The 72,089-nt window shown below is 35.6% G+C and overlaps 2 protein-coding genes across 3 annotated transcripts in view; both read left to right on the top strand.

Moving 5' to 3' along the window:
• The window catches only part of LOC132059373 (probable LRR receptor-like serine/threonine-protein kinase At3g47570), a 4,085-nt gene extending 1,804 nt beyond the window's left edge, over window positions 1–2,281 (top strand). For both annotated transcript variants that reach the window (XM_059451968.1, XM_059451969.1), the window contains 3 exons: window positions 1–965; window positions 1,319–1,730; window positions 2,007–2,281. The exon at window positions 1–965 is cut by the window's left edge. In XM_059451968.1, the coding sequence (XP_059307951.1) occupies window positions 1–965; window positions 1,319–1,730; window positions 2,007–2,085 (1,456 nt within the window). In that variant the 3' untranslated portion in view covers window positions 2,086–2,281. The remainder of the gene's footprint in view (window positions 966–1,318; window positions 1,731–2,006) is intronic.
• Window positions 2,282–37,901: 35,620 nt separating this feature from the next.
• Window positions 37,902–43,463, top strand: LOC132059372 (probable LRR receptor-like serine/threonine-protein kinase At3g47570). Its single transcript, XM_059451967.1, has 3 exons — window positions 37,902–38,190; window positions 38,829–42,656; window positions 42,859–43,463. The coding sequence occupies exons 2-3, from the start codon at window positions 39,947–39,949 to the stop codon at window positions 43,296–43,298; spliced, it is 3,150 nt and encodes a 1,049-aa protein (XP_059307950.1). The 5' UTR covers window positions 37,902–38,190; window positions 38,829–39,946; the 3' UTR covers window positions 43,299–43,463.
• The last annotated feature ends 28,626 nt before the right edge of the window (window positions 43,464–72,089 follow it).

Here is a 72,089-nt window from a genome sequence, read left to right as displayed (position 1 = left end):
TCTTTCTCGCAACAATTTATCCAGTCAGATTCCGAGATCCTTACAGCTGATTTCCTTAAAAAGATTGAATTTGTCATTCAATCAGTTTGAAGGTCAGGTGCCAACCGATGGTGTTTTCAAAAATGCGTCTGCAATCTCCATATCTGGGAATGAGAAACTTTGTGGGGGTATACCAGAACTCAAGTTGCCAATTTGTCCAAACACTGAACCTAAGGGAAGAGATAAGTCCAGCAGCATTAAGCTAATGATCCCTCTTCTTTCTGGAGTTCTAGCACTGGTGTTGATGATGTCTTTAGTCATAATCTTTCGGTTGAGAAAGTCAAGGGGAGAGCCTTCACCTTCTTTAACATCTTCACTCACAGGGTGTTTTATGAGGGTAACTTATGACAGCCTATATAGAGCGACAAATGGGTTCTCTTCTGCCAACTTGATTGGGATTGGTAGCTATAGTTCAGTTTACAAAGGGGTACTTGATCAAGGTGAAAGATTGGTTGCGGTGAAGGTGATAAACATTGACCAACAAGGGGCTTTTAAGAGCTTCATGGCTGAGTGTGAAGCCCTGAGAAACATTAGGCATCAAAATCTTGCTAAGATCTATACTGCCTGTTCGACTTGTGATTTTGAAGGTAATCCATTTAAAGCTTTAGTATACGAATATATGCCTAATGGGAGCTTAGAAAGTTGGTTGCATCCTACTTCGGGAGTGGATGCCTCGAATAATGAGGTGAGGATCCTGAGTCTAGTTGAAAGACTAAACATTTCTATTGATGTGGCCTGTGCACTGGAATATCTTCATCACCATTGCCACAAACCAATTCTGCACAGTGATCTGAAGCCGGAGAACATACTTCTCGACAATGACATGACTGCCCATGTAGCTGATTTTGGTTTAGCAAAGTTTTTCGTAGAAGCCATGAGCAAATATCGTCCTAATCCGAGTAGTTCAATTGGATATGCTGCACCAGGTAACATTGTTTAACTTGCTGATTCCATTACTCGTGCTTTTTAGATACTTCAAAGTTGATATACATCCTCATAATTATTGTTTTTAAATGGTTTCTCAAAGGTTTTTATTTCATTTTTGGCCTGTCGGACAAAATTAATTATCGGCACTAGCCAAAATATACAAAACCTAAACAATATGTATATTATATGTATATTTATACTTAATATATAAAACCTATACATTTGTTGGCTATTTTGAAAATTAGAACATGGAAAGGCATTAGACTGTAATTATCTCTTTCTCAAAGTAGAGAGTTTTCAGATTGATTTTACATCTTTTAAGTTCTGTACATATTTTCTTTCCTCTGGGCAGAGTACAGCATGGGAGGTAAGGCTTCCGCGTTTGGTGATGTGTATAGCTATGGGATCCTTTTGCTAGAGATGTTTTCTGGAAAGAGACCTACTGACAGCATGTTCAAAGATGGACTGACTCTTCACAATTTTGCTAAGATCGCTTTACCTGAAACAATTGATGAAATAGTAGACCCCATGCTTCTACCTAGCAGCAGCAGAGAAAAACAAGAGGAGGAGGAAGGACTTATAGATCCAGAAGATTCTAGTTTGAAACAAGCGCAGGAATGCTTGATCTCGATAATACAGATTGGAGTTGCATGTTCGGTTGAATCACCGAGAGAAAGGATGGATATTGGGGATGTTGTTAAGGAACTCCAACTAATTAGAGACATTCTCCTTGCTTCTCATGCGATTCACAGCTCAACCAGCGGGTATATTTGCTCTACTACCTTTTTTTTCTTTCAATTATGATGCCTAAAAACAACATTTAGAGTTAAATCTGCATAACTAAGTTATGTAATGTTTATTGATTTAGCATATCCATAAAAGCATACTGTAAAATGTGCTAGCAAAAGTTGAATAGCTTCTGCATAACAAACAGTTTCACTGCTAGATATTTGAGAAATTCTTAAGGCAGCCTCCTTGATGGATTTCATATCTCTCTTTTTCTTCTTGTTCATTGTTGTCTTTTCTTTCCTTGGTTTCAGGAGCTTGAGGTTTGAAGGGTCTTCCAGTCGCTCTGTTGCTAGTAACTGGCAAAATTTTACATCGTTTCATCTGCCTTGATATTTTTGGTGAAGAACTCGAGGCCAATGATGCATTCTTGTATGAGATATTACTTATGCAGATTGAAGTTTTACTCGTTAGTTCAGTCATTTGTTCATTTGGCCTAATGCTAGTTAATTTCGTGTGACTGTTTCTGTCTAGTTGCAGTTGAGAACAAAAACACGAGATTATCTCAAATGCACAGATAATTATAGAAGTCCGTTGAAACAATAGAAAAGTAGAAAATGAACTAGCGTAAGCAACCATTGAATTACCAAGTTCTATGATGTGAATTCGCCTAATTTCTTGATCACAATTCACATTTTGCGAGAAACATTTGTAACGACTGGGTAGGACTTACTTTTGATCAGTTACTACTTGAGGCTATAGTCTTTCATTACCCAGAATAGCATAATCTTTCGTTAACCATGACTTAAAAGTGCCCTCCCATCATAAGTAGAAAAAGAACAAGCATTTCATCTGGTTCTAAAACACCAATCTTAATGTGGTCAAGCATATATTTGCTCTAGCAACGGTATCTCTGCGTACACTTCATTTGAAATGCTAAATGAAACCACAATATAATTTCTTGAAATACCAATCCAATGAAATAGCCCGTGAATAAATGCCAAAGAATGCATACCATAGAGTCTTGTAGTAATTTAAGATTCTTTTGAATCTCTTTGGTGAAATTCAAGTCTGCCACTAATTATTGCATAACATAAATTCCTAAACTACCCTCATTGTTAGCACAACAATTCCCATTTAATCACAATTTTTTTCCAAAGAAAATCTTTCGTTTTCTTCGGGTTTAGAAGTTCAACTACTCTTAATTTGGATCGCTATATGAACTGTGATATGGAATCGCACTAATTTCGGTCCCAAAGGGATATGGAAGAATATGAGATTCTTCGTTTGGAAAATAAAAGATTCTGTTCAGAGAACTTGCAAATGTGGTCGAGTTGAAAATCACTTTTTTTGCTGCTTTCAATAATCCTAAGCAACAACAAAAAATCCTAAAAGACTGACAAAAATTGAAATGCTAAATTAAGAGAAGAAGCCAACTTTTATTTTCTATTAATTGGCTCTATTTGGCTATGTGTTGCTTGGATTCTGTAAAAATATTGCCGGATACTGAAAAAAAAGCTACTCTTGGAGGATCCGCACACAATCCATGATATTTTTTAAGAGTGGGCAGATTACAATGATATAAGAAATGGTTCGGTCACAAGACTAGCTCCGCCCCATGCTACATCGGAAAAACCGACCATTAAGATCTATCAGATGCGGCTCTTTACCTCAGATTTCAAATGCAAGAGGCTATTTCCACTGCTCGAACATGTGACCTCCTAGTCATATTTAACTTCAATAGTTATGCCGAGACCCCCTTCATTTGAAGAAATACACTGAAAGATACTTATTATTACTCCAGCAAAATTATTTGCATCACTTCAATGATTCAAATGTCCTAGACCAGAAAGCTCAGATAGGGACCGGACAGGGACGTTCTTAAAATTTGCCAGGATTGAATTGAAATTGAGTGAAGGTTATTTGATGACAGAAAGATGAATGATGGAAGGGTTAAGCTGTACTCAACTTCTTTTTGGTATTCTGTCAAGTCTAATCATATTATTATATTAAATAATATGATTAGACTAGCAAATTTTTTTGCATCACTACAATGATTCAAATGTCCTAGATTAGAAAGCTCAGATAGGGACAGGGACGTTCTTAAAATTTTCCAGGATTGAATTGAAATTAAGTGAAGGTTATTTGATGACAGAAATATGAATGATGGAAGGGTTAAGCTGTATTCAACTTCTTTTTAGAGTAAATTCCCTAAAAAGTCACTCATGTATTGAGAATTACATACTAATATCACTTTTGTTTGTTTTAGGATTAGAGTATCGCACAACTATCACTACTTTCCTCAGAATATATTAAACACACAAAACTTCCTTCTCTCCTAGTTGACACTCCATGTCATATAAAATTATATTTTTTTAATAATAAGTTTATCTAATTAACTCATCAAATCATTTTAATTCAACCCAACCCAAACTCATTTAACCAATCAACTCATGTCTTATACACATTTAATCCGGTTAGAAAATATTAAAACTAACTTTTATATCCGATTTTCTTCACACCTAAATGATAGCTACCAGACAATTAATATTGGAATGAAAAGATTGGTTTATCACAGCAAATAAAGATTTTTTTGGAGAAAACCAGTTGCTTCAATATGAAGGTGATGCTAAAAGATCGGTTTCATTTCATTTAGTTGTTGCTGTGCGGAGAAGAAAATACATAAGTTGCCTGTACTAGCTGAACCTTGAAGGGAAACACTCGTGTGGGATTTTAGATTTGCCTCTACTTTAATATCTTCCTCAAAGCTCTCATACTCTCCCATTGGTCAATATCCAAGAATAGATGGTGAACAATTATACAACAATAAGTCAATAACTAATGTAACTACGTACTACTACTACTACTACTATATCTCAATCTTGAACTAGTTTTGGTTAGTTATATGAATCCTCAATATCCATTCCACTCAAATAAATCACATAATATTCTAATAACCAATAATTTCTCTTTTATGACCAATCATATATAGGTTCTCTACATTTTCTACTAACATACAAATATAAAACTTAACAAACAATATTACAAAGAAAAGGAGTCAATTTTTTGTTTCGCAAAGCTATTCATTCCAATAAACAGAAATTAAACCAGTATTAGCACAACCCCCTAAATAAATTGTCAAAATATAAACAGTCTACAATTCTGATTAAAGAAAATCACAATTGGCCTACAACTAATTTCAACATGTTTGACTAAAGGTCTCATTCATAAAATCAAAAAAAGAATCCAATTTTGATAGTAGGGTATAAAAGTTACGCTTCTTTGATGTTTTTAACCGGGTTAAATGGTATGAGATATGGGTTGGTTACCTAAATGAGTTTGGGTTTGGATTGAGTTAAATGAGATTGATGAGTTATATAAATTTAATATTAAAAAAATAGAATTTATGTGACATGACATGCCAATTAGGAGAGAAGGAGGGTCTTCTGTGTCTAATATGTTTTGAGGAAAATAGTGAAAGGTGGATGATATTCTAGTCCTAAAAGAAACAAAAGTGATATTAATAGGCAGTTCCCAATACATGGGTGACCTTTTAGGGAAGTTACTCCTTCTTTTTAGTATTCTGTCAAGTCTAATCATATTATTATATTAAAAGTGGGAAGCTCTTACCTTCAAAGTTAGTTTACCATTTTGCTTCAACACTAATAGTTTACCATTTTGCTTCAACACTAAATCAAAATCTAATTAATATCTAATTAAATAGTATAACCTTCAAAAAATAAAACAATAAATCCTTCATAAAACAGGACATTAACCAAACTTACGTTTCCAACCTCCTCATAGCTATTAAAACAACTGAAGAATTTGAGGAGTTGTATAATTAAATAGAAAGTCAATCACTTATTAACCAAATTATTATGTTTTAAGGATCAATAATGATATAGGCTATGTATTCACTAAACGATAATGAAAGGACCTGGTTGTCTACCAGTTCCCTTACGCAGTACAGTAAGTAAACAAGACAAGATTTTCCCGTGGAAAACTCTTTGCTCAAAGGATTAAAAATCACGACCTACCATGTAGGATTTCAACTCACTACACACGAGCAACTTTAGATTACACCCTCTCGCAATCTAGGAATTAAACCCTTAATCCCTCACCGTTACAATAACCCTATTGTAAGCTACACGCTTATGACTAACTCTAGCCACACACTCAACAAAGTTTGACTACCTCTAGCCAAACCAACTAATACACCTTGACTGACTCTAGCCAGGGGTACCACTCAATAGCTACAAACAAATATACAACTACTGAGAATTCAGAATACCTAAAACAGCTTCTTTAGCGAAGAGTAGGTGTTTACAAGATAGAGAACATAAACAAAGCTCAAAACAAACTAAGGGACATTTGCATCTTCAGTTGTTGGGATCTGGTCCTTCAGTCTCCGGGTCAGCTTTGTTTTGAACACTTGGAGAATCTCATGACGGCTGCACTTTTAGAGTGATTCTAGGTTTTCCAAATGATGCACAATATGTTGGAATATGTTGTATATATATTTGGGGAGCATGTGGGTTAGATAGAGACCACTCATCCCATGTTTGATTTAAAGCATGGGCTGCAACACTGCTGTACAGTTATGCAGTTGGCAGTGCAGCTTTACAGTTGTTGCTGTTGACTCACGACGTACAAAGAGAGCAGAACGCAAACCATGTCTCTCTCTATTTCTCCAGTAGTTTGACAACCATCAAAACGTAGAATGCATTTTGTCTTATCAATTTCCCCCTTTTTGATGATGACAAACTTTGACATAATTGTTCCCCCTGAGAATTAAGTCACACTTGTTCCCCCTGTGATATAGAACAGTTTTAAGCAGAATAACTAGATCACTCATTAATGATAGTGCACAAACCAACCCCCTTAATTTCAGTCCTTCCCCTAATTTCAGTCCTTCCCTTTTAATCACAACATCGCTCAGTCTCCTTTCCCCTTTTTGGAATCATCGAATAGAGACAAAGTTAATCAAGCACAAAGAAGTTCAATAGCATTAACTCGGAGCCACTGGGGCAACACGACATGAACAGTTTATGAACGAGCAAGTGAGTAACAGTGAATAAGACAGAGGGACTCCCAAAATAGCGAAGATGACAAGCAGGAAATAGCAATCAGATCAATAGTGTATAAGAGGTTACTTGTAATAATGCCAAATCATTCAGGGAGAGAAAAAAAAGGTAGCATAGATGCTGACTTAAGGAGGAGGAAGAACCGGTGAGGGAGAGGAAGATGAAAATTGAGGAAGAAGCTTCGTCAGGAGTTTATCAAAACGTGCATTACTGGTGCACTGATCTTGCAGCATCTGGTCGCGAAGGACAACGACCCTTTGCTTAAGCCGTTCATTTGTGACCTTCGAACACACGATTTCAGCATTAGCAGCCTCCAAGGCACAAGAGGAGCCAGACTTCTGTGTCGTTCTAGATAGCTCGGCTTCCTTCGAAGCCCTTAGAAGCGGAGAGATGATAGAGACTCTGCTAACACCTCCTGTCTTGAACACACGTCTCTTACACCCCTTCGAATTTTCTGTGCGTTCTCTTCCGAGTTGAGAAGCACTTCTACCACTCTATTGGTGCATGGAGAAACCTGATTCCCTTCGACTTCTACTTGTGCTCTTTAGGGAGGAACGAGGTGTGGTGACTCATGACCTGATGATTTATTACCCGGAGGATTCTGTTTTCTGCGACTTTCCCTTTTGGATCACACCTTTCATATCATCAAAAATCGAAACATCTTCATCTAGCGCGATATTCCTGTCCTTAGGTAAGTCATGCTTATACCTATGTTTTTTTGCATAGAGCTCATAAAATCCAGATTCATCTTGGGCCGAGAGAGCAGGTCCATCTTTCGAGTCCCTTGTTAGCTTTGTAGACCCAGACGACAAATTACCAATAACACCCTCACCGTTTTTCATGGCTTGCAATGTTTGTGCAAGAACAGCCAACATGGCAAAGATCGCTATGTGAGATATTGGATCCACCTGTTTCCCTTGTTGAAGTGCACCCATCTAGCTCCATGGACGATTCAACTATTTTCTTGTTTCTTTCATAGGAAGGTAAATTTCCTTCTATAGTAGGAAGAACACACCCATCTTTGTTCACTGGTCGATTCATTTCAATTCTCACAGACTGACCTTCTGGCATGTGGGCAATGACTTTATGTGTAGTCTCTTTGGTCAGGTTAAGATGGTCAGAATCGGGCAGGAAGGCTACAAATTTTCTAGGAGATAGATTTTTTCGAGTCCGAGAGAGACCAGAGATTTTGGATCCTGGAAAGGATGGTAGATTGTTGTTTGAGGAGCTTGAAGATTTGGTTGCAGAGGCAGGGGATGCGAATTTGAAAGGGGAGGAAGTAGAAATGGTTTTAGCTAGGGTAAACATTCTAAAAATGATAATACCAATACTTGATGATAAATTGGTTGAAGAGAAAGCAATGTTGAAGGCGAATCCATAACGATGGAGAAGGAGGAGTAAAGTAGGGTTGTGGACTTGAGTGAAGAGAGAGAAGAAAAGAATCATGAATTTATGGAAAGGTAGTTGAGTGGAATTGAGTGGATCAATTTATAGATGACATGGCACTATAACAGTTGCAAAATTTATACACACATTGAAAGGATTACTAACCTGAGTCACAAGGGGCAGGTCCCTTGATTGGTTTATGACAGATTTAAGAGAGACTCTGGGATGTGCACTGTCACATAAGCTTGCGTTGGTTTTGAGACTGTCATGTGCGTATACCTGTAATAGTATAAGAGCGAGTTAGATGCCATCGAAAAACACTTTATTATATTGTAACTCTTCTCTTATCATAGCCAAAAATAAGGGAAAATCAGTTAGGCTTGATCAAGCCCAACTCAAGACGGTTTCTTTCAAAATGCTCCCTGCTCAAGGCTTTTGTGAAGATATCAGCAACCTGGTCTTCTGTCTTGCAAAACTTCATACATATTAGACCTTTTTCAACATTATCTCTCAAGAAATGGTGTCTGACATCAATGTGCTTGGTTCATTTGTGATGTACAGGATTTTTGGCCATGTTCAGTGCACTTGTATTATCATATAGCAAGGGTACACAATCGGTGAAAACACCGAAGTCTTCGAATTGTTGCTTGATCCACAACAATTGAGCGCAACAGAATGTAACAACAACATATTCAGCTTCGGCAGTGGCGAGAGCCACTTAGTTTTGTTTCTTTGTTCCCCAAGAAATCAAACATGATCCCAGAAAATGTGCCATGCCAGATGTGCTCTTCCTATCTACCAAATAACCAGCATAGTCAGCATCTGCATGCCCAATCAATTCAAAGTTGTCTCCTGAAGGATAATAAAGAACTAAGTCTGGAGTTCCCTTGAGATATCTCAAGATTATTTTTGCAGCCTTCAGATGAGATTCTTTGGGACAAGATTGAAATCTCGCACACAACCCTACACTGAACACTATATCAGGACTTCTAATCATCAAGTATAACAGAGATCCTATGATGCCCCTATACATCATCTCATTTACAGGACCACCAGGTTCGTCCATGTTAAGTCGAGAGGCAGTAGCTATAGGAGTATCAATAGGCTTCGCATTTTCCATGTCAAATCTCTTGAGTAGCTCTTTAATGTACTTCTGTTGACTGATCATAGTCCTTTGAGGTTTGTTTTACCTACAGACCGAGAAAGAGGTTTAACTCTCCCATCAATCTCATCTCGAATTCATTCCCCATGAGCTTTGAAATTTTTTCACATAATGAATTATTTGTAGCACCAAAAAATGATATCATCTACATAGACTTGTACAATTAACAAGTTTCTTCCTTTTTTCTTTAGAGACAGGGTGTTGTCGATCTTTCCTCTGGTAAAACCATTTTTAAGAAGAAATTTTGACTATCTTTCGTACCATGCTCGAGGAGCTTGCTTTAGACCATATAATGCCTTGTCAAGCTTGAACACATGTTCTGGATGTTCATGATTTTCAAAGCCAGGGGGTTGCTTGACAAAGACTTCCTCCTTGAGATACCCATTCAAAAATGCACTTTTGACATCTATTTGGAATAATTTGAATTCCATAGGAGATGCAAAGGCTATAAGAATACAGATTGCCTCTATTCTAGCCACTGGAGCAAACGTTTCGTAGTGGATGCCGCTAAGAGCATTGAGTCTATCAGGTGTGATGAGTTTAGGGATAGATCGGGCAAAAAGCCCCGCAGTTCTGGCAGTTATGGAGGCACTTCATCTGGGGTAGAGGCCATCATGGTAGAGGTTATCGTCCCAATTCAGTAGACTAGTTCAGGTAGTGATGCAGGCTTCAGTAGGTGGTTCTTTGGGTCATGGTGCTCATAGTTCGGGGCACAGTACTCAGGGTTCTTATTCCCGATCCTAAGGTCGAGGTGGTCATTCGGGCTATTCTGGTTCATCTCAGCAGCCTATGGCTCATCGAGGTTGTTTTGAGTGTGATGACTTAGGGCATTTCTCCAGGGAGTACCCCAGTCTTAGAAAGGGTGGCCCACACTCAGTCTCTCAAATTCTTTGCCGCCCTAGGTCGGTGGCACGGCCGTAGGCGGTGCACGAGTGGCGAAGTTCTTATTCTATTAGAAGTGGTACCCACACAACCATGGTATTGGTCGCAGAGGTTCTCAAGACTAGGGTGGCCGTGCTCAGTGCTATGTATTCTCGGTTAGACCACAGGCAGAGGCTTTGATGTAGTCATTACATATACTATTTTGGTTTGTCGTCGGTCAGCTATGACATTATTTGATCCAGGTTCTACATAATCTTATATGTATACCTATTTTGCCTCAAGTTTGGATATGCTATGTGAGTCGCTTGATTTCCCTGTAAGTGTTTTCACTCCTGTTGGGGATTCCGTAGTGGTTGATTGAGTGTATCGATCCTGTGTTGTGACTTTGATAAGGTATGGCACTTGGGCTGACTTGATGATTCCAGACATGGTAGATTTTGAAATTATTCTTGGTATGAGTTGGTTTTCTCCTTATCATGCGACCTTGAACTGTCATGCCAAGACAATTACCTTAGCTATGCTGGGAGTCCCTAGGTTAGATGGAAGGGTGCTACTAGCCATGCGCCGAAAAAAGTGATATCGTTCCTTAAAGCTCGTCGGATAGTTGAGAAGGGGTGCTTATCGTATTTGGCCTATGTTTGGGATACTAGTGCCTATATTCCTCCCCTTGAGTCGGTACCAGTAGTGAAGGAGTTTCTCGAGGCGTTTTCGACGGATTTACCGGGTGGAACACCGGATCATGACGTTAACTTGGAGCTGGGCACCAAACCTATTTCTATTCCGCCATATTGGATGGTACCAGCAGAGTTGAAGGAGTTGAAAGAACAGTTGCAAGATTTGTTGAGTAAGGGGTTCATTGGACCTAGTGTTTCCCCTTGGGCTGCTCCGGTGTTGTTTATGAAGAAGAAGGATGAGACTATGCGTATGTATATCGACTATTGACAATTGAACAAGGTTACTATCAATAACAAGTATCCCATTCCTCAGATTAATGATTTGTTTGATCCGCTTCAGGATGCATCGGTCTTCTCCAAGATCAACATGAGGTCTGGTTGTAACGATCCGTTTAGTCGTTATTGCGTTTTAGACCCTTTTGATCCTTTTTCGAGCTTTATTTATCTTATATTTGACACGCAAGGACTGTTGGCACGCTTCCCGAGGTCATCAGAGTTGATTTGGGTAAGTTTTGGGGAAATTTGGCTTAAAAGCGAAAAATGGTTGACTTAAAGTTGACTTTTGGGTAAACGGACCTTTTTCGAGAATTCGTCGATTCCGAGAGGTTTGGATGGCCTATTAGAACTTGTGCTTATATTTGGTTTGGTTCCCAATGCACTCGGGTGCGTTTTGGGACTTGGTTTGGATTACTAGTTTGGAGGTTTCGGGTTGACTCGGTCAACGGGAGCCCCAGTGGAGATTTTGAGACCACGAGCGCGTTCGTAGCACATTTTTATGGGGGTAGCATATATGGCATGTGAGCAGGTCTTACCGAGCGATAATCGGATTTCGGGTTTAAGTTATGGAATTTGAGTATGTGACCTGGAGTCTGGTGCCCGCTTATAGCGGTGCTGCTGTAGCGGAAATATGATTTGTTGAGGGATCGCTGTGACGGTCCGAGTTATTGTCATAGCGGCCGGGACCGCTGTGGTGGTCCCGACGCCGCAGAAGCGATAATTGCTGAGTTAGAGGCCTTTTAATATGTTAAAACCTTAGACAATAAATCATTTTCCCATATTTCGTTCTTCAGGCTTAGGGAGGCGATTTTGGAGGGTTACCACTGATTTCTTCTCTAAGGTATCAATCTTGTCTCTAAATCATTCATTAGCTTTTCCTAATCAATAATTCATGCCTAGATTTCTCTTAAATGGTAAGAACAAAGAAGGTTTTGTGGGTTTTATTCTCTAATGATCTTATGATGATAAAACCTTGTTTATTTGGTGGATTTAGCATGGGTTGGCCTGATATTGATGGGTATTAGCTATTGTAACTTGAGTCTTCCATTTCCAAGGCTTAATTTGTGAATTTAAGGATAAGGTTTATACGCAATTTTGAGGGTTTTGCCTAGAATCAGAATTTGAGGAATTTATTTCTTCTAGCTTGATATTGATGGGAATTGACCACCTAGAGCTTTAATTTCTTGTTGAGATCTTTAGATTCCTAATTTCACCTTTCTAGTATATAAACCCTATTCCATAGGTTGGGGATTTGGGTCTTGAATAGAAGTAGAGTTTGATTGATGTTCTTCTTGATTCTAATTCCATGATTCGAATATGCTTAGACTTTCTTGATCTCGAGGCTCAAAGGAAAGGAAAGACTAAGGTGCGATTGTTGGAGACTTTGCTGCTCGGCCTTCCAGCTAGGTTATGGTTTACCCTATGGTGAGACTTCGTTTAGCGAAACATATGCTTAGACGATATTATCGGAGAAAGCATGTAAACCTTCGGGTATGAAGTGAGGTTGGATATTCTCTTAGATTGGGTCCTGTTGTGTGATGCTAACCCGTTGTGTTGTGACTTATCTTGTTCGATTGTTGTTGGCTTGATGCCACGTGGAGATAGTAGATATTGGAGACTAGTGATATTTACTGATTATGATTTTGTAGTACCTTACGTGTTGTCGTTTGAGGAATGTTGTTATAACGAATGACAATTATAGAGAAGTTTGGTTGTACTTGGATTTACAAAGAACTCATAATATGTATCTGGTTACCCTTATTTAGGAAAACAACTATTCAAATTTATAATTTAGCATTGAAAAAAAAAATCTAAATTCCTATTATTTCCATATCAAGTGCTTCTTTGGGATAGATTCAAATCCAACTAATCTCATTAAATTGGGCAACAAATCAATTTTTTACCACTTTATAACATATGCTGATCTCTCAAAATTCATTAACTTCCTATTACAACAATATGAATTTCAAATATTATATTTGGTAAGAACGTTATGAAAACAATATATTTAAAGGATCTCCCCTCTAGTGAGAAGCAAGTGATATAGCAAAGTAAAATAAATCAAGCTTCTATATTCTTAATTTGTTCTAAGTTTCTACAACAATGGCTTCTCCAAAACAAGAACTTATGCCGTGAGTTTCTTTTCGATTTTTTTTTTTCTTATTATTTGTTTTACAATCTTCATGATGTTTTTTCTGGTACTTTCAATTCTTAGCGATATCAAAGAAGCACTCGATGCACTTTCCTTGAAAAAGGAAAAACTCTTCACGGAACACGACTTGTTAAGTGAAAGTATTAAGAATCCAACTGGCTCTGCTTGTATAGAAGAACAAATGAAACTTCTTGAGAAGTTACACGAGGAGTATGAGCAATTGAACTTTGAGGTTAATTTTTATTTCATCAAATATTCATTCATGAAATGCTCTAGTAAATTAATTATTGACTTTATCTGGCCTTTTCTTTTGCAGGGTGAACAGTTGTTAAGTTTCATCAATATTATGAAGACAATATCTGATGAAAAGTAAAGTTGGCCCTAAATTTTTTTAGCGAGATTTCATATTACAAGTTTATTGTTTTAGTAGCCAGAGGAAAAACGTTGAGCGTTCTTAAAATAAATTACTGCTTTCTCTTTGAAAATTCTAGTCGTACTGCAATGCTCTTTTTGCAGATTTAATTGGTTCCATATTTCTCGTACCTAGTCTTTGTTGAAATCTATTATAGTCTTTCTCATGATTTCAGTTTGTAGCTATAGTAAGATTTAAGAAGTGAAATAAACAAACTAAAAGAATCTTCTATTTTTGGAATTTAGAGCAGGCCTTAAAAACCAATAAAGTTAAACATATTCTAATAATTAATTTTACTACTAAATCAAATGAATTATAAATAAGAAATTAGTCAATTATCACGTCCAATGGTACAATTTTTTCCGTACTTGATTCTCATGCACTTTGCAAAATCAGTTAAAATCTTAATATTAGTGCAAAAGAGGTATGGTCAAAAAATATAATTTTTAGGCAAACGCTAACAATACTTGCAAATTTTACTATCAAATTCGGTAATATCTAACACACTGTAATAGGAAAAATACAAATGAGAAGAATCATTGGTCGGAGCTGGTCAAGTTGTTACGTTGCAGATTTACCCATAACTAGTATTTTTTTATGGGGAGAATTGATTTTTATGTAAAATTTGACAAAAATTTTCAACATCTATTATTTTTGAACTCATAATTTGAAAAGTATAATAAATACAGAGATAAGAACCTTAAAGGTCAAACTCATCAAGTTATTTAAAAATTTGAATCCACCTCTAATTATTGATACAATTCGTAAAAAAACCAAAAACCAATCATTGAAATGGAAGTAATTAACCAATTTGATGTTTCCACTGATTGGATACAACAAATATTTAGTCCTCGTTCCGGTCATTGAGATAAATTTTAATTTCCTAAGATTAAAATTTATCATAAGTTTAGGTCTTTTGTTTTGTAAGGGTATAACAATTGTCAAATTAAAGAATTATTTCTCAATGTAAACATTATGAGTGTGGCGAAACTGAAGTTGAAAATGCTATTCTTTAATTTGTATCCAGCTGTGTATCGTATGTAAACACTGAAATTTTATTTAGTTCAACTGAAGGTACATTAAATTGATAAGGAAGGTGCATCTATGCTTTTAAAAAGAAAAAAAAGGTTTTAACTAATCGGAGTGGGCTAGAACTATTTGGATTAGAATTGTAACTATTCAACACTAATGCTAAATAAATTGGAAAAGTAAAGGAAATTTGTTTGGTATGCTTTTATACCAAATTAATTAGTCATGTTATTTTCCTTTAACAAACATGCACTTAAATGCATACATAGTTATGCATTTAATGGTGAAAAACAAAAAGATACATTTTAATAATCCTTTGAAAAGGATATGCAACACCAATGATTCACTATTCTGACATCTGAGATAGAGAACTGAGAAGTGGAATTCACATTTTTTCTGCAATTGGCATCTGCAAATTTTGTATGTCAATAAATGTGATGTAGGCACTTACATTATGATGATGCAAGTTTATCATCCTTATCCTTATTACTTTATCGAATTATACTAGTTGTTGTTCTTATCTTTTAGTAGGATTAGTTCACATTGGTGGATGAACACTTTTCTTTAGCATCTGTAAACCTATATAAAGGCCTTTAAGCATTAATGTAAATTATCATGTTCGAGTAAGCATTAATGTAAACTATCATGTTAGAGTAATAAACTTTCATATAAAGCTTTCTGCTTTAGTTTGTGTCTTTTGAGTGTGTGTGTTTTCTCTTAAGCAATATTTGAGTTATTTTTGAAGTCCACCAAATAGTAAATACACCAGGTGTTAGAAAAATATTATTTTCTATTTAATATCTCAAAATTAAAAGGACTATTTCTATAATGTTTTTTATTGGCTTTAATACAAAGACTTGATTCTATTTTATTAGCCTTAATTGCAGAATTCATTTGACATTTTCAAACGGTATTATTATATTCAATTTGTTAATTAATGCTTAACCAAATATTGTCTTTATGGTTATTTACTACTCTTAATATTTTTGGACGTTGGCATATGATTAATACATTGGACGTTGGCATAGATCCTTCTTGTGCTCATGTTGTTGGATATGGAAATATCAAGAGACAACTTCTACTATATATTCCTATGTCTTTTCTTTTGTGGAGGAGACAGAGACAGAGAATACGATAGAGCCAAACATACTTTCTCTCATATATTTTAGTATAACACTTTATCATATATTTTATTGCCTTTGTTAGATTTTGGCTCCTAGTTTTGTACGTTGAATCCTGGGGGATACACAAAGAATTCTCTACAAGAGTTATAGTCAAGTATTTTTACTTAGAAGAAGTTAAAGAGTTCTATTTTTCTCAAGTGTTCGGGATGAAGATAAGTCCCTACAAGTATGATGAAGAGAAGTCCCTACCAAGTATTTTAGTATTTCCAACACAGGAGTATGCGCACTTGGTAATAAATGCCTACTGCATAATACATCTCAAACTTGATATACTTTGAAAAAGGTGGTAGAAAAAAATTCACCCACACCCCGATTATAGGAATTCTTTTTCTTGAGTTTCTGAAAAGATTCCGGACTCTAGTATTTGGTCAGAAAAATTCTTGTGAAGAAATTAGAAAAAGAAATGTATGATTTTTTTTTTATAATTATAGTGACCTTGCTAGCTTGTGCACACTTTGACTAAATTCCATAGGCTACTTGCTATTTACTTGTCAAACAAGAACTCACACAAAGGAAAAGTCTCACCAGCTTTGCTTAGAAAATATTCAAAACAAGAACATGATTTAGTCTTGTTGTGTAGTCCCAAAAAAGGGGAACAATCTTATCTGAATTCCAAGTGGTTAGTGGCATACATCCATTGCTCAGTTCTTGAAATTCTTTTATTGGAAACAATTCCTGCTAATCTGAGTTTTTGTAAAGAACTTAGATGACTTGCTCTAGAATATATAATAGGCTTGTAGGGAAAGGATCTGATCAGCTCAGTTCAATTTCAAAGTTGAATTATTTAGGCCTTGCAAGCAACAGGAGGTATCCCATCTTGGATAGGAAACTTTTCGTCTCTTCGAGGTCTTTCACGTGCAGTTAAAGACGTTGAATTTTTGATCATTTGTCTTCCACTTCGTCATGTTCTATACGTATAACCTATAGACATAAAAACGAACTATAAGAAAAGTGCTTCTTGTAGAACAAATTAGCAAAAGAAAAGTGCTAGACATGACCTACATACATGCCACAAGAACGATTAATATAGTTCGGTGTAAATATCATGTCCAGATAAAATTATATTGTAGCCATGAAATTTACTAAAAACTAAAAATTCTGTCGAAGTTTTGATGAAGAGTCGTCGATTAAAAATATATTTAAATTTGTATCAAGGAGAGTTAATGCATGACCTGTATTATATGTATTAGTGAAATAATAATTGACAATATTATATTTTCAGAAGTTTGATATTGACCCTACTTTAGATATTGGTGGATAAAATATGATAGATGAATTGAAGAATGAGGAACTAAGGCTGCCCTCTTTTACCTACCTCTAAAATAAACAGACTCATTCTTTTTATTTTTTTGCCCGAAAGAAAAATTGTTATAGTAAGTTTGAGAAATATTTATACAAGGAGTATCGGGCGGTAAGGGCGCTTGGCCCTTGAAGTGGGTTGTTACAATAGGGCATGGTGGGAGGTGGACTAGTATTTATTTAACCCGATATGGAGGCATTACAAAAAAAAAAAAAGGGTGATAGTATACATCCGTAGGGACAAAATTTTGGAAGCAATATATGAACAAAAGTAACCATTCTCATACAAAAAAGTCTCTAAGCGATCATAGTCCTTTGCAATTATTGATATATCACATACAAAATGGGTGTTATAATTTTATTTAAGATTTTATTTACAAGAATAATAATTTGTAATAAAATAGAACTATAAATGTAATTGTGTAAAACTAATCTTACAAAGCAAAAGAACTCCAAGATAAATTTCTTGATCGGTGCCCAAAAGCAACAAGACATTATAATAGGTGACAAAATCGGTGAAATGACAAGCCTAAATTGCCGATGCGTGAAATAAATCAAATACAAGTTACTATCTTCGTTTCAAAAATATTTCAATAGGTTATACGGATATAATAATATAAACTATTAGTTATATATATAATAATATATTAATAAAATCTTATTAGTTTCAAATATTTTATACATAATAATAATTAAATATTTTTTAGCTTATTGAAATGTCTCCGCAATTGGAGAGGTGACTACGATGAGATAATTAATTAAGAAGTTTGGTTTAGTATCAAAACTCATGTGCATTGTAACCATTTAGTTCCCATTTAGATGAGTAGGAAATTTAGAGAAAGAGGAGAGTAGGGAATTGTGAGATAATATGGAATGAATGGTATTTTAGATTGAAAATAGGTATAATTTAAGGAACTTGATGGTTAAAATAAAGTTGACAACAACTAGATTTTAAAGTATCAAACTTAATAAATTTTAGTATTAAATTTTTTTTTAAAATAATTAAAACCAACCGCACTAACGAAAACCGCTTTTTTAACTCGAGGTGTAGCCCCTATCCGAGGTGGGATGGGCGGACTTCTTTCCTCTCCAAAATTTTGTTCGTCGCTAACTCCACGGCCCGGGCCCACTTGACACCCTTAGTGGGAGGTGGACTAGTATTTATTTAACCCGATATGGAGGCATTACAAAAGGGGTGATAGTATCTACATCCGTAGGGACACGCACAAAAGTAACCATTCTCATACAAAAAGTCTCTAAGCGATCATAGTCCGGTATATCACATACAAAATGGGTGAAAATTAAAAAGGCATAATACATAAATAGGTACTCAAACTTGGCCTCAGCTGACAACTAAACATCCCAACTATGAAAATACACATCTAGACATCTTAACTCGTCTCATCGGCACTACTGAGACTACGGAATTTGTCGGTAATCCGTCGCTAAATAGCTCTAGATAATTGGATTTTTCTTCTAATCCGGACAAGTTGCTACGAAATTTTGTTCGTCGCTAACTCCCTGTTTTCTAGTAGTGCCGGTTGAACACTCTAACTTACAAAATGATCATCTAAATACCTCCAAAATATATGTGCCACATCAGCACCGAGAGACACGGTGGGGACAAGTTGAGGTGTCTATATGTGCACTCCCAAAGTTAGAGTGCTTACTTGCCAGCAGAGGCCAAGTTTGTCTGTCTGTTTATATATTATGTCAATGTAAAAACCTTATTATCTCCACACTGATCCAGTGAGCAGAAATATTTTGCAAGAAGATATGCCAACTGGTTTTGTTTCCTATATACGTAAGGCATATGACCGGCTCATTGAGTGAGAGACATTCGAACAAACCCGTTCTATATATAATAAAATTAAATATTTTAGCTGTTCTTTTACATTCATAAGGTTATGAAGTTCTGGCATTAGCGGTTCCTCTTTTAATTGCAGATAAATTAAGAACTTCTTTTGTTAGATTATGTTGCTAACGGTAGTTTGGACCAAATTCTACTCATTATTTTTCCTTTATAATGATGCATATTGATTATCTATATAAACGGGCGGATCTACGTGTTGTCGAGGGTGTTCACCCGAATACCCTCGGCAAAAAATTACAGTGTATATATAGGGTAAGTTTTCTATGTTTATGTGCATCTATTAACTTTTGAACACCTTCGGCAAAAAATTACAGTGTATATTTAGCTTCTTTTTTTTTTCTTTTTTCCGAACACCCTGAATGAAAATTCTGGATCCGTCACTGTGACTATATAATATCTTGCTCTTGTTCAACTAACTAGACGGCGTATGCCCGTGCGCACTTTGGATTATAGTGTATCTATCTGTATGTAGTTGTGTTTGGATAGTGATAATATATATATATTTTATATTGCTAATAAACATATATAATTAAGTTGGCACTGTTTTTATGCGCGCGCGCACACACACACACATATATATATATATATATACTATTTTCAAAACATGATTAATATAACATTGTAGTTTGTGCTCCGTATCCAAAACTTTATTATATTAGTGTTTGCTACGAATACAAAGTTAGCAAAAATTTATTAATACTTTTTAAAAGAGAAAACTTGTTTAAAAGGAAACTATTTTCCTCTCTTTGAGATAAAACAATAGCAATATTTAAGTATTACTTGATACTTTGAATTTTAATTTGATTAATTTAAAGGGAAATCTACATGGTGTAGCTAACATTAGACCTTATTTTTATCTAGTAGCTATACTTTAATTTATTTACACCTCGTAGCTAAAAGGTGTATGTCAATTACACTCCATAACTAAAACATACAAATAGGTTAAAATAAAAAAGCAACCGCTGTATCCACATTTTTCTCTCTCGTCCCTCCCTTCTCTCTCTCTTCTCTCTCTCTAAGCTCTCTCCATATGCCCCATGTATCCATATTTTTCTCTCTCCCTTCCCTTTCTCTCTAAGCTCTGAGGCTCCCACTTTGACGTGAAATCGGCGTAACTTATAGTAGCACCTTTGGCTCAAAAAGATTCCTGACTGGTACCATCATTTTTTGATTCCCTACTTCTTCTTCATCTTCTTGTTGCTCGTATTCTTCATAGAAATTAAGCTCAGATCTGTGAGTATTTCTCAGATCGGAGTATAATGGTGTTGTTGTGGCTCAAATCTACTCGGCGGTGATGGGAGTGAAAGTGGCGGTGATTTTTTTAATTTTCTGGTTGTTTTGTCGTTTTCAGCAAGCATGGTCGGTATTTTCTCGCCGCCGGTAATATCAGATCCGGTCGTTTTTCGGTGCGGATTTGAAAAATAGGGTTTCTTTTATGAGTGTATTCATTAATTTTTTGCATACAATACAATGTATTCATTAATTTTTTAGCATACGATGCAGTGTTTGGGGTGTATTTTATTTCTTGTATTTCGTATTTGAGTGTATTCGTTAATTTTTAGTGTAAAAATGTGTTTGGGGTGTATTTTTGTTTCTTGTATTTTGAAGGATATTTTTTTTGTATACAACTAATTTTAAATATAATAAAGTGAATACAATATAAAAGTAGCTACAAATGAATACAGTTGAGTTGAATACATTTGATTTGAATACAACTAGTTGAGTACATCTAACTTGAATACAGCGAAATCTGAATTGAATACAGCGAAATCTTACTCAAACGAATTTTGAATACATTCTACTGTAGCGCGCGAATACAATCAACTGTAGCTATGAAATGTAATTAGCTAAAATGTAGTTATGCCCAATTTAAAACCCCTAAATGTTAGTCATTTATGTAAAATTCCCTAATTTAAAGGTGTAAAATATTCTATTGTTAATGTATGTAGATTGGACCTAAACAATACTTATTATTTTTTATCAAATTTTGATTTGGATAATTCTAATTCAAATTATTAAATTAATCTTACATGTTTAAAACGAAACAAAGTAGAAATTTGATTTTCTATTTAAACGAAGAACTACTATTTTTTAATTTTTGGTATATATTCTTGGTTTAGCTCATTTTACTTGTCATGTTGTCTTTTGCACGGTTTTTTAAGGAAACGTCAATGAGAATTATAATTTGACTAATTTACCTTATTAATTATTTGATCTCCATTTAATATTATTTTTTATTTTATGACATTAATCTCTTTTCATATTTATTAGAGTAAGAATAAAAATGAAAAAGTAATTAAATTCTATCTTATTTTAAGATATAAATATTTTAAGTATATTTATTTTAGTAAACATAACAAATAAATGACATGACGGAATAGCAAATACAACAGTTAAATATCTAGATTAGATCTCAGGCTAATATAAGAAAAGAAAGGAAATTATATAGTTTGACTACTTAACCTTTTGAAGAAAAGCAATAATATGGAGTCCATGTTTTTTGCTGTACAATAATTTCATTTGCTCCCACTAATAGGTTGATACGCATGTGGCAATAAATCCACCATTATTGACTTAATGAGGATACTTTGGGAATTAATATTGATTTTTAATATGGGTGCACGTTTTTTTTTTTTTTTTTGACATTGCTTGTTTTTTTAATATGGGGTCCACTTTTTTTTTTTGGATATTGCTTGATTTTTTTAATATGGGGTCCACTTTTTTTTTACATGAGTTTGGAGATGGTGGGGTCCACTTTTTTAAAAAAAAAAATATTGCTTGGTGTTTAGTATGGGACCCATCTGGTTTTTTTTTTTTTTTTGATCCGTGCATGACTGAAGACGAAGCATGGGTTTAAGAAATGCTTCGATAAGGAATGTTTTTTAACCCATGCTTCGATATAGTAGTAAGTAAAAAGAATGTAAGAAATGCTCGTTGTATAAAATATGATTGGGAATAGTTAATTTGTATGTCTACTATAAAAATTCCTAACTAGTTGCCCGATTAAACTTCTTTTGGTTGATGACTTGGTTATCCATCTTTTTAGTCATATTACTTATATTCACAAGGAACTCATAATGACACTCGTAAATTATTTATCTGGTTACTCTTATTTAGAAAAGCAGCTATATCAAATTTCAAAGAGCATTGAATTTTTTTTAATTACCTATTATTCAAGATCAAGTGTGATAAGAATCGTTACCTATTATCAAAATGTCTCTTTAGGATAGATTCAGTTCAATCATCTCATTAAATTGAGCACTAAAATCAATTTTTTACCATTTTCTAACATATGCTCATCTCTCAAAATTCATTGACTTCCTATTAGAACAGTATGAATTTCAAATATTAACTTTGGTAAGAATATTATGAAAACAATCTATTTAAACGGGGTTTTCCTCTTATAAGAAGCAAGTGATATAGCAGATTAAAATAAATTAAGCTTCTTTCTTCTAATTTTCTTTTACATGGCTTCACCAATAAATTAAGTGTCCTTTTTATTTTTTCTCTTTTTCTTGTTATTGCTTTCAATTCTTAGCAACATCAAGAAAGCATACAATGCTCTTGACTTCAAAAAGAAAAGGCTCTTCCTAGAATACGAATTGCTGAGTGAGTGGATGGAAGCACAAACTTGCTCTCTTCTGGTACTGAAAAAAAAAAAAAGGCACTGAAAAAATAAAGAAACTTTTTGACAAGTTTATAAAGAGATTGACCATTTGGAAACAGAGGTTAGTTTCCATGTCATCTAATAATCATTCATGAAATGCTCTACTAAACTGATTATTGACTTTATGTGGCCTTTTCTTTTGCAGTATAAAAGGTTGTTGAGTTTTGTCAAGTCTCTCGAGACAATACCTGATGAAAAGTAGCGTTGTACCTGGAAAGTTCTAGTGAAATTGCGTATAGGTAGCCAGGGAAAAAAAGTTGAGTTTTTAAAAATAAAATAATTGTGGCTATCTTTGGAAATTCTAGTCGTAATACATGCTCTTTCTTGGGTTTAATTGCAATCATGTTTTTCGTACCTTGTCTTGGTTAAAATCTATTATAAATTTTCTCATGATTTCAATTTATAGCTATATTATAAGAAGTTAAATAAACAAAAGAAAATGAATCAATAGTTTTTAGAGTTTATAGCAGGCCTTTAAAAACCAACAGAGATAAAATAATATATTCTAATTACTAATTTTACTACCAAATGAACTACAAATTAAAAATTATTCAATTATCACGTCCAATGGTACAATTTTTATTTCCACACTTGGTCCTGATGCACCTTGCAAAACTAGGTAAATATTAGTATTAGAGCAAGCATACTAAAAAAAATTTATTTTTAGGGAAATGCTAAAAGTACTTGCAAATTTTACTAACAGATTCAGCAATACCTTACACACAATAATTATTGGTAGGAGTTGATCAAGTTATTTCTGTGCATATTTATCCGAACCCAATATTTTTTATGTGGAGGATTGAGTTTTATGTGAAATTTGACAAAAATTTCAACAATTATTTCTAAACTCATAATTTGAAAAGTACAATAAATTTAGTGCTGAAAGTCTTAAAAGTTAAACTCATCAAGTTAAAATTTTGAATTCACCTCTAATTATCGATACAACTCACAAAAGAAAAGAAAACCACAAGGCAGTCATTAAAATGAAAGTAATTAACCAATTGGCGTTTCCAGCGATTGGATACAACAAATCCTTAGTCCTCCTTCCAATTATTAAAATAATTTTTAACGTCCTAAGAAAAATATAGTTGAAAATTCATCCAGTGGAGACTTCTGTCTTGGGTAGATTCAAAATGGTCCCGCAAATATATTTATGAGTAATTTTAGTCCTTTAATTTTGATAAAAGTAAGCACTTTTGATCTCCGTCAACAAATATTTAATAAATTCTTGCTATTTGATTATGGGAAAAAAGATAACCGTAAAGACTAGAAAAGTCTTGTCAAATCTCATAAACCGCAATACTGTATGGACCAGCCAGATTAAGCACTTCATCTTTATTTTACTAAAGTAAGTAAAAAGTTAAAAGAAATATTTGCCTTTATATTCAACTTTCCATTTTCTCTCTCTTGATTCTTTCTGTTTTCCTCTTTTGGGTTTGTTTTTGGCTCCAAACTCTCTTAATGAGTAGTTATTGATGTGCTAGAAATTATTTAGATTACGTAAATGTCAGTTCGTTTAAATCCAAAAATAAGGTGATCATTTTTTCAGGTTTTCCCATTAACAATTGACTTTGTTCATCACTTAGTTTCTTTTTTCTCTTATTTCATTTTTCTTTGAGTCATGGATTATCATATGATGGAAGCCTTTGATATATATGGTCAAGAGACGGAAAAATTTACCAATTTATCAACATTCTATTGAACAAGTTGAGCAACTAGAAGAGTACGAGTTTGTTGAATAAAAAAAACTAATTGTCTCTCTTTTTGGTCATTTTTATTTTCTCTGTTAATGGTGTCTCTAATAGCTCGTGCATCTAAGGGTTTGAGTCTTTGAGACATATGTGATTTTTATGTTCTTCCATCATTTTTTAGTTCTTAATTAATAAAAATGCTCTTAATTATTTAAGATTCAAATTAATCGTGGATGTGATTTTCTTTTTCTTGTATGATGTATCTGATCTGTTTGGTAAAATCGAGACACTTTTTTTTTTCTTCAGTTATCATATTACACCCTCTTATTCTTATTGTGTTTTCAATTGCTCGCCAGTTTTTGATTTCAATGTATTTACCATAGCTGTTAGCTTGCTTATTCCATGTTCTCCGGACAACATGAGTCACTACTAAAAAAAACTCGAAAAGCCGACGGACAAAAACTGACATAAAGAACTGAGGGACTAGGTCAGTTTTTGAATGAATCTTTAAAAAAAAAAAAAAAAAAAAAAAGGACTGTTGTGTGCCGGTTATTTTCACGGAAAAATGCGCAGAAAATATAATTTTATTAGAAAACTAACAAAAATCCATCGATTTTAATTTTTTAAGAAAACTGATGGACGTCATCGGGTTGTGAAGCGCAAAACTGCAATTGGCGAGTATAAATAAAAAGAAAGGAAGTAATTGATGAAAGAGCTTGAGTGGTCCAGTTGTAAAATTGTACATTTTCACAGCCCATACTTAAGTTTGATTACCAAATGCTACATTTTCTTTTTAGTCATTGGACTCTTTTTTTTCAAAAATCGTCAGACTTCCTCGTTTTTTTGTTTGTTTTTATATCGGGGTTTTAAATAAAAATGAAGCGAAATAAATTTAACAAAGCTGACGTAGTCCCTCGGTTAAAACCGATGTAGTCTAACGGTTTTCAAAAAGCGATGCACCTTAAACTGACAACTCATAGTCCGTCTGTCATGCCCCAAAACCCACCCTGGACGTAACAGGTATCCGATGTTATGAACAACACCGGAAGCACCTTATGCATTAATAACAACAAGTCCCTTTTTAATAATATTTTATTATTTAATTAAATAAGTTATAAATAACTAAATAAATCGTGATCACAATTATGAAATAAAACCAACGGAAGTCTAATATAAATAAATAGTCGTAAATATAGCGAAACGCCCAACAAGTCATACTAGACTTCAACAATCTACCCACAATTCTGACAACTATCTATGGAGCTTCTAAGAGACATAAATAATATTCTAACTTCGGGACGCAGCCTGGAAACTAAAAGCAATAAGTAAAATAGAGGGTGTCCCACGAATGAAGGTGTGGGCTCACCATAAGTCTTGAAAGCAGCAAGTACTCCTATCCTCGAGATCTGTCTATACCTGCTCTTCTTCATTACTTAACATACCATAAAAAATAGCAATGGTATGCCTGAGTACTGAGTACTCAATGAGTATCTCGGGGACAATAAGTAATATAACAAAATAACACAATAATGATTAATGAAAAACTATTCCAATAGAATAATCTGAAATCAAAGACAAGATCAATCGTACAATTCAAAATCATCAATAGAACACCATCAAGACAAGTATATATCTTTTCCAATTCAGTATACTGTTTATTACCATTTGAGCCTTTTCAATTTGAGATCAATATCACAACAAGCCACTCACCGGTGAACAAGTTTATTATCATCAAGCCACTCATAACAAATCAAAGTAACACATGCCAATACAGGCCCAAATCAATATAACGAAGGGATGACCATTTAAGGTTCCCTAAACCAGCCTAGCAGCACCACATCGGGGTTGTCACCCTCGAAGGCTATCCTTCCTCTCAAATAGCTAGGCAAAACCACATCAGGGTTATGAACCCTCGATGACCACTCTTCCTCCCGAATGGCTAGGCATGAAACACACCGGGGCTATCGACTCTCGATGGCCACTCTTTCTCCCGAATGGCTAGGCAAACCCCACTAGGATCCATAGTGACTACCCTTCCTCCCGAGTAGCTAGGCCAAACACAAACAACAGAGAATCATAGCAAAACAACCAATTCATAATCATAGCATAGAGCCGAATCTTAAATCACGGCATGGAAGCTGAATCACAAGTCATATCATGATAGTCAATTTATTTATTAAGGATCATGTTCATCATCCCATTATAGGGGTACATCAAGTCATTCAATTTTTAGATATCGAATTCACTTCTTTAAACAAGTTTTAAGTTCGACACAATCTATTATGGAGCATTCTCACGAGATAGTCAAGCTTTTCAATTATCAAGTTTAAACATCCCTTATGGGGTAATTCGAATTCAAACACCAAGCTTTATATCTCAATTTTTCAATCATCCTTTAGAGAGGAATACAATCATGACTATGCATATATAATATAGTTCAAACAAGGTTTAATGTGGGCTTGTCCCTCACGCACACAAACCACAACCAAGGAGTTCATAAAATCATCCGAAAGAGTATGTTCAAAAAAAGACATACAAATCACCTTTATAGTCAAGAAGGATTTTTTAAAAAGAGACATACAAATCACCTTTATAGTCAAAAAGGATTTTTAAAAAAGAGACATATATCAAAAGAAGGTTTTCAAAAGAGACATACCTCAAATCCCACTAAAAGCTAGCAAAACGGAATTCCCAAGGTTCAACAATCAATCTTCAATCGATTTAGATGAGAAAGATTAAAGCTTTATTCGTTTCTACGAACTTTCTTTACGTTTCGAAAACTAGGGCTTTCCAAGCCTAGAAACATGTTCTTGAACCTCATGTGAATCATTAGTGGATTCCAATCGCGTAGTATAATCTATACTAGACTAAAAGTCATTAATTAAATTAGGGAAACAAAAGTTCATACTTTTTAGATGAAGTTCCACAAGCCCCTTCTTCTCCTCTCTAGAGTTTTCAAGAATCTAGGGTTTGGAGAGATGAACTAAGGTTAATTTGATATTATATTGATGAAGTAATGATGAGAATTGATCAAGAACTTACCTTATATGTTTTGGGGAAACCCTAGGGTTGTTTCCTCTCAAAAAGTCGGCCAAAACGAAGTGGAAATGAATATAACAAAGTTTGGCTTTTATAAAATTAGCCTGGTGCGTCGCCCAGGGCAATGGGCATAGTATATCTATTTTGACGGCATCAAAACTTTGAGTTTCCTGAAAATTTGGCTTGGGGCGCCGCCCAAGGAAACGCCCAGGACGCCGCGCACGCCTAATTTTACACTGCACTGATAATGTTCAGTAAAATGGGCATAACTCCTAGCACAGAGTTCTGTTGGAGGTGGGGCGACCTATTGTTGGAAAGGTATTTCAAAGACCTACAACTTTCATGAACAAAGTTTTCCCAAATTCCCAACATATTTTCATGAAACTGGCTTAGAAGTCAGACCTATCGCAATTTAGACGAGTTTGAGAACTCTTACAAACTTCACTATTTGGTTTGACTTCAAAACGACTGCTTATCACTCAAATTCATCCCGAATGGATTAATATAGCCATAGTATCATCTTAATACTAGTTTTTACACATACACACCTAACTCAGATTTACGGGATGTTACACCGTCGATTTTTGGTCGGTTTCTTGTCCGTCGGTTTTGGCCCTTGATTTTTAGCAGTTTTTTAGTTGTGAGTTTTTTTTCCTGCTAAATCAGTTAAAGTTTCTTCTAAATTACATGTCCTAGTTATTGATATTTTTTTGTAGGTGAACTTTTAGGTCTTTATTCTTACAAAGGCTATAAAAATTTTCAAATTAAAGAATTATTTCTTAACGAAAACTTTATGAATGTAGGAAAATGAAGCTGAAAAGGCTATACTTTAATTTGTATCTACCAGTATGTGTAAACTAATTAGAATGTACATTAATTGAATAGGAAGGTGCTGGCATGCTTTTAAAAAGGAAAACGTTTAACTAATAGGAGTAGGATAGAACTATGTGGATAATCATCTATGGTGAATAAATTGGAAAATAAAGTAAAGGGAAATGTGTTTATATGCTTTTATTCCAATGTAATTAGTCATATTATGTTCCTTTATGTAATAATTCAAACTCCCGTTTTAAGCATTGGTCCTTTGTTCCTTGTTTTGATTATTAGGATAGTTTGGTATCATATTTCTAGACTTAGTAGGATGGTCTGGGTTGAGACTAGAAGGGCTCAGGAAGGTTCTTCAACGGGATCTTATTTTGGAAGGCTTAAAAGTTAGGAACCTAACCCCTCTTTTTGATTATTGGCATGCGGTTGAGTGATTTGAGACTTTACATAGGTCTGTAATGTGTTCTTGGACTTGTTGGCATGCTCGGGTTTGAACCTGAGAGGCTCAGGAGTGATTCGTTACCATTGGAATCACAATTGTGTTGCAAGGTTTTTTGGTGTCTGGTTCCTTCTTTGCAATCGCGAGGGCACCACCCAGGATCACGAGATCCAGCTGGGCAAAGCACATCAATCACAAGGCATGGGCATGCGGCCGCGATGGGTTGGTGAAGTCAGACCTGTGGTCAGCTCTCTTACTTAATCACGAGGAGAGTGATTGCGATCGTGATTGCTTTGCACGTGTATATTTCGTGTAAATTATTAAGAAAATTATATAAAAGTATAATTTTAATTGTACACATATACCGATAATAATTTTTTGAGTATTTGGATATTTAAGTATCAAGAATTATTTTTAGTAATTTAAAGTTAGAATATCTTTAAAAATATCCCTACTATTTCATTGATTTGATTCGAAATGATTGAAGATTGTCTAAATCAACAAGGATGAGCAATTAAGTTACTTAAATATTATTTATATTTACATTACATTTTTTTAATGACATCAAACTGTCCATAGAATTGCATCTTCGTTACTTATTTCTTTTATTTTTATCTTTAATTCTTATTCTTTTTGCTGGACTAAAACAGCCCAAAGATACTCTTAACATGATGTGATATTGTCAGCTTTTGAGCCAAGCCCTGAGTTTTCCCCAAAAGGTCTGGGTCAGAGAATCAACATGTCTGTGTGTCACTCACATCGTCAGAATTTTATGATCACCGAAGCCTAAAGGCTGTGTATGCGTCTTCAAAGCTACTGGTAAAGGTCGTAAATCGGCCCATAGACAGGCAAAGGCACTAAGTCGGTCTCCACGCCACACTACGCCATTTTCATACTCGTCTCACCAAACCATGTCACACTCAGCCATCTTCATACTCGTCTCGCCAAACCATTGCCTCTGATACTAGTTGTTGGGCTAAAACGGCCCAAAGATACTCTTAATATGATGTGATATTGTCCGCTTTAGGCCAAAACTGCATGGTTTTCTCCAAAAGCCCTCACATAATTAAGAGTATTCAACTCCTTATAAGTAGCTCCTTTTTCTTTTCAGCTACTAATATGGTAATTTGTTCACACATCCAACACTTTTATACTTTTCTGTTCATAAATCTATAGATCTCAATTCTCCATCTGTTACACCTTAGAAAAATTTCCCCGTTAGCGTACAGTGAATAGACTCACGAAGGACATGACATATACGAGGTACGGACAAGTAAGAAATAGTAATTGATGGTCCTAATTAAGATTTCCAAAGACATTCGAGTTAAGGAAGGAAAGTTGTTAAGAGAAGCGAGTCATATGTCGAGTAACGAATAAGAATTACGAGTGTTGAACTAATGGTGTATGAATGATGCCCTAAGGAAGAGTTATAACGTCCCTTAGAATGATATTGAAGTGATAAACAAGTGTTAAGAAGGTTCCATAAGGATCGAGATCAAACGGGTCGACGAAACGATTCTCGGAAAATCCGGACAATCTACGGCCGTACATATCGTATAAAAAAAGTAAGGACCGTATGTCCAACCGTAGATTCAGCCCGAATACCATGCTTCAGCTGACCGATCTACGGCCGACACATAAGGCCCGTAGAAAAACATACGACCGTATGTTGGTCCGTATATCTTGGTCGGGGCTGAACTCATCTTATATAAGGGACCCTTTTTCATTTCATTTCATTTCGTACTTCACCCCCACACTTCAAGAAACCTCTAGAGTGTTCCAAACACTTCATCCATGAGAAATCTATAGAAATCAAAGATCATCAACAAGAAATCAAGTGAACCAAGTGAAGGAGACCCATTAAAAGTCATCCAAATCAAGAAAACCCAAGAGAGATGAAATAGGGTTTTTGTGCAAAGAGTGTATCATCAATCAAGGCCTATTCCTCCTTCATCTAAGGTAAGTTTCATGACCTTTTCATGTTATTTGAAGTATTTATAAGTTGAAACACATGGATTGTGAAAGAGTATAGGAAATGGGTCACAAATATGAGGATAGTGTCATTATTGAATGGTAGTTGAGTTGAATCATGAAAATGGTTATGTTGATGTTATGAATACGTTATAAATGATATTTAGAACATGAAAGAAGTATTGGATACGAAAGAATGCGATAGTGAACTTTGGCCATAATTATGAAGAATTGAAGTAAAGTTATGAAATGCGAATCATGTGAATGGATGACGATTGTTGATAGTGATATTGTGATGGTTGTTATGGATGTTGGGAGTTGATAGGGAATATGGAGGAAAGTAGTACAAACAAAGGAAATGCTGCCCAAATTTCTATAGCTTTAGTAAGCATGATTTCGCGATGATATAGCTAATGTTGATACGAATTCTCTTGAAGGTATAAACGAGTGCATTAAGGGAGAACGAGCAAGCGATAGAATAGTTAAACGACAAAGGTATGTGAGGCTAACTCTTTCCTTCTAAGGCATGAGTCCTATGGCATGAATTTCCTCTTTTATTACGAATGTTCTATCTTCAAGAAGGCTACGAGCCATTGTTCACGAATAGCCATACGAGATAAGATATATGCTACGATTACGATTATGATAATGATAAGCTTAAGTCTAGAGATGCTATAGCCTATGATATGATGTTCCAATTAAGGCCGATGAAGCTATACGTAGCCCATTGGTGTTGATCATTGTATACACTCACCTTATGCTTGTTCCTTCAAGTAGGTCAATACGTATGAATGTTTCATAACGAAGTCGGGGGTCCACGACCTTACGTCACCCCGACACAACTATACTCGCTCTCAAGTTCTAATGTATGAATTGATGATATATGTAGAGTGATAGTGAAACATGATAGATGCCATGACGTGTTCATAAAACGGATAATAGTGATGAATCTATGATGATGTATGATGTATGATGACGAATGCATGATGTGTATAATAATGTGATTCCACCGCGCCTAATTGGCCGGGCATGTCACCGCTAAGGCGGGCTGCATACGATTCCACCGTGCCTGGATGGCCGGGCATGTCACCGCTAAGGCGGGTTTATGATTTCACCGAGCCTAGTAGGGGCGGCATGACACCACTGGTGGGCGGCATATGACGGTTACTCGGACGCGGGTTAACGACATGATGATGTATGATTGATGTGATGATGCATGTATGGCATGATGATATATGTGATATGATAAGGCATACGCTATGATAATTTACATGATGTGCTTATGTATGATGAATGTGATATGAAATGTATCTATAATTACAAAGAAGTACGCAGGTTGTATCTCCATCTCATGACTTATGATATTCTTATTATGCTTATTTCATTCTCGCCTTACATACTCGCACAATGTTCGTACCGACGTCCGTTTTCTTTGGACGCTCGTGTTCATGCCCACGCAGGGTAACCTTGGAGAGACTAGGTCGAGATCTATAGAGCTAGTAGACGACTTGTGAGCACTCCATTGTCCCGAGGTGCCATTGATTATTCTTTTGGTACATATATGTATATATTCATGATTGGGCACGACGGGTCCTGTCCCGTCCATATGTCTAGTATTCCGTAGAGGCTCGTAGATACGCATGTGTGGGTAGTATGGCCCCATGGTCTTCATGTATATGCATGTGTATATATATATATATATATATATATGTATGTATTATTTTGATAGCCGAAGGGCTTATGTTTATAGAAGTAATTATGTTTCAAATGATGAGATATTTTCATGAAATTGAGCAAGTATTATGAATGAGAGCATATAGGTAACGAAATGAGTGGTGTTCGGTGGTTAGCCCGGATACCCGTCATGGCCCGTAGCTCGGGTCGTGACACCATCCCCTAAATAACTTACTATTATTCTAAAAAACACATTTAAAAAAAAAGAAAAAGATTGCTTTCTCTCAATCTTTATCATGTTACTTTAATTTCTTTTATTTACTATCCCTTTCCTACGATTACCGCAAAAAGCTGGAAACTTTACTCCCTTTCATGCCTTCAAGTCTGCATCTTCTTCTCATTCTCTACAAAATTCGAAAAAAGAGATTGCTTCTTTTTATTTTAATATTTGTATCACCCATGTTATAAATTGAGAAAGTTGACTCTTCTAAACAAAAACCCACAAAAAAAAGAGGTAGATAGTAATCCGAGTATAAAGAAGTAAATAGCCCTGAAAATAGAAGGTGAATGAAAATTTGTCATCCACAAAAGTTAAAAAGATATGTCACCAGAGAATACATAAATAGTTAAAGACACAAGCTATTTCATACTTAATAGTGCTAATTTGCCATCAATTTTGACTATAATCTCGGAAGGGAAAAATGCTACTATTAAGATCAACAATGGAAACTCTGAACAATCCTGAATAAATCGAAGCATAAGATATGATATGAAAAATCATGGACAACGGAATATTATCTAAAAGGACATTATGTAAGTCCATAAAAAATAAACAAATGAATCGGATCTTCTTTTTACTTTTTTTTTTTTTGATCCCATAATTACATGTTGAAACAGATCCAATGGGGTCCCCGAAAGAATATCGTAATTATATGTTTCGGTTCCCGGCAAAGCACAACAATTTTTGGTGTTTTAAATCAACTGTACAAATTATATTACACTTAATTACAAATTATTAGGACTAAATAACATATTACTTATCTGTAAACATCCTCAAGATGGCATGAAAAGAGTCTTAGACAAGAATTTTACAGTTCCACAAAACAATTTGGTAGCATAAATGCATAGGTGTAATCCGCAATTCTAACACAAGCATTGCGTGGCTAACAAAAGGAAAAAGATGTATTAAGTGAGAATGAATTACAAGTCCTCCGGGTAATAGCTCAACATTCAACTAAGTGTAGCATTTAGCCTTCTTGTAGCATGGGTGCCAACAGATAAATCTAATTTTACGAAGAGACCATGTGTTCATGTGCCCCAAATTTAACATGTAATTGCCCCTTCCTGCATGGTTGTTGTCCTGATCATCCTCATATTGGCCCCGAGTAAGAATAATTTTTACTGTGCAAATTGTGCTTTTTTGCATCTCTTGGACAATTGAAGAAAATTTCTTCAGTTGATACATAAATGAACCTTGGCAAATGATGTTCAACCCGAAATTGCAGCTTCCCACAGATTGATTTCTTTAGCAAGATAGATGACTATTAGATGATTATAAAGTGCTAATAGTTAACAAAGAATTTAACAACCGGGCGAGGGGAAAAGTTTGAAATTGGAGAGTACATAAATAGGTATTAAGATATCTAATAAAAGAACAATTATAATGTAAGGGGAAAAGTTGGTTAACTGTATTCAGAAACTTCTTTTTCTTACTATTAAAAACTAGATTAATAAGATATATGTGGATGTATTGACATTTTTGTATATTATACTAATCTTTGTTGGTTAACATATTTTAAGAGGATATAAATGTCCATCAATATTTTAGGGATATTTTTGTCTTTCAACTTTAAATTTAGGATCTTCCACTTTTAATACAATATGATATGACGATGATATATCATATTTTCAAATTTGAGAGGAGAGGTTTAGCTCTCAGATAGGTACAACCGTACAAGCAAAAAGTGGAATTTTGTCCTAATAGTCTGGGTATGGATTCCTAACACTAAACTAGTATTTATACTTCATTTTCATGGAATTTGAGCCATAGAATCATGTAGAACATGAAGGATTAATTGTGTAAAATCTAGCCCTAATCCCCAAAAGGAAAAATTATTGATTTGAACTAGTAAATGATATCAAAATTAGTGAATTTAACCGCGCAAGAAAGAAAACAAAAAATGATAATGTTAGAGAGAACGATCGCTTTGATTTAGTATATATGTTTTATACATTTCTACAAACAAACATTAACGAATGTGATTCACTATCCATGAACTAATATCACGATTAAAAATATATAATACAAACAGAAAATCACAACTGATAAATAAAAAAAAGTGTCAAAATAGGAACAACTACCACATCACATTGCGGTAAAAACTTACCCGCACCGGGTGTTTACACCCAATTAGTAAACAAATGACACTTGTCATTCTCTTTAACTATAATTATTAATACTTAACCATGGTTAACTATCATAGGATTTGCTCATATTTAAAAATAAAATAATAGAGTATTTAAAATAACTTACATTCTTGCAGTTATCTGTTCCTACCAGTGGCGTAATTATTGGCCATTTTTAACCGAAAATTCCTTCAACTCATCTATTTAGTTTAGCAGACTTTGAAAAAATCATTTTAGCCTTATAAAAAGTATTTACCTTTATATACCTTCAGTTGACTCATGAACAGATGAAAAACTTCACAAGATTACCCTTTGCTTTATAGAATTACATTGTTATACGCGTCATGGAAAAATTATAAATTTTATTTTGTGAAGAAAATTTTACTTGTATTATGACAGCTTTGTCGTAGTTATATTTGTAATTTGCTTACAGCTTCACAAGGTATAGCTTCATTCGCAAACTCAAAAAGCAATAAAAGGAAGTCAAGAGCGCAACTTTGAATATATCATTCGTTGCTTCTAGCCAACAAATCAAAGTAACGATTTTCGGCAAAAGTTTTACTGGCTTACAAAAGGAAAAAAGAGGTTCTAAGATTATATGTAAATGTTACTATCTAAAAACCAAAGAAAAATGGCACAGAGCTTGAGAATTAAGTCAAAACCTAGAAGAAGATTGGTAGCGAATAAAAGAAAGAAGAAGTCATGGCAGCCCTAAGTTTCTACCGTTAGTTAATAAAACTTTACTTCCTTTTTAGTTAATTAGTATTTGCTGTCTTTTTTAATTTTTTTAATTTAAAATAAGACTCCTAACAAATTGTAGTTTGTCTTCTATGATTAACTTAACTGTATTGGGTGTATACACCCAGTGCGGGTAAGTTTTTACCTCACATTGCTATCTTAGCAGAGATTCTTAACTCCTATATGCCAACTTGCATTTTTCTCTATTTATAAACCAAAAAAAATAAAAAATTAACAATTGTACAAAGGAGAAAAGGTAAAAAAAATAAAACCTTAATTTAGAAATTTACGAAATTATGCTCTTTACATGAAAGTTGTTAGACATTGTGTGTAGAACCTTTGAATTTTAATAAGGAAATTAAGTAATTAATTCAATAATCACAAGCATAAATTTTATGCTTGTTTGAATAATAGCAATGAGATTTCACGATATCATACCACTAGATTTCAATAAAAAGAGGTCATTCATTTGATGAAAATAAAAAGTACTATCAAATTTTGTTTTAGCTAATTTTATGTTTTTACTAATTTATTAGAATATACAATGAAAGAGAAAAAATAAATTTACGTGGTCATGCACGTAATAGATGCAGTTTGAATCACAACTTTTTCTTTCCTTTCTTATTTCTTGCTTGTCTTTTTCTTGGTTCTCTTTTTATTTTTACCTTTCTTCTCACTTGTTACTTTTCTAAAATATATTTTGCAAATTGCAGCCTCGTTTTACAACTTACTGGATGCCATCCAAATTAACCAAACAAATTCCTTAATTTACTCCAATTTATTGTTAAATTGATTCTGTCAACATCTCATCATTCTCTCCTATAAATTTAGAACAACAAATTAATACTTTAATAACTGTTTGTATCTATATTATATAAAATATCTATCTATATATTTATATAAAATAACTGTCTATACCATATTTTGGCCGGCATTCTTAAAGGATTTTAATGTAGAGTTAATTTTAAACGCATAGAAATAGCTTTAAGTTTAATTAGCTACTTGATAAAAATAATGTATAACTCCGTTTTCTCATATTTGATAAAATCTTCACAAGAAAATTCATAAAATGACAGCCAATTCAATTTCTACATATGTTAGAAAAAACAAATATCACTGAAATCACCATCATGACAAAAACACACCCAGAAAGTTAGTATCATCTATTCAAATTCCAATGCCAGAGGAAAAAAGGTTACTATTAAATAGTTATCAAAAACTCACCATAACAAAAATAAAGAATAAATAAGAAAATGCACCTGAACAACGAAAGAATATCTTTCAATTTCCTCCTTTTGCATAGTCAAATTAAGAATCACAGTAGAGAAAAACAATTTAAATGATTATCACTCGAGGCACATCATCATAATCCTAAAGAAGCCACCTATTGAACATTTCAGCATTTCAACTATTATAAACTTGTTTATACAAGTAAATTCAGCCAGAGCTAAAAAGTATCAAATAGGTATATCAATCAAATTCTACATCATAAATCCACCCTCCCGATACCGGGAAAAATAGATAAAAGAGGACAAAGAAAATTACCTATATAAGTCAGCCTCTCTTTCTATGTTACTACTATTTGTTTTTTGTATCACCAAAGCATGCACTGTCACATAGAAAAGGAATGAAGAGCGTACATATATGCCCAAAAAAAAAAAAATAAAAAAAATTGAAAGATCATTGCTCCCAAATTTAATGCAAAAAGTAAATGCAAGAGTAAGTGTTATTTTGAAATCGTTACCAGACAATCCCAAGTCTTACTATATGGGGGTAATAGGGAGGGGAAAGATGAAGAAACATAGACATTCAATATGCACCAATTATTCATTTTAATTAGAGAATTAAAATTTTACTTTAAAGTCATTTATTGCTGCTAATGTTATATATTACCGCTACGTGGGCTCTATATTTATTATTTCGAGGGCTGTTTTCCATATTTATTGCTACGTGGCCTATTTATTTTGTGAGCCTTTTATTAATCTATTTTGTTAGTACATTATAGGTACATAAATGGGAAAAAAATGTAAATAATAAATAGAAATGGAGGCCATAGAGAGGTGACACATCACCTTATCTATGCCTAGCTTTATATTATATATAGATAGGATTTTGATTACTTCATTGAATTTCCTAGCTTATTGAATATTGTTTAGTTTGTGGCCCTGACTGCAGCGGTTGCATGGGGCAACAACCCCATACGATGGACCAAGCAAGGGACTGAATTATGTATCCTACTTGGATAATAGCTTGGAGGACATCCTAAGTAATTTGGGATTATGGGTTTTTTGCAACCTATATATACATGGCTTTACCGCATAATTATGTAACCCGTAATCTTCTTTCCCCTTGAGGATTTCCCACATAAAATTGTGTGTTGTTTCTTTTTGTTGTTATTGCTTTCATATATTGTTGTCTCATAACATTGTTAACACATCCACAGATTTTGAAATCCGGACAGTTGATTTGAAGCCCGGTTTGAGTTGACTTTAAGCTGAGGCGTCCTAAAATTGTGGGAATAGATCCCCTAGACTAATTTGGGCTGTCATTGAAGAATTTGAATAGATTGAAGCCGTTGGAGTTTGAGTGGAGTTTGGTACTTCAACTAAGGTTCTGGCTATCAAAATTCAAGCAAGTGAGGCTTTAACTCCTAGTTTGCTTGCTTTTCTCAATAACATGTTATATTAATGCTTGTGTGCACTTAAACTAGCTAGTTCGTGTGAGTTGGCAAGCATGAGCTATGTTGAGTATTTATGAAGTCTCTAGCTAGACCAAAAGGGTTGCTTGTTGCATTTTTACATTGTTTGGTACTTTCTATTGGTATGAGTATGCTGTGATAGTTGATATCTATTTAGCATTCTTTATAACATAGTCGAGCAAGCTACAACAATGCTGGATAGGTGGCTAGTCATGCAGTGCTTGGAAGATGGGGTAAGACGTGAGGCTACTGCACTGCAAAAGACATGTAGACAGGCACCTACGCTCCGAATATTGGTAGGACATGAGGTTGATGCACCGCTTAGGTTGGGTTCAGCAACCTATGCCCCATATCTGCTTGTTATAGTTTTCATGTTGCGTTTTCACTTGCTAGATAAATTTGTAGATTGTATTTAGATGCTTTACTTGATATCACTATTATAACCGTATTGCTTAGATTATGCATTTGTGCATTACAAACGATTTCTAAAGAATAGCTCCGGGGGTAAGTTGAGAGGGCTAGTCGATGATCTTGTTAGGTCTTTACACTCACACTTGTTGTTTGGGTGTGTGCAGGATGAGCAGGTGGTGCGCAGGTAGCAGACCAGTGACTCCAGTATTCTTTAGTCATACCAGTTGAGGTGAGCCTCCATTTGATTATGGTGTCTTCTTAGCGACTTAGTATTTTCTATATTACCGAGCAGCGTCTCGTATCTTGTATCCTAGATATTAGTAGCTCCATGAGTTGTATTCTTTGGGGTTGTGTGGACAGACTTATATTTTACTTTGATTTCCGCACTTATATCTATAAGCCTGTTTGGATTGGCTTATTTTAGGTGCTTTTAAGCCAAAAAAGCTTTTAAGTATTTTTGTAGTGTTTGGGTAAGATAAAAAAGTATTTTAAAGCCAAAAAAACAAAAATAAACCATAAGTTAGGATTCTTAACTTATAACTTATGCTTATATGCCATAAGTTATGAGCCCATCCAAACAGGCTCTATATTGATACAGTTTGAGACTATATTCTCTTTCAATTTCTAATTAATTTTTGCATGCTTTAGTTTAGAGGGTTCTCCTTATGGGTAGTAGCTTGTCAGGTACCTATCGTGGCCTAGATATCAGATTAGGATCGTAACACTTCAACAAACATGGTTACATCCTTAGTTATGCTTATGCATTTATTGGTTAAAAACAAAACGATATATTTAATCCTTTGAAAAGGATATGTAACTACCCCTGACTTTCTTGTTCTGAGATAGAGATTTGAGAAGTGGAATTCTCATTTTTGGTGAAATTGACATCTGAAAATTTTGTATGCCAATAAATGCAAGCCATCAAATAGGAAAAATACCAAGTATGGACACTTGCTAATAAATGCCTACTGCAAAATATCATCTCAAACCTGATGTTTTTTGAAAATGGGTGGCGAAAACAATTTCACCCACACCCATATTAAGGATTTTTTTTTTCAAGTTTTAAAAAGGATTGAGAAAATCTGGACTGTAGCATTTACTTGGAAAAATTAAAAATAACCGTGTTATCAGGGCCAACTTGCGTGCACGTCGACCAATTCCACAGGGTACCTCTATTTACTGCTAAAACAAGAATTCAAACAAAGGGAAAGTCTCACCAGCTTTGCTTAGAAAATATTCAAAACAAGAACAAGAAATACTCTTGTTGTATAACCCCAAAAGAATGGAACAATCTTGTCTGAATACCAAGTGGTTAGTGTCATACATCTATTGCTCAATTCTTGTTATGTTATCTATGGTAGTCTCAAGCTTTGATGAACAAGTTTTGGTAGACTTCAAAAGTAGAATAACTGATGATCCATTTCAAGTCATGGCTTCTTGGAACAATTCTCTCCATTACTGCAACTGGACAGGCATAACATGCAACCCCTCCATTCAAAGAGTCATGATTCTTGACTTGAGATCACTAAAGCTCGTTGGATCCATACCGCCTTCTATTGGGAACCTCTCGTTCCTTACAGCGATAAATCTTAGAAACAATAGCTTCCATGGTGAAATTCCACATGAGTTTGGGAACTTGCTGCAGCTACAACATCTCAATCTCACTTGGAATTCTTTTATTGGAACCATTCCTGCTAATCTGAGTTACTGTACAGAACTTATATCACTTGCTCTAGAATTTAATAGGCTTGTCGGGAAAATACCTAATCAGCTCAGTTCACTTTCAAAGTTGAATTATTTAGGCCTTGCAAGCAACAATCTCACGGGAAGTATCCCATCTTGGATTGGAAATTATTCGTCTCTTCGAGGTCTTTCCCTTGCAATTAACAATCTTCAAGGACCAATACCTCAAGATTTTGGCCGTTTGTCAAAGTTGCGAATCTTCCAAGTTTATGGAAATCAGTTGAATGGTACAATTCCTCAATCTGTTCTCAATATCTCCTCTCTTTACTATTTCTCTGTTACTCAAAACTTGCTGTATGGAGAACTTCCATCAGATATAGGCCTTACTCTTCCAAATCTTGAGGTGTTTGCTGGTGCTGTGAACGAGTTCACAGGACCGATTCCGGTTTCATTATCAAATGCTTCAAAGCTTGGTGTTATTGAATTGTCTCAAAATAAGCTCAGTGGAAATGTCCCTACAGGTTTAGGGCAATTGCAAGGGTTGTACAGGATCAACTTTGAGATCAATAGTCTTGGAAGAAACACAAGTGGGGATTTGAGGTTTCTTGATTTCCTAGTTAACTGTACAAGTCTGCAAGTTTTAAGCTTTCAGGACAATTTCTTGGGAGGCGAACTGCCTAAAACAATCGGTAACCTTTCCACGAGTCTCGAAATATTTGGTCTAGGTTATAATATGATAGTCGGTTCTCTTCCTGCTGGACTAGAAAACCTTGTTAACTTGACCAGTTTATCACTGAGTAATAACAACTTCAAAGGCAGTATTCCTGAGTCTTTAGGTAAGCTTCGACGCCTACAAGGACTGGAGTTGAATGGAAACAAGTTATCAGGAATGATTCCATCTTCTATTGGCAATTTGACATCTTTGACAATTTTACACATTGAGGACAATGAACTTGTTGGAAACATACCTCCGGAGCTTGGACAGTGCACCAGTTTATCAGTGCTAAACCTTATAGGAAATAATCTTCTTGGTTCCATACCAAAGGAGCTAGCAGGTCTTTCTTCACTCTCAATTTCTTTGGCCTTAGCGAACAATTCTTTGACCGGTTCCTTGCCAGCTGAAATTGGAAGGTTGATAAATCTCAAGGAAATGGATATTTCGCATAACAAATTATCAGGTGAAATTCCAAGCACCCTAAGCAGTTGTGTCAGCTTAGAGCGCTTCATAGCGGATAATAACCTGTTTCGAGGAAGAATTCCTGAATCCTTGAAAAGTTTAAGAGGTTTAGAAGAAATTGATTTGTCACACAATAACATCTCAGGAGGAATACCGGAGTTTCTTGGGAAACTTCCGTATCTCAGGAAGCTTGATCTTTCATCCAATGAACTTGAAGGCAAAGTACCAAATGAAGGGATCTTTTCAAATGCAAGTGCAATTTCAATCTCAGGGAATCATGAACTATGTGGAGGTCCTCCAAACTACAATTTTCCTGCATGCCCTAGACAAAAAGATCCATCATCAAAGAAACACATGAGTTCAAGGACAAAAGTAGCAATTATTATTTCAGTTACATTTTTATTTTTACTTTTGTGCTCTGTTGCTGCTTGCTACATAGTAATAAGGAAGAACTCACGAAAGAGAGATCTCAGCGCACGGTCCTCAAGAGAAAGGCAGTCTGAACATTTTGATGATGACGAACCAACTTTAGCTAATGATCCATTTTTGGCAGCAAGAATAACTTACCAAGATATATTTAAGTCAACCGATAGATTTTCTGAGGATAATCTGGTCGGCACAGGAAGTTTTGGTTCTGTATACAAAGGACAGTTTAAGGTTTTTGATAAAATTATGGCAGTGAAAGTATTGAACCTACAACAAAGAGGTGCTTTGAGAAGCTTTTTGGATGAATGCAGAGCTTTGAAAAGTATAAGGCATCGTAATCTCCTTAAGATCGTAGCTGCTTGTTCAAGCATTGATTATCAAGGTAATGACTTCAAGTGCATAGTCTTTGAGTTCATGGCTAACGGAAGCCTAGATGATTGGCTCCACTCAAAAGGTGAAGGGCAATACCTCAATATTATCCAAAGACTAAACATAGCAATTGATGTTGCTTCAGCACTTGATTATCTCCACAACCACTGCCAAGTACCAATTGTTCACTGTGATTTAAAACCGAGCAACATACTCCTCGATGAAGAGATGACTGCCCATGTTGGTGACTTTGGACTGGCAAAATTTCTTTTCAAATCAGCATGGGACAAACAGACTTCTATTGCACTAAAGGGTTCTATAGGTTATATCCCACCAGGTATGTCACGATCCATATTGATTTCTCTTGCGTAATGTCTATTTCCCTTATTCCACCATGTAGCCTAACATGTAAATGTTTGCGTACCTCAATCTCATATGTCTTTCTGATGCTCAAAAAGTAAATATTCATATGAGATTGTCATTTTCATGTGAGTGAAAATATGTTAAATGTCCCAACATAATTCATCATTATCTTGCAGAATACGGTTCAGGTGTAAATGTGTCCACTCTTGGAGATGTTTATAGCTATGGTATCATGTTGCTAGAACTGTTCACTGGTAGAAGGCCAACCGATGAGATCTTCAAAGATGGCCTGAATATTCAGCAATACATCAAAACCGCTTTGCCTAGACGTGTTATGGAGATTGTTGATCCATCACTGCTTTTAGCATATGAAGAACACAGCAAAAACGAGGGCAATGCAAGTGATTTGGAAGAAAAGGCAATACTTCAAGATGATGAGTATATATCCCAGCTAAATGCCAGCACTATGGTAGAAGGATGCTTGGTCTCAATCTTGAAAATTGGACTTCTATGTTCTAGCTCATCTCCAAGGGATCGGATTCCAATAAGAATAGCTTTGGACAAGATTCACACAATCAGGAACTTATTTCTACAGTCTAAGAGGGAAATAGTATAGATAGATCAGATGGTAAGCTTAAAGCATTATCTTCAGAATTTTATTGATGGACGCTAGTATGCGCAGAACAATTTTGAAATGAAGATTATTTACAATTAATACTAAGAATTATATAAGATTGTAATTTGTACCTAGAGGAAGATCCATCCTTCTATTATCCACATCCAACTGCATCAAAATATTCAAAACTTTTGACTGAGGTACAACAGTTTATTCATTTTTTTTTTTTGTAAGTAAACAATTTTATTTGCCAAGTGAAATATGTAGAAGCGCAAAACAGCCAGATACTTAGATCCTGGACTTGGACACAGTCCCAAGTACCAGGTCTATCTAAGTATGCATATCAAAACAACAAAGTACGAAAGCATAACCTGAAGACATTAAGGGAATTTTTTTAGCTCTCTGAGCCTGCATGCCAATTTCAACTGCAGTGAGCCTTTCAGGTGCACCTCCTGGATGATCATTCTAGTAAGCATATCAGGTGTCCTTTGTTTCTTTTTAAAGATCCTCAAGTTCCCCTCCTGCAATAGATGATAAACACAAGCAGCCACAATTACTCTATACACATCTACAGTCTCAGTCCATGCCAGCTCTTCAGTCCATCCACAAGGTTGTCTATCTATGCCTTGCCACTTAGGAGTTTAGTCCAAATGGTAGTAGAGGAGTTGCAGATACACAGCAGGTGCTCAGTGCATTCATCCCCTTGTCCACATAGAGGGCATTACAGGTCATCCACCACTCCCCAAAAATCTAGTCTGTCCTTGGTACTCAATCTCCCCATGAGACTTTCTGGAAATTGCCCCCAAGTTTCAGGTACATTGCTTTAATAGAATACCTTCCCTAACATACTCAGCTGCTTTAAGTCCTTAGCATCCAGGATGACTGCTTAGGATAGATTTCCCATATTGGACATCACTTCCCATAGTAAGCACGGATACACTGCACCTACAATTTGTCTTTTTCGTTGAAAACATTCCAGAGCATTTTTCACACTGCTTCCTTATTCCATGTCACCATATCAGTAATGTTCAACCCTCCAGCAGTCTGTGGCATGCAGAGTGTATTCATTTTTCTGTTGCCTGCATGGAAAGATAAAGTTGCAGCTAGTAAAAGCTATAGCCTCAAGCATTAACTGGTCAAAGTTAGGTCCTACACAGTTGATGCAAATGTTTCTCACAAAATGTGAATTGTGATCAACAAATTAGGTGTATTCACATCATAGAGCTTGGTACTTCAATGGCTGCTTATGCTATTTCATTTCCTACTTTGCGTTGTTTCAACAGATTTCTATAAGTATCTGTGCATTTGAGAATCTCATGTTTTTGTTCTCAACTCCAACTAGACAGAACCAGTTGCACTCAATCACACCAGGGACCAAGTATTCTCAGAGGCATTGTGTCTTCCAGGTAAGGTTATCAACTAAAACTCCTCCAAGCTCACGTTAATTGTCAATGCATTTCCATACAGCACATCCCTCTACAGCATGTTAAAATATGTGAAACCGCAGCCTGAGAACGTTTGTTTTCATCTTATATTTCTGGCAGCTATAATATGTTGGCACATCTGGTTTACTGATTGAATAACAGTGCTCTTCGCATCATACATTGCAAATTCCATTTGTTTAAGCTCAGATAAACTAACTAGCATTAGGCCAAACGAAGAAATGATTGAACAGACAAGTAAAATCTTGAATCTACAACAACAACAACGTACCCAGTGTAATCCCACAAGTGGGGCCTGGGGAGGGTAAGATGTACGCAGACCTTACTTCTATCTTTGAAATAGAGAGGCTGTTTCCGATAAAATCTTCAATCTGAAAAAGTAAAATTTCATACTATAAGAGAAAGAAAAGAAAACAGCTCAACTAATCATGTACAAGTATGCATCATGGGCCTCAAGATATTCACCAGAAATATCAAGGTAGACGAAGTGACGTAAATTTTCGCCAGTTACTAGTAACAGAACGACTGGAAGAGCCTTCAAACCTCAAGCTCCTGAAACCAAGGAAAGAAAGACAACGATCAAGAAGAGAAAAAAAAAAAGGGATAGATTTTTTCTCTTCAAAATAACGGAAAGACATCAAGGAGGCTGCCTTTAAGAATTTCTGAAATATCTAGCCGTGAAACTGTGTGTTGCGCATAAGCTATTCAACTTCTGCTAGAAGATTTTATAGTATGCTTTTATGGATATGCTAAACCGATAAACGTTACTCAACTTAGTTATGCAGATTTAACTCTAACTGTTGTTTTTAAGCATCTTAGCATTTTCTTCGGAAGCAATCAACTATCAGGTTTATAAATCACAATTGAAAACAAAGCTAGTTGAGTTGTCAACTGCATGTGTAGCGAGTAGAATCTCTCTAACTAGTTGCACTTCTTTTCCAACGTCCCCAAAATCCATCCTATCTCTCAGAGGTTCAACTCAAAATGCAACTCCAATCTGTACTATCGAGATCACGCATTCCTGCGCATGTTTCATACTAGAATCATCTGGATTGATAAGTCCTTCCTCCTCTTGTCTCTGCTGCTGCTAGGTAGAAGCGTTGGGTCTACTATTTCATCAATTATTTCAGGTAAAGCCATTTTAGCAAAATTGTGAAGAGTCAGTCCATCTTCGAACATGCTGTCAGTAGGTCACTTTCCAGTAAACATCTCTAACAAACGTGGAAACCTTACATCCCATGCTGTACTCTGTACACAGAGGAAAGAAAACATGTAAAATCAATCTGAAAACTCTCTCAAGAAGACACTACTTTGACAAAGAGATAATTACGGTACAATGCGTTTCGGTGATCTAATTTACAAAATAACCAGAACATATATATGTTTTGTATATTAAATATACATATACATATTTTATACACAGTTATACATATAATAACATAAATATACATATAATATACATAACCAGTGTATAGGTTTTGTATATTTTTGCTTGCGCCCATAATTAATTTTGGCCGACGGGCCAAAGATTAAATAGAAACTTTGAGAAACCATTTAACAATAACCATTATAAAGATCTATATCAACTTTGAAGTATCTAAAAAGCATGAGTAATGGAATCAGCATATCCACTTGAACTACTCTGATTAGGACGATATTTGCTCATGGCTTCTGAGAAAAACTTTACTAATCCAAAATCAGCTGCATCGCCAGTCATGTCATTGTCGAGAAGAATATTGTCCGGCTTCAGATCACAGTGCATACAATTGGTTTGTGGCAATGGTAATGAAGATGTTCCAGTGCATACATCGATAGAAATGTTTAGTCTTTGAACTAGACTTAGGATCCCCACCTCATTATTTGAGGTAGGATGCCAGCCAACTTTTCTAAGCTCCCATTAGGCATGTATTCTAAACTATAAACGGACTACCTTCAAAATCACAAGTTGAACAGTCAGTATATATCTTACTCTCTCCCGTTCAAAATAAGTGTCCACTCAGCTTCTTCACTCCCTTAAGAAATACTAATTCCTAGAAGAAAAAAAAAGGGTAATTTGACTAAACTATTTTTAATTAATAAGACGTTTGCTTATTTATTATCTTGAGTAAATAAGGGCAAATCTGGACAAATGAAGTCAATTCTTTCTTTGATCACGTAAGTGGACACTTATTTTGAATCAAAATAAAAAGGTTAAGTGAACACTTATTTTGAACCGGATGGAGTAACAATTAATGATAACTTTAATTTCATTTCACACACGATCATTGAATTTTACTTATTAAATTTTTATTGACACTAAGTATTTACATCAAATCAATAAATGCAAGATATATGTTTTTTACATAAGCATTTATCACTCAATCATGCGACTTTTTTGGTGTCCTTTCCTTTAATTTTCTTGTTTAAATGGCTTTAGGCTGCAGTTTTCGATTTTATACTATTACCAATGAGTTTCTCTCTTTAGTTTTCTCATTTTTACTGGAAAAATAATATCCAAACACGCAAAATAATACGGTAGAATATGTGAAATAGATTCTAAAGAAAAAACAAGGAAATACCAAACCTCAAGAATGGGGAAATTGTAGAGAGTGGAAGAAAGAAAGAGAGAAAAAAAAATGTCCGAATTAGAGCTTTTGCTTTGAAGTTTAATTTTGGAAATATTAAAACATTACAAGGGATAGGAAAGTAAATTACTTGGCAGACATGGATATGTTTTAAGTTAAAAGCCTTGTGTTGCCCAACTTATGACTTTGGCTTGTTTTAGTCACGACCCATGTCACGGGTTATGATGGCACCTACACTCTCTCCGGTAGGCGAACCATCCCTAAATCGTTTGACCCTTTTCAAAGCAAGTTGAATTTAAGTTCATTGAAAACACTACGTAACAGTTATAATAATATAACTAATGCGGAACAAATAACTTGATGTTTGCAATTCCCAAAACCTGGTCTTAACGTGTACATGAGCTTCTGATATGGAATACATAGTTTGAAAATGAAATACAAGCCTCAAATTCTGAAATAAATACTGTCTGTAGAAAAGAATTAGATAGAATACATAGGACGAGATGCGGGCTACGAGTCCGGCTAGTAGCTCTCCCAAAATCTCTGATGATAGCCTCGGTAAGTCACGAGGCTTGAACACGAATCTGGATCAAACTGCGCACTCCCACAAGTGAGACGCGATAAGCAATAGTATGAGTACAACACTAGTACTCGTAGGCATCATATGCTGACAACGATTAGATAACACATATAAATAAGAAGAAATCAACAAGTAGAGTAGATAAACAGTCAGGTACAATCACTAAGCATATTCAAGTAAAAACTCACAGTAATAATAATCACACTAAATCTCAATAATCTTAGGTCATAAGCCTAGGTGAAAGTCTCTAATCCTCAGGTTCGTCAAGTTTCTAAGTAGGTACCTTACAAACAAGCAACAACTCAAGTAATTCACCAACCAAGAATCCAATGAGATAATATGTTATGCAATAATATGAAGTGCAATGCAATGCTCCCCAGGCCTTCTCTCCGTACTGTACACATGCTAAGGACAATCGTCAAAGTCATAACCCATGGGGGATCCGTGAAGTCCATGTACCAAATGCCATACAGGCCCACATAGATTATCATTGTTACCATTTTTCACTCGGGCCCACATAGATTATCATTATTACTATTTTCCACTCGGGCCCACATAGATTATTATTGTTACCATTTGTCACTTGGGCCACACAGATTATCATTGTTACCATTTACCACTCGAGCCCACATAGACTATCATTGTTATCATTTGCCACACAACTTTCATCACTTTCTTATCATAGTAACTAGCCATGCATGAAAATGGATGGTATGTCAATGCATGGAATTCAACTTAACAACATCGTAAATCATGGAGCCAATAATTACATATCATGAATACAGAACACAACTCAAGTCATTAATATGAATAATCCTTTTCTTTCCATGAGATAAGTGAGATATTAGGTGACTTAGTAAATAAAACAAGAATCACAACTTATTATCAAACACGGCGACAAGCCCACATAACAACATCCATACAAAACTAGTGGATTTATCACCACAACTATACTCGAAGACCTATCATTCTTTCCCGCCAACATCTACCATTACACACGATTCTCTAATTAGAGTCTAACAAGGGTAAGTCGTAACCTACCTCGAAGCCGAGCAGGAGACATGAACCCGAACTTGAGCCTTCCTCTTCCGAAGTGTCTCCGAATGGTCCAAATCCCGATCCGGAGGAAGATTGAGTCTTCAGGAAGCTCTACCGTGTCCAAATTATCCAAACGAGTTCAATCTAGTCAAAATAGTATTCTACAAGGTTAAACGAGTCTAACGATACCTATATTGTTATGATTCTATTCGGAACCCTAAAACAAACCCAAAATAGTCAAACCGGAGCCCTAAGGGAAAAACTGGAATTTCGTAGCAAAATTAGGTTCAATATTGTCAAAACAGTAGTCTACGAGTTTAAGCAAGTCCTATGATACCATATTGCCATACTTTGATTCAGAATCCAAAAAGATAACCCCGAGCCCCTCAAGCGTAAAACTGAAATTTTATTTCAAAATTAGTTTACCCATAGCTTAATTAGTCTATATCTAGAAAATCCATTCAAAAAGCCAGCATTTTGATCCTCAAATCCATGATTTACAACTTTTCAACTTTTGGGTTCAAAACCTAATTTTCCCCAACCAAACACGGATAAAATCGATAACGGAAATAATCTTAAGGAAACATCAATTAAAGGATAGATACTTACCCCCTTGTTCAGACGAGAACCACGCCGTGAAAATTACTTCAAACACAGCTCTAGAACTCAAGATATGCTCAAAATACTTAATGGACGAAGTCTGATTTTTAATACACAACGATTTCAGCATCCACGACCTACCACGTGGCATTTCCGCACCTGCGACCCTATTTCCAGACCTGCGGCTTCACAGGTGCACCCCTTTTTCCGCATCCGCGACTACACCAGAACAGTAATCCTCTTCGATACTAAAATGGGCATAACTCCCTCATACGACGTCGAAATTCGACGATTCTTTTTGCTATGGCTTCGTAATTATGATACAAATCTAATGGTTCAATCGAAACATGAAACAAATGTCGTTGATCAAGATGGTATCCTTTATGCCCAAACAAACTCCGCTGAAAACATCGAATACAAGCGCAACACAATCCAATTCCATCCGAAACTCATTAGAATATCACCAAAACTTGTGGACAAGTACAAAATCATCATACAAACTTGTTGAAACTTTCAAAACATAGATATGGGCTCGTCTTGACCTGATGTTGACCGTGATAAACTCTAATTCTTTAACTTAACTAGTTTCTCAACCAATGACCCAAATCACATCCGATCCCTTCGGGAATTGAACCAACGACTACACTAAGTCTTAAATCACTTTCCAGACCTAATGGAATCGACAAAACTTTGAAAAAGACTCATTTACCTCGGACGTTGACTTCGGTCAAACTTCTTCATTTCTTAACTTACGGATTTCCAAAAATATCCTTTTCCTTACCAAAAACTCATCTGAATGCCTCGGGAATTGCGCTACCTTTTCCCGCAACTCATAAACATCAATACGAAGCTAATGGAACCAACAAATCTCGGATCTAGGTCTTATTTCTTCCCGTGACCATCTTTTCACCATAAATAGACATATTTAATGCTAAAACCTATTTAATTGTCAAAACTCAAGCAAACGAACTCTAAAATTAGCTCCGTCAATTTCTAAAGGTCATAAATAATATTTCAAATCTAAAAGAATCTTCAGATCACTAATTAGAGCACGTTTTCCCAAAATAAATATTTTATCCAAATAATTGAATTTCAGAAATTCCCAAGTGAAACCTTCTCTCAAAGTGAACCAAATTACATCTGTTTGACTTCAAATTTTGCAAGCAATCAAAATAATTATCATGGAGCTTCTGGAATAGATGACACGAAAAATAGAGCATCATTCTCAAAACGACTGACCGGGTCGTTACAGCTTTAAACTTCTAATTAGGCATTTCTTCAACCTTGTCAAGCACTTAAAAAAGTTAAAAAGAAAAGCTTAAACCAGCTTTTAAGAGCGAAAGCGAACATCCTCATAGTCAATCAACATTAATTAGTTACGGATAGTTACTACACACTTGTGTGAGTTCCTATTCATCTATACTATATTAAAGCATGAAGGCCTTTAGAAATATTGATTGAATTTTTTGCGTTTCATTAAATTACTCTATAATAAACAAAATTGTCATTTACTATTTTCTTAAATTCATCATTTAATTATGTTTATCATATTTCAACTGTCCCACATCGGCTGACACAAAGAAAAACTAGGAGTTGACTTCCCATACAATCATCTCAAGGGGCAACACGTGTGTCATATAGTGCCAATAGGCAGGGTCTGCGTTCGTGTGACCCCTACCAAAGTTATCATCCAAACTTTATTATTTAATGGGCTCTACATTATATATCCAATTGTCCAGAGATATTTTTTTATGTGAGTTGTTTATATAGTCTGTAAACTCGAAACAATTATTTTAACCTCCAAGTATCAATCATTCTTTGGAAAAATTTATCCTTTGAAATTGTATTACTTTCTTTCTTTCATGAATTTTGACAAGTTTTATGATTTATTTTATTTCTGTATTCATGATATCTATATTTATGCGTGCAACTTTTTTATGTGATGCCTTTTCGTGCGTGGATTAATTTCTAAGGTTGCAAATGGTATGTCAATTTGGTTCCATTGCATGATTAGACGTTTATTTTTTTCTTTTTCATGAGTTTAATTAATCATATCAATTAATTAATGTTAATTATAGCTAGGTAAATCTTATAGTTGTTACTTTAAATAAATGAGTTTGGATTTCACGACTTCTTTTAAGAAATGAGTTTAAGCTGTAAAGTTCATGAGCATATAGAGATAAATAAAATTTTCACGAAAAAGTATACAAAGTAGTTAAAATTATTATATTGTATATATATAATTATAAAATTTGTGTATATCATCTACTAGTTTGGTTCAGGTTTTTCTTCGGTTAAATCAAACCAAACCAAATATGATCAGTGTTTTAAAATTTAAATCAAACCAAATCAAAGTCGAATTAGTTAATCAATCTAATTTGATTTTCGGTTTAAATAAGTTTTAATCAAATGGTGAACACCCCTAGTCTTTGGGCCTCGGGTATGAAAGGGGAGATACTTGACATGCTAGTTTGTAGTTTTCCTTCCTATATCCTTGTTTTGATTAGTTGAACAAGATATCTATGCCTTCTTGATGAATTTTGACTTGTTATATGCTAGAAAAGGATCTTTTATCTTTGTATCCGTTGAAATCCTATTTGAGAATGAGAATTTATACTCCTTACATTCTTTTTCTCTTTATTTGCTCCCTATATGATGTGTTACTGGTGTGGAGCTGAGATGTGAGTATTGGGGACCGGGTGAGTTTGAAGTTGATATATTGATGAGGACCGTGTAAGTCTGTGATTGAGGTATTGATGAGGACCGTGCATGTTCAGTGTGATATAGAGATATGGGGTTATTGAGCCGGATTGTGAAGCTATATGTCAGGACTATTGAGTCCGAGATAATAAACATGATCACATGTGCATGTGGATATGAATCCATCCCTCATGAATCACTGACTTGGTACCTCCCTTGCAGGTTGCACGTTGGTATGAAAAGAGTTGGCCAAATGAGTTAAAAGAGAATTATGTGATAAAGATTATCTTTAATATTTTTCCTTGCTTTGATTCATTATCTGTATTAGACTTGTCTGTTTGGTTGATTTTAACTCAGAAAATGCTTATGATATTATTTGTCAAGTACATGTCTATGTTTCTGTCATTATTTTATTTATGTTATATCCCGATGTAAACTGTACAGGTTAATGGTAAGATATCTTTTAAAGTAACTCTCATCACTACTGTATTGGGAGCCTTCAGAAATTTATTGAGTACATTGGTTTCATCAAGTTTTTTTTAAGTCGAGTGGTTCAAAATATAAAAAGTAAACATACGAAGAAATCACTTAGGGGGTTCAACATCTACTATATATACATAAAAAATTTTTAACCTTGTAAAAACAAGGGGGTTCGGATTAACACCCTCGTCTGTTGTATGTAAATTTCTTGGATTTGAGTTTTAGTCGTTCCAATTACTTTTCTTCTTAATTTACACGATTTTTTTGTTCCTAAAAGATTAATTTTCACTAAGTTCGATAAAGATGGATCTTGGCCTAACTCAACCTCAATTGATGTAGGATTACTGTCACATAGAGAAACCACTTAATGGAATCTCGTCAAGGGTATTCAAACTTAACTTTAGAGAAGTCGATATATTTTTCTTTTCTGCGTTGAATGTGCACCAAAAATTTAAATCAAACAATGCAATGTTTAACTAATCCATACAAATACTTTAATAGAACTACAATTTTATAAATCGAAATTAACATAAAAAATACAGCAAAAAAAATTCTACTAATAAATGTACGATTTAAATAATTTATCACTATTATGGCTGAAAAATAGAATTCTATAAGCCTAGAACCAAAGAGGAGAGAGTACAGAGTTTTTTTGTTAAAGAAAGTTTTCTAAAACTTAACTTAAACTTTAAGATTTGCTTAACAAAAAATTTATTTTAAAGATTATTAGTTTGTTTTTACACAACTTTAAAGTTTTAAGAGTTACTCCTTTATTAGGAAACTTTTAGGTTATTAATTGTTAAAAAGAGAGGAACAAAATGTTGACGCCACAAAATAGTCCAAAAAAAGAGCGCAACGTTGCTACTTGGAGTCAAACCTTGTGCCTCTGATATGTACACCACCTAGACCTTTGGTCTTGCTTGTGTCAAGTGTGTTCAAAATAAGTTATATCGTCTGTTATATTTGACTTATATACGCGATATAATTTTTTGACGAAGGGTGTTAGTGAGCTCCACCCCCTCCACTTGTACTTTCATAGTTCTAATGCGTAAGAATATGATTGGCTATCTTTTTCTATTTTGTCCATTTCTTTGGGTCGGAGTCATGTAACATTTCGACCATGCGACTTATTTTGAGTTCCCTTTTTTTGGTGAATTTCAAATTGTATAGAAATAGAAGGATAGAATCAACTTATCGGATCAGCATTGGATTTGAACCGACTACGGTTTCGGCCTTCCACAACACTTCTAAATACTTGCACTAGTAGAAATTTTGAAGTTTTTAAATTGCCCATAAATTATAAGGAAAGAACTATTAAAAAAAAAGAGATGATTTTTATCAATTAACAAAGAAGAGAGGATATATAGGCTGAAAATTTAAAGGGTCAAAGAAGGAATTGATGAGCCATTAATCTAGGCATTAATGAGGTCTTAATTAACCGCTTCCGTGGAATTGAAGAGGAGAGATAAATAATTTATTTATACTTTGGGTACACAAAGTTATTTTTTTCATAAGTGTCACTTCACTTGATTTTCTTTCAATTTTACTGACAAAGCGACAAGTTGAAACGATGATTGAGAAGCCACATAGGAACTTGGTATTATTGGATTCCATCGCGGTTAATTTATTATATAGGGATAATTTGATAAACTTATATTGCATTATTAATTTTTTAATAATTTTTAATATTATTATGAAAATGGGTATATAATTATTACCTGCTGCACTTCTAATTGCGCAATTTCAAAGGTAACGTCAGGTTTAACCGAGTAGGGGACCAATGGCTAGATTTATTCTGTTTTTCACCTTTTATTTAGGGTCATGATTTCATTGGCCTAATTTAGTTGGTCCTTTCCTGTTGTGACAAATGGCCGCCCAACAAAATCAGTAATTCAAGCACCTATCCTGCCAAATTTTCGTTGTCACTTATCAGATTGGAATTTCTCAGTATTTGGGGTTGTAGTTCATCAAGTGAGCCTCCCATTATAAAATATAAAAAAAAAATGCCAAGAGCAATGCTTGTCCATCTTATATATACATAAAAAATAATTTTAACCTCAGAAAATAGATTTTTTTAAAATAGAGGAATGAACACTTTGCCTAGTGTGGCTCCGCCACTGGGTTTCATACTCATCCCACACTTGTTGTATTCTTTGTGCAAGTTCAAATCCTAGTACCATTATAGTCGTGATTAAGTTTCTAGATTTGAGGATCCAGCGTTGTGATTAGCCACGTGCCTTCTACTATATTGGACATGACGTCTCTTTTTCATTTATATCATTTCTGTTATGTTTTCAAACTTTATAGTGGTGAGATTCTTGTACTTTAATTTCTAGTTTGCTCATGAAAATGCGACTTCTAATCTTTCATTATTTCTTTAAAAGATTTTTTTTTTTAAAGTATTTTTTTCAAAAAACATTTTTAGCCAAAAGCTTTGTGTTTGGCCAATTAATTAAAAATGGAGCAAATATTAGTATTTGACCAAGCCGTTAAAAAGTGCTTCAATTTGTATTTTTTTCTCAAAAGTCTTCAAAGTTGGCTATTCCCCAAATTTATTTTTCTTCCCAAAAGTGCAAACATCTCACTTTTTTTCAAATAAGCACTTATCTAAGTACTTTTGGGGAAAATAAGGGCCAAATATTAGTTTTGGATTTGAGAATTTCGGCCTTCCACATTGTATTACATTTATTCCGTATTCATCTTAATTCAATGCGTTAGACTTAATTATTTGCTTCCGTGTATTTTATTTTGGGTAAGAAAAACTTGATTCACCTGACTTGAGGCTAGTTGGGTGCCATCGCGGTTAAGGGATAGTTTGGGTCTGAATAAAAAATACGAAAATGGGTCAAAAATACCCCTGTACTATCAGAAAAGGTTTAAAGATACTTGTCGTTATACTTTAGGTTTAAATATACCCCTACCTTTATACTTTCGATCCAAATATTTTAAAATTGGGGAGGGACACGTGTGTCAAATGACCCACCCCTAATTTTAAAAGACCCGATTACTTCATTAACCCACCCGTTCAACCCAACCCAACCCAACCTATTTTCATTATTTCTTCTTCTCTTTTGTGGCCGAAAAAAATGGTATATGCGGCAATCCTCCATTTCATCTTCATTGGGAATTATCACCATGCCGAAGGTTTCTCAGGGATCTGGAAATGGAGGATCACCAAAGATTCCATTTTTTCCGACCACTAAAGAGAAGAAAAAATGATGAAAATGGGTCGGGTCGGTTCAAACAGGTGGATTTTAAAAGGAGCGAATATTTTAAAATTGGGGGTCATTTGATTTTGAGCTTGACACACATTCCTCCGTTAAAATTCAGGGCAAATTTGTGTCAAACTATAATGAGAGGGGTATATTTGGACCGAGAGTATAACAAGGGGACCTATATTTAAACCTTTTTTGATAGTACAAGGGTATATTCGACATTCATACTGTAAAGGGGCAACCTTGAGGGTGGTAGTTTGTAATGACCCGTTTGGTTGTTATGAGCATTCCTTCTTTCCCTCCTAAATACCCCTCGTTTGGACTAGCAACAGTAGCATTTTACGCGCGAAATTAGCGTGTAAAGGTGACCTATAGTCGATTTGGAAAGAAATAACCACTTAGGATTTTTGGAAACAGGTGCCTCGCACCTGCTTTTGGCAGGCTGCTCCGGTGAGCCCGCATCCATGAGAACTCCACATAGGCGAGGAATTCAGAGAATTAATGAATCCGCATATACGGAAAACCTTCCACAAAGGCGGCATCGCGTAGGCGGGTAATGGCTCGCGAAAGCGGAGATCGCTGGTCAGAACATATATTTATTTTCCCATTTTGGTATTGGACCTCATTTTCACCCACTAAACTTTATAAAGCTTATTTTAGAGTAATTTTAGAGGATTCCTTGGTTGCTTGGTGAGGGTAAGATCTAAGCCCTATGTTATTACTCTTTTTATTTCCTTTATCTTCCTATTAGTTCTTTCATATTTGGGTCTAGGTTTTTGGAGGGAAACTCTTTTGATTTGTAAAACCCTAGGTGGGTAAATGGTTTTCTTTAACGACAATCATGCTTTGTTTTAGAAGTGTAGCTTAGTGTTTAGCTTGGGAAGTTATTTTCTAATTCCCATGGCTAATTCAAAAATGGATTTCTCAATTGGGTTAGTGTAGGGTTTTCTTGAAAAATTGGGGGTTTTGGTTAGTAGAGAAATTGGAAGCTCATTCGGGGATAGTTAAGTATAAAACTTAGGTAGTTAATCGTTGGAGCTTTAAGTAGACTAGTTTTGCAAAAAGTTCTGAATTTGCCCTTGCGAGCCTGGGGTCATTTTCTTAGAGTCGTTGAAGTCCTTCTAGGAGTATAGTAGTTTGAATGTTCATAGTATCGCTTGTTAATGTAGAATACTTGCTTGAATAGACTTCGCTCGTTCAGATGTGCACCCAAAATGGAGAAGCTCAAGATGGATGTTCGTGGTTCGTGTTCGGAAATGGAGGTAGGTTACGGATTACCTTCTTAGACTTTGATTAGCAGATCGCAAGTGATATGTAGTTATTGACAGGGAAAGCATGATAGGCCTTCGGGTATGGTTGTGGTGTTAAATCCACTATGTTGGTATGATTTCTGATTATGTGGGCTTGTCGCTGAACTTTATGCAATTTTCGACATGTGGTGTACTTTACTACGTGGTTGTGGTGATGTGGGAGGTGTTAGTTCTATTTGTTGTGATCGGGATTAAATATCTGATACGTTTCTATGGCAATTTTAATACATTGGTGAATTAACTTTATGGTGTTATTGAATTCCCTATCATATTTATTGGCATTGATTACATGTGATTCATCATTCTTGCATTCACACATTTATACAAGATGAAAGAGTTATGGAAACAAATTCGAAATGGAAAGAAAGTAACATGATTATTGCTATAGTCCGAGGTCTGTACCAGATATAGTTGCAGAGTCGACGCCCGCTGTCTATTCCGGGGTGGCTAGTACATGGACGCCACGGGTCCCCCATGCGTCATGACTATTAAAGAAACAAATGCTCATAGCATGTGTGTACAAGTTCAAGGTATTGGTCATTGCATCACATTTGCATTGCATCTCTTATCATCTTATCACATTCTTATTGGTGTGGTACTTGTGTTGTGATCTATGGTTGAGGAGTTTCTTAGAACTTGGCAGACTTGGGGAATAGAAGCTTAACCTAGGCTATGACTTGATGCTTTCGAATATGCTGGGTCTGTTGGTTGTTATTGACTGCTTTATCTGTTTACTTGTTGATTCATGTATTTCATATGCGTTAGCTAATCTTAGGCGGCCTATGATACCTATTAGTACATATGTTTGTACTCACGCTACTCGTTCTACACCTTTTTATGGGGTGTAGATTTTCTCTAGGTTGAAGTTTGAGATATCAGAATAGATTTCGAGGATTTCACACAGATGTTCTAGGTGAGGCTGGTTCTGCTTCTGAAGTCTCCTCCTACATACCCTATCTATTTTCACTCGTACGGACAGTGTTTATGATTTTAGAGTCTGTATGTCTTTCAAATCCTGTAATTTGTCATAGAATCTCTTGTACCGTGTAAGATCAGATTTTGGGACAAGTAGTTATAATAATCTTGTTCGTTACTTGAATTGTCACTATGATTAGATTATGCTTCTAATTGTTTTAATTCTGCACTTATTTTCTAAAAAGAGGTAATTGACTTGGGAAATGGTATGCCTACTATAGGGAATAGTGTAGGTGCCACCACGACCCGCGATTTGAGTCGTGACAAGTTGGTATCAGAGCCCTAAGTTACTGACCTCACGAGTACAAGAGCAATGTCTAGTAGAGTCTCATGGAATGGTTCCGTACCTATCCACGAGAGACTATAGGACATTTAGGAAGCTTTTCTTCTTTCACTCCTATCGTGCCACTTCAGTCAAATTGGTATCTAGTGTAGGGTATTTTCGAAATGATGCGTATGCTTGCTTTGTGATTAAGAAGTGGTTGACGAGTTTAGGGTATCGTATGAAGTTTTCAGACTCAGCTGATTTTTACTTTTGGTTCAGGCCTCTCGCGTCCTCAAGGGAAATTGTCCCGTCGGCGGAGACGCATCTGCGTAAGATGGGCCGCCATGCCAAGAGCCGCATCCGGGTGACATGGTCCGCAGATATGGGGCCGCATTTGCGGAGTGCTGTCCACAGAAGCAGACCAAAATCGATATACCTGATGTTCGCATATGCGAGTGCATCCACGCATAAACGGACCGGCATCTGCGCAGAAGGGTTCCGTATCCGTAAAGCCATTAGGCAAAAACCAGTGAAGTTCTGTCCTAATTTCGAAACTTGTTCCAACATTATTCCCATATCAAATTCATTCAAACCAACATTTCTGCGCACATAATCAAAGCCCAATAAGGGCGCAAATGTAGCATAATATCGAAGCCCGATGAGGGCACAAATCCAACATCCAAAAACTAAAGAAAAACAACCAAAACCAAAGGAAACAATATCCAAATCATCTAACAACCAAAAAGCAATAAATTGTTTAAAATAAAAGCCCTAACAAGGGCTAGACTAGTAAGCTGAAAAGGGCTATATCCTGTCGTGCTAAACTCTGGGCCTCGTCCTCTCCATCTGAGCTGGTATCATCACCACTGGAACCACCCTCAGGCATTGTCAGGAAGGATTAATTCTCATTATCATCCTCGTTCTCAATCAGTAACTTTCCTTTCGGATTCATCAGCTTGAAGATCCCCTTGATACCCCTCTACATCTTCACTAGCAGCTTGCCTCTCGACTTGCTCTTCTTCTTATCGGCATCGAAATCTCAGCAAAGCTCATCGTGGGCCTATGCTATGGCGGTATAGACTATCTCGAGGGGACTAACCGACGTCTTAAGCCCTTTCTGCGCCTCCAAGTATTGTTTCATCTCCTCCCGGGTGACTAGAAACAGACTCTGAGGGACCGGCCTCTGTGGGAGGCCTGAGAATTCCGAACACGAACTCCCGAATAACCCTCAGCTGGGTATCAATCGAACCAAAGGGCCATTCCGGCTATATAAAGGTCTTATCATTAGCATCAGCATCCTCACCGGTCACCTCGATCTTCATTTTCTTACTGTGCATCACGCTACCCTCTCCGGTGATCTTCAATGGGTGGAACCCCTATCTAGGTCAATCCAATGATATGTGGGATGCTCAGAAACCCCTTTCTTCTCGCACAAAGCTATAATCAGAGAAAGGAACATTAGACTCGGCCCACCTTGGTGCAAGTATTCTCGAATCACGTGATAATCCACGTTCACCAAAACGACCTCTAGAAGATAGGCAATGATCAGGGAACGAACGTACGCGCATTCGATAGTATTACCTAAAGGGCATATCCTACTGGTGATGATGTACTGCCACCTCTTCGTCTCCACAGTAAAGTAGGTGTTTTTTATCCTCGTCTTCTTGTAAACCCAAGTAATCTTGTCCCTCTGGCTTTCTGGAATGAGCTTCAACACCAACCAATGCCCGTTCCCACATATATATTTTGCCTCCATAGCATCCACCGACTGGTTGGGCAAGTCGTAATTTTCACAAGGCGCTCATAAAATTCGGGTAGTCATTCGGGCACTTTGCGCATATTGATTCCCCTCTCAGAAAGGAGTTTCTTGTCTTGCATATTCTCAAAGTAACGGTGCTGGCAATCACGAGACATGAGCTGGACGGTTTCATATTGATCCTCATCATCCCTTTTGACCTCTTCATTGCCTAAGACTATGTTTTCATTCTCATTTTGATCCATCTTTCATCGACTAGTACCTGGATCGATCAAAGTCAAGTTAGTCCGGCATTTGATTCATGTTCAGCAATTTAATATTGCCAAACCAGCCAAAGAAACTAACAAAATTAACCCCTGAAGCACTGTTGTGATGCTACTGCTTTCAGACTTTCGGTGCACGTCCCGCCCATGCGACAGAGACCGCTTCTATGAGATAAGTCGAGCAGAAGCGAGGTCGCTCTTATGTGAACTTGTCTGCATATGCGGATGAGGCATTTCCAGTTAGATACTACACCTTGCACAACATAATGAGCCGAAACAGAACCGTGCCTGCAAAACTTGTTCCACAGGGGTGAGGTCGTCATCAACCTATGAAACACAAAAGTGTTTTTTTTTCGAGTTTCCTATTGATTTTGGACTTAAAAATTCCCATTTTACCCCAAATCTTCAATCATTCAAGCATGCATGGTGATTAAAAATGGTGGACTACGATTTCAAGCAACAAATACCCAAAATTCTAGAAATCTTACCAAAAACTATTTGAACACCCCATCTAATTGTTCTTCAGTTTTCAACCCAAATTTGAGCAATTCTTGTACTTTACACAGTGATAAACATGCTCTTACGCTAAACAACAACCAAATCTAAGGATTTCACAACCACCCGCATATAAATCCACATCAAGAAATATTAACTTCTTACCCAAAATTCTCAACATTTAAGCATGAATAAACCCAGATTTGTAACTTTAATTCGTCCTAGAGTAAGAAGGAAAACAAAAGGTATACCTTGTTGTGAAGATTTGAAGATTCGGAAAAGGCAATTGAGTTCGAAAATTCCTCTTTTCTTGAGTAATTGTCCCTAATATTTTTTGTCTCTTTTTAGTTTTATATTTGCAATAGAAGTGGGAGGAGGGAAGAGTTTTATGGGGAGTGGGGCGTGTTGAAGGGGTGTAACATTTGGGAGTGGGTTTCAGATGTAGAGAGGAGTGGGGGTATGAGGAGTTTTGGAAAAAACATCTCTTTTACCTCATTTGAAATTGCTCGACTTTTGCCTTCGCAGATTGGGATCCGTATCAGCGAATCCTCCTATACGGAATGGTCACGGCCTCTATGTACCTCGCCTTTCTAGATGAGCCGCGTATATGGACGTGCTCCCGCGATAGCATGCCCGCTTCTGTGAACTCTTCTCTACTTAGAGGTTGTCGCCTATGCGGACAGTCCATCGTATCTGCGGGTGCGCACTTGCAAATATCTCCTCACAATAGGCAAATTCTGCATGGGGTTATTTCCCCAAAGAGCGTTGATCAGCCACAGTTTGACTCAAAATCCACCTCCCTGACTCTTACGTGAATCTTACAAAGCATATCAGACCATCGAAATCCTATCATGTGTTTAACCAACCAAGGTTTTAATTTTCAAGACCGCATGGATGGACAAGGTTGAAGATTCGATAGTACCGACCCTATTGTCTGTCAAAGCCAGTGGCCTTCCAACGACCGAATTCTGGAAGACAAGGTTATGCAACAGATTCCATACAGAGAGCATTTACTACCTACACGTTACACCACCACCAGCATTGAACAATGTATCATAATTTTCGGCGGCATTATCAAAGGGGAGAAGACAGCCGTGAATAGTATGACGGAGTGACCAAAGACATGGGATAATTCGGAACCATTGGGGCAGGTGTTCGCAAATCAGGACCGTGACGTATTTACGGATCAATCCTCCGTAGTCAAGAAAAAGGTAAAGACTGGCGTCAAGAGAATGATCGATAACGTGTTGTACTTATTTTATAATTTGAGCCGAGGCTTTTTTGATATGTTTTATTTCGGGGAGTTACGATTTCAGCAGGATATACTCATTCCTATTATTTTTGCCGAGATACTTCAACTCTTTTTGCCGATCTATGTACAACCTCTCGCTACCCTCCGTTTGGGGACGAACGATTGTCTAATTGGTATCTAATGAAACGATTCGTTTGGCCGTTATGAGCATTCCTTCTTTCCCTTCAAAATCACCCTCGTTTGGACTCGTAACAGTAGCATTTTACGCGCGGGATTAGCGGGTAGAGGTGACCTATAGCCGATTTGGAAAGAAATAACCACTTAGGATTTTTTGAAATAGGTGCCTCGCACCTGCGTTTGGCGGGCTGCTCCTGTGAGCCTACGTCTACATGAACTCCTCTGTGTAGGCAAGAAATTTGGAGAATTAATGAATCCACATCTGCGAAAAACCCTCTGCATAGGCGGCATCGCGTAGGGGGGCAGTGGCTCGCGGAAGTAGAGATCGCTGGTCAGAACAAATATTTATTTCCCCATTTCAGGATTGGACCTCATTTTCACCCACTAAACTTTCTAAAGCTTATTTTAGAGATATTTTAGAGGATTCATTGGTTTCTTGGTGGGGGTAAGATCAAAATCCTGTGTTATTACTCCTTTTAGTTCCTTTATCTTCCTATTAGTTCCTTCATGTTTGGGTCTAAGTTTTTGGGGGGAAACTCTTTTGATTTGTAAAACCCTAGGTGGGTAAATGGTTTTCATTAACTAAAATCATGCTTTGTTTTGAAAGTGTAGCCTAGTGTTTAGCTTGGGGAAGTTATTTTCCAACTCCCATGGCTAATTTAAAAATGGATTTCTCCAATAGGTTAGTATGAGTTTTCTTGAAAAATTGGGGGTTTGGGTTAATAGAGAATTTAGAAGCTCATTGGGGTTAGTTAAGTATGAAACTTAGGTAGTTAATCGTTGGAGCTTCAAGTAGACTAGTTTTGTGAAAAATTATGAATTCGCCCTTATAGGTCCGGGGTCATTTTCCAGTTGTTGGAGTCCTTCTAGGAGTATGGTAGTTTGAATGTTCATAGTATCACTTGTTAATGTAGAATACTTGCTTGACTAGATTTTGCACGTTCGGATGTGCGACCAAAATGGAGAAGCTCAAGATGGATGTTCATGATTCGTGTTCGGCAATCGAGGTAGGTTACGACTTACTTAGACTTTGATTAGCGAATCACATGTGATATGTAGCTATTGACGGGGAAAGCATGATAGGCCTTGGGGCATGGTTGTGGTGTTAAATCCACTAGGTTGGCATTTTTGATTATGTGGGCTTGCTGCCGAACTTTATGCAATTTTCGACATGTGGTTTACTTGACTACGTGGTTGTGGTGATCTGGTAGGTGTTAACTCTATTTGTTGTGATCGGGATTAAATATCTGATACGTTTCTTTGGTAATTTTGATAAATTGGTGCAAGGGTTGAATTGGCTGCTTTACTTTGTTTGTGAATTTCCTATGATATTTATTGGCATCGATTACATGTGATTCCTCATTCTTGCTTTCGTACATTCACACATGATGAAAGAGTTATGGAAACGGATTCGAAATGAAAAGAAAGAGAAAGAAGAAAGTAACCTCATTATTGTTATAGTTCGAGGTCTGTACCAGATATAGTGGCAGAGTTACAGCCCGTTGTCTGTTCCGGGGTGGCTAGTATATGGACGCCGTGGGTTCCCCACGGGTCATGGCCATTGAATTGACAAAGGCTTATAGCATGAGTGTATAGGTTCGAGGTATTGGCCATTGCATCACACGACATTGCTTCTCATTTGCATTGCATCTCTTATCATCTTATCGCATTCTTGTTTGTGTGGTACTTGTGTTGTGATCTATGGTTGAGGAGTTTCTTAGAACTTGGTAGACTTGGGGAATAGAAGCTTAACCTAGGCTATGACTTGATGATTTGGGATATGTTGTGCTTGTTGGTTGTTATTGACTGCTTTATCTATTTACTTGTTGATTCATGTATCTCATATATGTTAACTAATCTTAGTCAGCCTATGAGCTAATATTAGTTAGCTTGATTCATGTATCTACATACATGTGTTTCTTACTCATACTACTCTATTAGCTACATGATACCTTTTTACATGTGTTTGTACTTATGCTACTCTTGCTACACCCTTTTTCGGGGTGTAGAGTTGTTCCAGGTTGAAGTTTGAGATATCAGGATAGATTCCGAGGATTTCATGGAGATGTTCTGGGTGAGGCCCTAGCCGGTTCTACTTCCGAATTCTCCTCTTACATACCCTTTCTATTTTCCTCTTACAGAATGTGTTTATGTTTTTGGAGTCTGTATGTCTTTCAAATCCTGTAATATGTTGTATAAGCTTGTACTGTGTAAGATCAGATTTTGGGATATATATTTATAAAAGTCTTATTTGTTACTTGGATTGTCACTATGATTAAATTATGCTCCTTATTATTTTAATTCCGCACTTGTTTTCTAAAAAGATGTAATTGACTTCGGAAATGGTATGCCTACAATAGGAAATAGTGTGGGTGTCACCACGATCCGTGATTTGGGTCGTGACATCGTTAAAAAAGAGATGGCGGGAGGTGGACTAGTATTTGGTTGACTCGATATGAGGACATTACGAGTAGGGTTGTAGTATCTGCATCCGTAGTGACATGCATAGAATTAACTGTTCTCCCACAAAAAATCTCTAAGCGATCATAGTCCAACATATCACATGCAAAATGGGGTGGACATTCAAAAATTGTAATATCTCCACACTGATTCAGTGAGCAGCCATATTTTTGGAAGCTAGCATATGACCAGCTCATTGAGTGAGAAACATTCGAACAAACTCATTCTATATATAAAAAACCAAATATTTTAAATGTGTTCTTTTACATTCATAAAGATATGAACTTCGGGGCTAGTACTTCTTCTTATAATTACTTTAGATACAATTAAATTAGATATATTAAGAATTTCTTTAATCAGTTTAATTGTGGCTAGCTGTAGTTTGGACGAAATGCTACTCATAGTACATTTCCTTTGTAATGATGCATATTAGTTATTTATAATATCGTTCTCTCATTCAACCAAAAAAAAAAAGAAAAAAGTAAGAACTCCTCGTTGTTACAAAATAAGATAGGGTAAAGTTAGTTCGGTAATTGTATTTATAAAAATTCTTGACTAATTGCCTAATTAAAATTCTTTTGGTTTATGATTTGGTTAGCCCATCTTTTTAGCTTTATTACGTGGGTTTGCAAAGAACTCATAATATCCGGTTAACCTCATTTAGGAAAGTATCTATTCAGTCTCAAATTTGTAATTTAGCATTTGGAATAATCTAATTATATTATTCAAGATCAAGTGTCAAGAGCTTGTTTTTTTTAGGATAGAGTCAAATTCAGTTCATCTCATGAAATTGAGTACTTACCATTTTCGAACATATCTTATCTGTCAAAACTCATTAACTTCATATTACAATAATCTGATTTTTGAATATTATATTTGGTAAGAACATTATGAAAGCAGTCTATTTAAAGGGTTTTCCCCTCTTGTGAGAAGCAAGTGATATAGCAAACTAAATTAAATTAAGCTTCTATATTCTTAATTTGCTCAAGGTTTCTTACCACCCATGACTTCTTCAAGACAAGAATTTCTCGAGTGAGTTTCCTTTCAATTCCTCGTCATTTATTCTTTTTTTTCTTGTTATTTTTCTCACAGATTTCATGATGTTTTTCTGGTGCTTTCAATTTTTAGCGAGGTCAAGAAAGCATTCGATGCACTTAGGTCCAAAAAGGAAATGCTCTACTTGGAACAACAATTGTTGAGTGTTACGATAAAGAATCCAACTTGCACTTCTGGTACTGAGAAACAAAACAAAATTTTTGAAAAGTTGTTGGAGGAGACTGAACAATTAGCAGCAGAGGTTATTTTTCCTCTCATCAAATATTCATTCATATAATGCTCTAGTAAATTGATTATTGACTTTATTTGGCCTTCTTTTTTGCAGTACGAAAAGTTGGTAAATTATGTCAAGCATATCAAGACAGCATTTGATGAAAAAAAGAGTTAGCCCGAGAAATTTCCAATGGAGATTGCGTACTATAGCTTATTGCCTTAGTAACCAGGAAAAAAAGTTGGGTATCGTTAAAATAAAATAGCTGTGGTTCTCTCTTTGGAAATTCTATCATGTTTCTCGTACTTTTGACTTTATTGGAATCTATTCTGCTTTCTCTCATGAAATCAGTTTGTAGCTATATTAAGGTATGAAAAGTTAAATAAACAAAAATTAGTCAATTATCGCGTTCAATCGTATAAGTTTTTTCCATACTTGATTCTCATGCACCTTGCAAAAACAAGTGATAGCGCTAAAGCGGCATGGTCGGATTTCTTTTTTCAGCCAAACACTAAAAGTAGTTGCAAATTTTACTTAACAAATTCAGCAATATCTAACCTACAGTAGTAGGAAAAATACAAATGAGAATTATTGGCAGGGGCTGATCTAGTTATTCTGTGGCAAATTCATCTGAACCGAATAATTTGTTGTATGCGGAGGATTGAGTAAGTGAAATTTGACAAAGTTTCAACAACTATTAAATCCAAACTCATAATTTTAAAAATACAATAAGCTCAATGCACAAAATTAGTGTTTTAGGAGCCGGGGGGGGGGGGGGAGGGGCGAAGTGTTTTACACAGCACAGGGCTAGGCATAAGCCCGTGACACGGGGCGTAAATTCCATGTGTATACCCGTATGTCTCATATATCTTCGATTTTATAATTGCATTACTAAAAAAATAAGCAAAAGTAAAATTTTCATTAAAATTCTGCAAATAAATTCAAATAAATCACCAATAATATAAAAATTATCACAATTATTATTTGATATACGTAATAACACAAAAAATGATACTAGTCTAGATAATCTTTAAAATGACATATTCATCCACTTCATCATCATCCACATCTATTTAGTCCTTTTCGCCTCAACTAATATTTGTACTGATTTTTATTTATATATTTAAAGGACAGAGGGTAAAAAGTGTAACAGCAATGACAAAAAATGGATAAAATTGCTTCAAGAACATAGTGCTACGTAATCTCTATCCTATCAATTTCAAACATAATTATCTAAAAAAACTATTTATGACTGTGTTAGTTTCTATAAGAGTTGTTTTCTTTATTTATATATTTAGAAAAAATTACTACAGCATGAAAACATGATACCATGAAGTATAAATATCATTACATCAATAATAAAAAATCATTATCTGTAGCAAAAATACTTTTAAACAATAAAAATCAAATTTAACGCCCAGGGCTTATGCCTTTACACTCGGGGCTTACATTTTGTGCCCGGGACTTACACTCCAAATTCTAGGGCATACGCCCTATGGATCTACACCTTTCATTCGCGCCCCAGAGCATTTTTGGTACGCCCCGCCCCGGGCTCGCCCTTAAAAACGCCTTTGAAAACACTAATTAAAACCTTAAAAATTGAACTTGTCAAGTTAACATTCAATATCCACGTGCCTCTATTATCGGTACAATCCATAAAAGAAAAGAAAACGACAAGCCATGCAAGCAGCTTAATGGAAGTAATTAACCAATTCCATGTTTTCACTAGTTGGACACAACAAATTTCTAATCCTCCTTTCAATTATTGGACATGAATAAGGCATAATTAGCATCCTTACAAATATATAGCTGAAAATGTATCTGTGGGGGGACTTGTATCTTGGGTAGGTTCAAGATGGTCCCTTGAAAATATTCATGAGCAATTTTGGTCCTTTAAGTTTGAAAAAATTGAGCATTTTTAGTCTCCATCAAATGTTTAATGAATTCCGGCTGTTAGATTTTATGGGAATTGTGAGAAAATATTTAACAAGAAATATTAGAAAAGTCCCATCATAGCTCAAAAACCACAAGACCAAAAAGTGTGTGCACCAGATTAATCACATCATCTTTAGTTTGCAAAATTAATACTTTAATCTATGAACAAAAAGTTAAAAAAATATTTGCTATTACGCCGAATTTTGGATGCTTTTCTCTTCCTTTTTTTGTTTCCCCGCTCTTCTTTACTATCTTTTGGTTATTTTCCCCCCTTTTTGGACTTGTTTTATTTCCTAAGCCTCTTAATGAGTAGTTATTGCTTTATGATCATTTGTATTCTGTAGAGGCTCGTAGACGTGTGTGTACGGTTAGATGCTCTATAGCTCCACCCGGTTCATAATGTTGTATTATATATTAGTGGCACTTGTCGGCCTTATTTTGAGCTCTTGATACTTTCGTTAGCCTTGCGGCTTTATGATATACGTTATGTTGTGGCGACCTTGTCGGTCCGCATATGAACATATGTCTTGAATGATCCGGATATTTCTATGTTGGGCCTTTTGCATGCGAGTGTTCTTTGAGTTATGGTTATAATGTTCAAAGTAACGGATAAGTCGGGTGGTTCTGGCCTACGGGTCGGAGCCTTAGTCATGTACTCGATAGGGGTGTGACAAATTGGTATCGGAAAGCAACATCCTAGGGAATGTCTACGAGCCGTGTCCAGTATAGTCTTGTTTATGAGTGTGAAGCGTGCCACACTTATAAACAAGAGGTTGCAAGGCATTTAGGAACCATTGACCTTTCTTTCTTATCTTAGATCGTGCCATAGAGCTAAATCATAGGGTATGATGTCCCTGATTCTAATCTCAAATGTTTTGATCATGGATAAGCAATTGATTATGCCGCTACGAGGTAATTGCTGAGAATTGATGTTGTTCATTTGAAAGGTGTGTTTCCTGTTTTATTAATATGGATAGACGTTGAAATAAGAACTTGAGCAAGATATTATAGGTATTTGTGATTACTCTGTGGGGCATTGGATGCGTTTTCTGGGCTGTGTGCAGGAATGAGGTAGTAAGAATTATAGAGGAAACTTTGCCGAAATATTTACAAATTGAATTGTTTGCATGTTTATAGAGAAAGAGTAAAGAGAAAATATGACCATCAGCCATTTATAAGTTATGATTGAAGGGACAACTATGAGATGCTTTCAAAGAGAAGTTTTAGAATGATCTTAATTTAATTTAAAGGAGAAATCCTGGAAAAAAAAATGATTAGTAACTAAAGAAAGTGGAATGAGTTGCATCCGAGATTTCAAAGGATTGAGACCTATTGGTAACATAAAGAGAGTTGACATTAGGAACTCAAATATATAGATTAGATTGGTTAGTAAGTGATAATAAAGGGATATTGATATGGTAAAGGAAGTTAACGAGTACGGGAAAGTTCCAGCCTAGAAGTGTGTGTATACATACATATATATATATATGTATATACGAGATCAAGATGGGTTTGTACTCATAGTGGAATGTTCTACAAACTTCTAGGTAGATATTATTAAGTGGCAAATGGGAAAGAGCACTTTAAGAGTAAAGGAAAACAAGGAGGACCTTAAGGACGAAGTACGAGAAAATGCGATTATAAATTAATTAAAGGAAGTTATGTGATCGGTGACGATAAGAGGAAACTTAATAAATTAGTAAGGTTGGCCAAAGGTAGACAGTGATGGCATATGACAGTGGACATGGAATAAAGTTGCGATTATAAAGGAAACAGGACGAATATACGAGGAATAGACATACATATGAGCAAGCTATGGTATCGTAAAGGGAAATAAGAAATAAATGAAGGAAGAAAAAAAAAGGTGTATTTCACTAAAATTTCATGATGAGAATGAGAATCGGCGGGACATTAGAAGGATTATGATGCATGATTATGATGCAAACAATTAGTTAAGAGAAACTATGGGACACTATGAGCCAAATTAAAGAAAGGACGAATCGTGAGAATGAATGAGAGAGAGTATCGACTTTTACTGGTATGGTATAAACTCAACTCGGAATCGGGAACCAAGAGTAAGAGGAATCTCAAAGGTGCGGAGAAAGGATAGCTATGAAGGAAAATTGCGGGCCGAAGGAGCATGGTATAGTCGTGCATACTATAAGAGCCCAACGAATTGATGTCACCATTGATTCATTAACCTGGGGACTATTAGGCATGAAGGAAGGAAGTGGTTTGAGTTGTGTCCAACATGTATGGATGACTTGATACAAGAATCCAGTTGGCAAAGAGAAATAAGTCAACCATGCGATGGAAGTAACTCCGGCATTCTATGGACTAGGGAAGTTAAAGGATTGCTAGGGTCGGCCAAATGACTACCAAAGACGATCAATACTCGAATGTTACTGGTATATGAAAACATTCTTAGACGAATTAGAATATTCCCAGTACGGAAGAAATGTCTGGCTTGAAGGAGTCGAAATTCGAGATGAACTAATGTAGCGAGGATGTGGTAAAGAAAAGTGGAAATGGACTAAATACAAGTATATTATGAGACAGACATGGGAAAGGAGGCATGACAAGATAATGAAGGTTTAGCAAATCAATGAAATAAGTTTTGTCAATGTAATATGTTGTGTTCCGGGCTATGATTCGAATCGCTCGTACCAGAGAAATTTTTTGTTACAATTAAATATGCAGCAAACGTACCCCCAAAAAGATAACAGAAGAAGTGAGAAGGCATACAAGTGACCAAGGATAAGTATCAGAGACAGTTGAGATTAGTAAATAGAAATTGTAGTACTATAAGAGATGATAGTTTTAAAAGAGGAATATTTATAGAAATCTCAATGATCGTCAGACAGTTGAGATTAGTAAATAGAAATTGTAGTACTATAAGAGATGATAGTTTTAAAAGAGGAATATTTATAGAAATCTCAATGATCGTCAAAAGAAAGAAAGACAATATGCCTATGGATAGCATGACAACAGTACTATCTGAGATTAGAAAATATCTCCTGCGTCGGGAAATTATAAGTCACCGTTTATACCAAATCGTGAGAGTATATGTCATAGGATCATATAAATAGTCGTCCTGATAAAAATAGTGTGGGGACGACAATAAATATTTGAAGAAGAATGGAAGATAGTTAAGTTTCAATTAGCCGCTGGTAGAGGAGAGCCAAGGACTTAAATAGGAAAGCATACTCGTATTGAAAGGAAGTTGTGATTAAGTAAGATCTTATTTTAGTCTCATGCTTATTAGTTGTGTTGTAATGATGTTAAGAATCTTGGAGGAAAGATCTGGATTTGAAGATATTTTGAATAGTATCATTAGTATGTTGTAAGTATAATCTTGTTATGAGGGATAACAATGATGACAAGAAAATGTTGTATATAAGTGTATAAAGGATGGTTTTGTTGTATGGGCTGAATTGAGTCCCATTTGAATATAAATCCCTTGGCTATGGTATTTTTGATGCATTGGATGAGTAATCTGAAGTAAAGTAATTAATGAGAACAATAAGCCCCTAGCAAGGAAATGTTATTGCAAACCATCTGGGCACTACCATAGGTGGAACTATGATGACAATACAAGGAATTGAGCAGTCTGACTAAGGAATTAAAAAGGAGATGAGATGATATGTATGTAAAATCGATTAGTACTAAGAGGAATAATCTAAAGTAGCACTAGAGAAACAAGCAAGAAAAAGTGCCACCAAATAAGAAAGTTGTTCACTAGTAGAGAAATAGAGAAATTTGAAATGGGAGGGACTAAGTCAACGGAAGGTGAAGTCATGGAAGATAATGAAGATAAGATCGCGAGGAAAGAGATTCAAGGATATAAATAAAGGAGATGGACATTTAAGGAGTTAAGAGATCCGCTTGATTGATAAACCAAAATGACAGATAATTGCATCAAACTATGGGAAAGACTTATTAGATGAGAATCGGGCAAAGGTTAAAAGTAGAGGGAGAACCCCAAAGGAAATGATCAAAAGATATCACGTTTGATTG

Source organism: Lycium ferocissimum, chromosome 6 (assembly GCF_029784015.1).
Source record: "Lycium ferocissimum isolate CSIRO_LF1 chromosome 6, AGI_CSIRO_Lferr_CH_V1, whole genome shotgun sequence".
Lineage (NCBI taxonomy): Eukaryota > Viridiplantae > Streptophyta > Magnoliopsida > Solanales > Solanaceae > Lycium > Lycium ferocissimum.
Note: the sequence above shows the minus strand (reverse complement) of the source record. Positions and strands in the feature narration are given on the sequence as shown.

Coding starts and splice junctions, on each gene's coding strand:
- LOC132059372 (XM_059451967.1), top strand. CDS start 39,947: ATGGAACAATCTTGTCTGAATACCAAGTGGTTAGTGTCATACATCTAT. Junction 42,657..42,858: donor TATAGGTTATATCCCACCAG/GTATGTCACGAT, acceptor ATTATCTTGCAG/AATACGGTTCAGGTGTAAAT.